This window comes from Aphelocoma coerulescens, chromosome 18, assembly GCF_041296385.1.
Source record: "Aphelocoma coerulescens isolate FSJ_1873_10779 chromosome 18, UR_Acoe_1.0, whole genome shotgun sequence".
Lineage (NCBI taxonomy): Eukaryota > Metazoa > Chordata > Aves > Passeriformes > Corvidae > Aphelocoma > Aphelocoma coerulescens.
Window position 1 is genome coordinate 9,070,016 of NC_091031.1, and position 66,725 is coordinate 9,136,740.

At 54.2% G+C, this 66,725-nt stretch overlaps 5 protein-coding genes and 1 long non-coding RNA gene across 9 annotated transcripts; all 6 read right to left on the minus strand.

Annotated features, from left to right (window-relative positions):
• Positions 1-4,565: 4,565 nt before the first annotated feature.
• Positions 4,566-11,623, minus strand: LOC138120334 (maestro heat-like repeat family member 5). The gene is made up of 18 exons (XM_069032914.1): positions 11,494-11,623; positions 10,974-11,053; positions 10,674-10,796; positions 10,452-10,531; positions 10,233-10,353; positions 9,823-9,912; positions 9,363-9,467; positions 8,981-9,146; positions 8,437-8,531; positions 7,850-7,999; positions 7,504-7,658; positions 7,046-7,181; positions 6,834-6,968; positions 6,089-6,628; positions 5,517-5,618; positions 5,125-5,227; positions 4,780-4,839; positions 4,566-4,702 (listed from the first exon to the last, which is right to left on the minus strand). Exons 1-18 carry the CDS (start codon positions 11,621-11,623, stop codon positions 4,566-4,568), a joined length of 2,508 nt encoding a protein of 835 aa, XP_068889015.1.
• A 4,940-nt stretch (positions 11,624-16,563) lies between these two features.
• On the minus strand, positions 16,564-20,182 carry LOC138120335 (maestro heat-like repeat-containing protein family member 7). Its single transcript, XM_069032915.1, has 11 exons — positions 20,105-20,182; positions 19,848-19,997; positions 19,502-19,656; positions 19,044-19,287; positions 18,832-18,966; positions 18,450-18,626; positions 18,087-18,242; positions 17,515-17,616; positions 17,123-17,225; positions 16,778-16,837; positions 16,564-16,700 (listed from the first exon to the last, which is right to left on the minus strand). Exons 1-11 carry the CDS (start codon positions 20,180-20,182, stop codon positions 16,564-16,566), a joined length of 1,497 nt encoding a protein of 498 aa, XP_068889016.1.
• A 915-nt stretch (positions 20,183-21,097) lies between these two features.
• Positions 21,098-23,621, minus strand: LOC138120336 (maestro heat-like repeat family member 5). Its single transcript, XM_069032916.1, has 8 exons — positions 23,492-23,621; positions 22,972-23,051; positions 22,672-22,794; positions 22,450-22,529; positions 22,231-22,351; positions 21,821-21,910; positions 21,361-21,465; positions 21,098-21,124 (listed from the first exon to the last, which is right to left on the minus strand). The coding sequence occupies exons 1-8, from the start codon at positions 23,619-23,621 to the stop codon at positions 21,098-21,100; spliced, it is 756 nt and encodes a 251-aa protein (XP_068889017.1).
• A 5,426-nt stretch (positions 23,622-29,047) lies between these two features.
• On the minus strand, positions 29,048-31,482 carry LOC138120286 (maestro heat-like repeat-containing protein family member 7). Of its 2 annotated transcripts, XM_069032819.1 has the most exons (6): positions 31,285-31,482; positions 31,073-31,207; positions 30,691-30,867; positions 30,328-30,483; positions 29,756-29,857; positions 29,048-29,078 (listed from the first exon to the last, which is right to left on the minus strand). In XM_069032819.1, exons 1-6 carry the CDS (start codon positions 31,453-31,455, stop codon positions 29,058-29,060), a joined length of 762 nt encoding a protein of 253 aa, XP_068888920.1. In that variant the 5' UTR covers positions 31,456-31,482; the 3' UTR covers positions 29,048-29,057. The 2 variants fall into 2 exon arrangements, with proteins under 2 accessions (XP_068888920.1, XP_068888919.1); XM_069032818.1 differs by having other exon boundaries at positions 30,328-30,867.
• A 719-nt stretch (positions 31,483-32,201) lies between these two features.
• Positions 32,202-33,320, minus strand: LOC138120308 (uncharacterized). Its single transcript, XR_011155821.1, has 3 exons — positions 33,220-33,320; positions 32,676-32,770; positions 32,202-32,238 (listed from the first exon to the last, which is right to left on the minus strand). It is a non-coding gene; the product is annotated as an uncharacterized lncRNA (long non-coding RNA).
• Positions 33,321-40,857: 7,537 nt separating this feature from the next.
• Positions 40,858-47,532, minus strand: LOC138120158 (maestro heat-like repeat family member 5). Of its 3 annotated transcripts, XM_069032625.1 has the most exons (18): positions 47,414-47,532; positions 47,114-47,236; positions 46,892-46,971; positions 46,673-46,793; positions 46,262-46,351; positions 45,802-45,906; positions 45,420-45,585; positions 44,876-44,970; positions 44,289-44,438; positions 43,943-44,097; positions 43,485-43,620; positions 43,273-43,407; positions 42,891-43,067; positions 42,528-42,683; positions 41,956-42,057; positions 41,564-41,666; positions 41,219-41,278; positions 40,858-41,141 (listed from the first exon to the last, which is right to left on the minus strand). In XM_069032625.1, exons 1-18 carry the CDS (start codon positions 47,438-47,440, stop codon positions 41,005-41,007), a joined length of 2,118 nt encoding a protein of 705 aa, XP_068888726.1. In that variant the 5' UTR covers positions 47,441-47,532; the 3' UTR covers positions 40,858-41,004. The 3 variants fall into 3 exon arrangements, with proteins under 3 accessions (XP_068888726.1, XP_068888725.1, XP_068888727.1); XM_069032624.1 differs by having other exon boundaries at positions 42,528-43,067; XM_069032626.1 differs by lacking the exon at positions 41,564-41,666 and having other exon boundaries at positions 41,056-41,141; positions 42,528-43,067.
• Positions 47,533-66,725: the final 19,193 nt, after the last annotated feature.

The window sequence follows — 66,725 nt, forward strand, 5'->3', positions numbered from 1 at the left end:
ATAGCCTTGGGCACCTGGCTGCTTTCAGGGTGCCTCCAGACCTCCCTCTGCCCTCACATCCCCTCGGGACATCCCTGGTGCCCTCCCATGCACCCCAGAGCCCCGTGTTCAGACACTCCCATGTGCCTTCAGGACATCCCTTTCCTTCCGGGATACTGCAGAGCCTGACCTCTCTGTGGGGGTGTAGGAGTGCAGATGGGAGGGTGGCAACCACCAGGATAATGCTGTGGTCCTCATCATGCTGGGAGCTGTTGTCCTCTGGTCCAGCCCAGCTGAGCAGCCTGAGTTGCTGCAGGTGCTGCGGGGACCGGGGGCAAACTGGGACCTCTAGAGCACATCAAAAGGTCCCTCTGCATGGCCCCGTCCTCAGGGGTGTCCCTGCACCCTCAGCTTGGTGTCACCTGCAAACCTACTAAGGGTGCACTCAATCCCCTCATCTGTCTTTAATGAAGGTGTTAAATAGCTCTGGTCCCAGCACAGACCCCTGAGGGACACCACGGGACACTGATGTCCATCAGGACTCTGAGCCATTGACCATGGCCCTGTGGAAGTGACCGTCCAACCACTTTCTTATCTGTCATACATGAAATCCCTAATTAGCTTGGTCTTTGCATGTTAAGTGCCTTAATTAGTTTATTTTGAGTTAAACAGTTCTTTTAATTGAGTGATAAAGTTAACCCATCAACCCAGGTACCAAAATCAAGCCTTATTATTATGGTTTTCACTATCAAGCTTCATTATTAGTGTTTTCACTTGTTCAAGACACTGCATTTGCACTAGTCCCAGTTAAAATTCCCAGTTAAAAGTTTCCTGGTTAAAAATCCCTTTTTCAAACTTTAAACCACTTGTACACTGTAAGAGTTGTTTCTCCTATGTTCATTGTCTGCTTTTGTGGATGGTTTGGGAGGTATTAGATGTATTTTAGTATGTTTTTAAGTTTTTGCTTTGCACTTTAGTCTCGGGACTAACTCCAAAACCCCAGTCCTAACAGCCAATTGCTATTTTTAGCCCCATAGCCGTTATTCTGCAAGTAAGCTCCATAGCAACCTGAATCTTAATGAGGGCATGTTACCACCCTTACTTCAGCTGGTACCACCCCCCTGACAACGACGAGCCATTGGTGACAGAGATGATCTGTTAAAAAGAAAGCCCCAATCACTTTGGACCAAAGGGGTGTGCTATGGGCGGGCTGTGGGCGGGCTGGGGCGGAGCAAAGGCACTATAAAACAACGAGGCATCCCTCAGAGCAGAGCCGAGCCCCCTGCAGATCAGCTGTAGTGGACACCAGTGCTGGGTACTTAAGCCTTACTCCTTTTAAGGAGCTTTTAATAATTTTTAGCTTTGACATTTGGATTAGCTAAAAGTCAGCCCAGCACTGCAAGTTCTTCCACCAGAGGTCCAGTGCTGTTAAAGCCTGAAGATCTCGAATCCCTGCACTCCTGGGGCATACCTCCTGAGCCACTAGGATCCCAAATGTTTATATTTTTTTAATTTCTGTAATTTTTCAATTTTTCTGTTTTAATAAATTACTTTATTTTTTACTAAGAGTTGTCTTATTCCTCACATTATCCATCTTACAGTCCACCCATCAGATCCATCTCTGTCTAATTTAGAGTCAGTTTAGGGTCAAACACCCCTAGCATCAGGTACACAGGAGATCCTTTGAGAACTCTGTCTTCCCATTTGCAGGTTATTTTTTTAGTGTTTCTCTCTAACAGCTGCTTTCCTGCAAGCCTGGAGAAGCCTGAAGGGCAAAGTCTCAGGCTTCATTAGTGTGGGATTTGGTTTGGGTTTTTTTAAAGATTAAAATGTGGTCTCTTTTCTCATAGAAAACAATAAACTGGGGCACACGCAGTGCACAGCTCTGTGCAGCCACTGCCAGGCATGGGTCCCCTGGCATGGCTGGGCCCTGTGTCACAGCTGGCACAGACAGGGCATGAGCCAGGCATGAGCCAGGCATCCCCTCCCTGAGGGGGATCCCACCCCCTCGGGATCCTCCAGCCTCCTCCTGGTTGTCCCTGGGCCTGGGAGGCATCTCTGCTTGCTGGGGCTGGCCCCAAACACAGCACCAAGGTACAGATCTCAACAGAAAGACACGGGACAGGGCACTGAAAGGAGTAAAATCCAGGAAATATCTTTTTTAAAATTATATAGATATATATACAGGGATGAATCAATTATTTGAGCAGGTGGAAGTCCTTAGCAGCTCAAGTCTAACAAAACCAATTTCCAGAGCAGGCAGTAGCTGCTCAGGACAGGGATTGTCCTCGCTTTGCTTTACACCTGGAGCAGCAGCTTTCCTGGGCAAGCACAGGAGAGAAAAAGCAGATGAACCCTCAGCTACTGATTTGAGTTTGGCCCAGCCATTGGGATAGGAGCAGCCCTTTGCTGGCCTGCCACTCCTGCCGCTCCTTGCAGAACAGGACTGGGATTTTGCGGGCTCTCCTGGAGCAGTCTGGCATAAAAAACTCCTGTGCCAGTCCCAGCACCAGCCACTTGATGGCCATCCTGCTCTGCAAGAGAGGGACACCGGGGACAGAGCAGGGACCTGCCAGGGACCCCCGAGCTCACCAGCTGGGAGCCGAGGGGTCCCCCGACAGCCCCGAGCAGCTGCCCCACGGTGCTGTCCCTCACCTGGGTGTTACAAACGAGAGGGTTGGAGATCACTTTAAAAATCACTGGTGAGGGTACGAGCAAAAGTCAGATTTAATATTAAGCGACAAAGCACCACAAGTTCGTTGGCAAGATTGACTCTACCACTTACAGGACAGCTGAGGCACCGCAAGGGAAAACAATCAGCAAGAAGATACAGAGGAGATGAAGGTCTGGAAAGCTGGAGATTCCCCACCCAAGAAAAAGGTGGTAAAGAAAAAGGTGATAAAAGGATGAAAGAATGTGGTGCAAAGTAGCATGAAGAGTAAGAAAACCAGTAGAGGATAGAATACTAATGAATTAAGTGAATGATGTGACTTAGAATCAATGAGCATTAATTTCTTTATTTGCTAAAAATGTATGAGTAAGCGGAAAAGTTCTGTATTGGCATCAGCGTGGAGGCCAGAATTTGTCAGCCACCCCTGTTGGCCAAAACTTAAGCAATGCTTTACTCTCTAACACTCAAAAGACAGTGTTAGAGGGAGTCTTGATCCCGACGATTTCGGAGGTTTTCGGTAACAGCAGCACTGGTGAAAAGACGCCCAAAGCCGGCAGCCCGCACACGCTCTGGTTCCTCCCGCAGGTGCCCCGGCTGCCCATCCCTTCTCGCTGGTCAGACTCTCTGCTGTTTTTCCCGGTGCCTGGGGATGGCATCACCTCCTCGTTGTTCTCGATGTGTGGTGAGGAGCTGGAGGCTTTCCCCAGCGCACGTGGATGAGCCTTGTTTTGGTGGAAATCGGAGATGGCCCATTTAGAACAGAGCGCTTCACTCATTCCCAGCTCCAAGGCCCTGGCACTTCCCAGGGATCCGCTCTGGGATGCGCTGAGGTCCCCTCAGGGCTGAATTCCCTCATCATTCCATACCTCGCAGGGCTGCCAGGGATCGTTTGGGGCCCCACAGCTGTACTCCAGCTCTCCGCGGGGCATTTTGGAATACAGGGAATGGAATTTGGAGTCTGTCAATGACACTGTGGGGCCCTGCAGATACAATTCAAGGCCCACGGGGACATTTTGGAGTATCAGGGATGCAATCTGAGGCCCTCTGCACAAAATCTGGGGGCCTGTGCCTGCAATTTTAGGGCCAAGTGGGGCATTTTGGGATGGCAGGGATGTGAGGAGGAAGCATCCCACTGCCTGCGGGACAGGCTGAGAAGGACACAGTCTGCTCCGCACACTCAGGGCACTACACAAATGAAGGATACCATGGGCTTGGATGTGTTTTTCCATCTTTATTAATTAATCTACAGAAAACTCAAACTCTGCTGAGCTCACCGGCACCAGCAGCTACAGAAAACTACAACTCTGCTGAGCTCACTGGCACCAGCAGCTACAGAAAACTAAAACTCTGCTGAGCTCACTGGCACCAGCAGCTACAGGAAACTAAAACTCTGCTGAGCTCACTGGCACCAGCAGCTCCAGAAAACTCAAACTCTGCTGAGCTCACTGGCACCAGCAGCTACAGAAAACTAAAACTCTGCTGAGCTCACTGGCACCAGCAGCTCCAGAAAACTACAGCTCTGCTGAGCTCACTGGCACCAGCAGCTCCAGAAAACTACAACTCTGCTGAGCTCACTGGCACCAGCAGCTACAGGAAACTAAAACTCTGCTGAGCTCACTGGCACCAGCAGCTACAGAAAACTAAAACTCTGCTGAGCTCACTGGCACCAGCAGCTACAGAAAACTAAAACTCTGCTGAGCTCACTGGCACCAGCAGCTCCAGAAAACTACAGCTCTGCTGAGCTCACTGGCACCAGCAGCTCCAGAAAACTCAAACTCTGCTGAGCTCACTGGCACCAGCAGCTACAGAAAACTACAGCTCTGCTGAGCTCACCAGCACCAGCAGCTACAGAAAACTACAACCCTGCTGAGCTCACTGGCACCAGCAGCTACAGAAAACTACAACTCTGCTGAGCTCACTGGCACCAGCAGCACAACATTTGGAGAAGTTCCCACGATCTTCGCCGCACCCTTGGAGCTCTCAGGATCAAGCCAGTGTGGGCTGCCATGGAACTGATCGAGATATCCCTGTCTGTCTCCAAGGGCTGAAGGGCTGTGACCAAAAGAAACAGAGCCAAGGTGAAGCCACGTGTGTGCAGAGCCCCTGCGGGTTCCCTGCAGAGCACTCACCGCTGAGGATGTCAGCCTGAGTCTCCGAATCCCGGTTCCTCATGTGTGTCGTGGCGCTCCCTGGGAAGAGAGCTCCGTCATTCCCTGCTCCTGCTGTGCTCCCAGCAGTGTGAGCCCTGGCCCTGCTGCCCTCCCACTCTGCAGGGCTGACCCAGGGGCCACCAGCAGCCAAAGGGAGTGCGGCTGAGCAAGGCGGTCACCAAGCCCAGCTTGTGGCAAGGGGCAGAGGGAGGCTGAGGCTCGGCATGGGGTGGTTGGGCTTGCCACAGGGTTGCTGCTTGCTGCCAGTGCAGTGGCAAGGCAGTGGCCAGGCTGGCCCAAAAGGGGCCAGGGGCTGTGACTCACTGATGAACCTGACGGCCGCCAGGCGCACGGAGGACTGAGGGTCCCTCAGGTAGGGCAGGCTCTGATGAATGTACTCTTCAGCCCTGCTGCTCCTCCTCAGCAGCTGCAGGGAGCACCAGAAATGTCTCCAGGATTGTCACAGAGTCCCCCAGCTGGCTGGAGCAGTCCCTCCTGCCAGCACCCCTCACTGCTGAGCCCTCCCTCTTGCTGGGTACAGGGAAGGGAGAGGGGCCTGGACAGGAGCCTCTGGGGCTCTGTTCTCGAGGACAGGAACAAGGTCCTCCAGGTCCTGCCCAGTCCTGCCAGCAGCACTCGGAACAGGCTCTGTTCCCCTGACAGACATAGAGCAGGGACAGCCCTCACCCAGCCCGGGCCCTGGGGCTTGTCCTTACCAAGCATTCTCCAAGCTCCCACATGCGCTCTCTCTGCAGCAGGTGCTTGAGCTGCTTCCATTTGAGAAGCTCTGCAGCAGCAAACAGGGCTTCCCTGGAGGCCTGCAGGACAGCATGATCTCAGAGGTGGCGCCAGGGCCTGGGCAAAGAGACCTCTTGGCTCTACTCCTGCCGTGATTCTGCCCTTAGGAAGCTGTGACTTGTCCTAGCCCAAATGTCTTGAAGTCTTTTGGGGACAGCCCTGGGTGACTGCCTGAGCCTTGAAGCCCTGGCCTCTGATACTTGTAGGAAAGCTGAGAAACCTCTGGGCTTCTGGGAGCACATATGTTCAGGCCTCAGGTGCTGCCTCAGTGGCCACGGGCTGCTGCAGAGCCCTGCTGGAGCAGGCAGGGCCGGTGTTGAAAATGGCCGGGCCACCTTGTCCAGCCCTGCTTGTGCTGGTTCCACAGGGACCCTACCCAGGGGCTGCACTGGGGGAGCCCTGCCCGCTGCCAGCAGCCCTTGCCCAAGTCCCTGGGATCCCTGGGAGGTGGCAGTCCCCCCATACCAGTGCTCAGCCTTGAAATCCAAACCTTAGCCACGCTGGGGAGATGGTCGTTCAGACGGAAGAGAAGCGGGACCAGAGCACTCTGCATCTCCCTCCTCATCTTCTTCTCATCCCTACTCAACACAGACTTCAGCAGGTCTCTGAAGAGCCACAGGGAGAGCTCTCGCAGCTGGCTGCACTCCTGGCGGGAAGGAGGAAAAGTGAGCTTTGGAACAGCGGCTCCCTGCCCGTGGCTGCGGTGAGGGCGATGCTCCAGGGTCAGATTCCAGAGCAGGCAGGAGCAGCGTTTGGCTGCAAAGCCCAGAATCCATTCCAGGAGAGCTGAGCCTGCTCTGAGCACTGCTTTCAGGGCAGGGCTGCAGGGCTCAGGCTCCCACATCAGCCTCACCGAGTCAAAGAGGGGCAGCACCTTCCCCACCAGCATCAGGGCGATGGAGCTGGCCTTTGCCTTTTTCAGCTGACCCAGGATATTTCGGAGGACCACAGTGATCTTCAGCTTTTCATCTTCACTGCCAACTTCCAGTATCTTCATCATGCTTGGCAGGAAGGCGTCCACTTTTCTTGCCTTTCCGAAGAAGAGAATTTCCATTTTCTGAAAAGGCTTTGTCTGGAGGCCTCCCAGGGCAGCCACCCCAGGCCCCACCACAGCAGGGAGGGTCCTTGAAGCAGTCACCCCACACCCTGACTCCCAGCCCAGGCCAAGCCACTGCCTTGCACTCAGCCCCAGGCCCTGGCTGCTGACGTGGCTGCCCCAACATCAGCCTGCTCACCATCTCCGCTCTCTCTGACAGCCCAGCGAGGACTTCCAGCAACAGGAAGGCCATCACCACATCGGGATGCTCCTGATCGCTCCAGACGTTGGGCTCGTCACCCAACTCCTCCACGTCAATCTGCCCCGAGAACGACTGCAGGAACAAACAGAGCCATGAGGCGCTGGCAGAGGGCTCATGGCCAGGGATCAGGGCCTTTCCTGGCAACTCACGGCTCTGTGAGAGACGCCGGGGCCTTCTCCGCGAGGGTTGCACCACTGGTTGTGGAGCAAGGTAGCCAGTTCTGTTAGGACCTTGTCCAAAATCTCGGGCATGGAGGACAGAGTGTCGCACAGTTCCTGCACAGTGCTGGAAGCCAGGGGCTGCCTCAGCCACAGCGCCATGGCCAGGACCAGCCCCACAGAGCAGAGCCCATGCTGGGGGTCTCCAGGGGCCCTGCCTGGGAGGCCTGACAGGCTTGAGGGGGAGTTGTGGGAGCACCAAGCTGGCTCTGGACTGGCTTGGCTGCCTTTGGCTGCTGCGGGCCCAGCCAGAGAGCTGGAAAGGTTTGTGGGATGGAGAGCCTGGCTCCATGGGAAGTCCTGCAGCATTCCTTGGATCTGGCAGACACAAAGTCTTGGGGACCCACTCCCCACATGGAGCAAGCCCTTCAGATTGTCAGGCCCAGTACCTGTCTCCTTGAAGAGCCATCTCACACAGGCTGATGACCACTGCTGAGCCATACTCATTGGTCATCAGGAGAAACAGTGACTCCACTTTCTTACAGCCTGACTCCGTGGTGATGTATGGCAGGGTTTCAAGGATGCAGCTCACTATCCTGGGCACCTGGAGAGCAAACAGGTGAGCATGGCACTGCCCCTGGAGTGCAGCCATGGCCTCAGCTGCCCTTGCCATTCCTCTCTGCCACCTTCAGGTGGCTTCAGATGTCCAAGTCCCCTGGATTTGTGAGGAAGGGATGGAGGGAGGAACAAGGCCTGACAGGGCTGAAGATGGCAGTCCAGCCCCAGGGCACTTACATCCATCAGCCAGGAGTCTGGGTCTCTCATGGCCACATCCAGCATGCTGCTGGGCACCTCCTTGTCAAGGATGCTGGCATCTCTCAACGCCCCAATGGCCTCGAGGATGACGTCTGTCCTCTCGCTAGAGTGGAGGTATCTTCCAAAGGCCTATGGCAGGAAGGAAGGCAGGCATGCCCCTGAGTGCCCTGGTGCTGCTGCTTGGCTGGGCAGAGGTTCCTGGCAGTGCTGGCAGCAGATCCCTCAGGAAAGCTGACAGCAGTGCCTGCAGTCCCTGCGTGGGAGAGGGGGAGGAGAAAGGAGCCTCCACATTGGCGAGGAGGGCTCATGGGCATGGCGTGCTGGCCCTACAGAGAAGCAGGGTCTTGCTGGGGGCCAGGAGGGCTGGAGCTCCTGCTGGGGCTGGAGCTGCTGCCGGGACACCGGAGTGCAGCCCGTCTGTTGTCCCTGCTCAGGGATGGCAGGAACCTTCTTGCCAGGGCACTGAGGCCCCACTGGCCCCACTGACTCTGGGTCCCTTTGCTCACACAAAGGCCCTGCTGATGCCATGGACAAGAGTCCCCACAAAGAGGAGGGGGGCTCTTTACCTGGGTACAGTCCTTGGTGCTCAGGGAACACAGCGAGGAGGTGGTCACAGCTTTCCAAACAAGCTGGCCTGACCTGTCCATTGGCCTTGACTTGTCTAAACAGCAGGGCAAACATAGAAAAGTCAGTAAGCTCATCAAACCACCCTGAGATCTGCTTGCAAGAGAGCGGGACAGAATCAGGCAAGATTTCTGGAGGGCATCAGCAAGAGCTTCCTGCTACAGGCAAGAGGGAGCAGCCATGGTGCTGGATCTGCTCTTCTCTAACGGGGAAGGCTTGGCTTTGGGACCTGGGAGTCAATTGTAGCTTTGGCTGTGGGGGCCACAAGCCAGTGGGCTTCAAGGTCCTGAAAGGAAGGGGAGGAAAGGGAGCAGGAACAAACAGATCTGGGATTGGAGGTGAGCACTCAGCTTCTGCAGCAAAGTGACAGCTGGGATGCTACAGGAAGCAGCTGGGAGGGGCAAAGGAGGTCAGGCAGCAGGTATGGCAAGAGAGCTCTGTGTGCACAGGTGTGAAGGCCACAGCTGCTCTTGCTTTTTTACTTACAGAGGAATTCAGCGAGGGAAAAAAGAGCATGGAAGGCTGTGTAGCTTGTTTGTTCACTGGAATATCGGAAAAGAAGGAGACGTCCCAGCAGCTTTCCCAGGACTGGGATTGAGATGTCTTTAGGGCAGACAGGTCCAGAACTGTCTCTTCCAAAGTTGACAGAGGCCTGGATGAGGGAGGCATGAGAAGAAGGGCTAAGAGAAGGAAGTTAGTGCCGAAGACTTGTACCCAAGAGTGTGCCCAGGGCTGGATTCCCGGTGAATCTGAGCTTTGCAGGGCTCTATGGCCCCACCTCTTGGAGCAAAACCAGCTGGGCAGCAGCCCTGGCATGGAGAGTGGCAGGGAGGGGAGATGGCCTGGCTGGAAGGTGCCTGGTCCTTACCTTCAGCCTGCAATAGTTGGACATCAAATAGGTAAGGACACCAATCCTCCCCACAGCCCTCTCCTGCACAACTTCTCTCTCCGACCTGGTGAAGTCCAGCAGCATCTGGGATGAGAGAAGCTGCTGGTGAGCACCAGAAGCAAACACAGCTCTGCTCCTGGGCCAGACTTGCATCATCCCTCAAGGCTTCCTCTGACCTCACACAAAGCCTGCAGAGGGGTGCCTATCCCTGGGGTCCCTCAGAGGCCTGGACAAAGCTCCCAGGACAACCTTTTGGCCGGGAAGGTGCCACCCTCTGCAGCCACTGTGCCTCAGAGGAGCCTGGTGCCAGCCCCTGCTTCCTCACAGGAGGTGAGCATCCTCCCCACACCACGCTCTGCCTGCTCAGCACTGGACTGGGCAGCTCCTCCCCTCCAGGGTGAGGAGCTGCCCTGGGACCCCCTCTCTGCCTGTGCCAGACCTCAAAGATGTCCTGCAGCTCCTGGCTGACTCTGGAGACAGGAAAGCTGAGCACCAATGTCCTCAGCATTGTGTCCATGGCCTTCAGGGTCTGCAAAGAGGACAGAGAGAGCAGTGCCTGGGATTGTGCTGTTCTTTCCCCCATGCCCAGGAGACTGATCTGAACTCTCAGTGCCTGAGGAGGAAACCTGAACTGCCCCGGACAGACACAGGGATACACAAACTGCTGGGGACAGAGCAGCCTGTGGCACAGGACACAGCCAGGCCCGTGGGAAGGGGACAGAGCCACAAGGGGGGGAAAGCAACAGCAGGACCTCACCCTGCCTCAGGTCTCTGGTCATGGGGCAGCACAGGGTGACCAGGGAGCTGCCCAGAAGGACTGGAGACTGCTGGAGCTCACCCAGCACTTACCTTGATGTAGAGGGAAGCACCTGAGCGTGGCATTTCCCTTTCTGGGGGAAGGCAGAAGACACTTGAGAAACACGCAGAGAGGAGGCTCTTGGTTTTGCCCTCCAGCACATTCTCCACCAAACTGCAAGGACAGAGGAGAGCCAGTTGGCCACTGGTGCTGGGAGCAGCCCCTCGAGGCCTTGTGCAGGAGGCCTCGGAGCTCTGGGGCAGGGGGCCCACCTTAATTCATCAATGGCAATCATGGAGAGGTACCGAACCCGTGAGGACAGATGGTCCCTTGGCTCCTTTTCCAGGATGTCCTGCAGAACACAACCAGGATGGGACCTGGCAGCTGCTAGCACCCAGTGCCTCCAGTGCCTGCCCCACCCAAGTGCTGTCCACACAGGGTCCCAGTGCCAGGGGTGCTTATCCCCATGCCCAAAACACCAGGTGTCCCCCCACCTTGATGTTCTCCACCACTTCGCACGTTTGGCAGAATAAATCCAGGCCCTGGGTCAAGCCACGTTTCAAGGCGGTTTTGCACATCACGTAGACGCTCTTCAGAAATGTGAACTTGTGGGCGTCCTGGCAGCCAGGGGACAGAGACACAAATGGGGAGTGTGGCAGGGTGGACACAGCCAGCAGGACCAGAGCACTGCCCTGTGAGAAAGGCAGCTCTGCCCAGGCAGCAGCCCTCCACAGCCCAGCAAAGGCCCTGCCAGCAATCGCCAGCACAGCCACTGTCCCACTGGCCACAATTACCTTGTCAAGGCTGCTGACAAAGGCCATGATGAAGTCCACAGCTTCCTCTGCTTCTTCATATATGGGCAACCAGCTGGCATCTGCCAGAGGGGAAGAGCAGGGAGGGCTGCAGAGGCTCTGGCCACAGGAGAGAGCCAAGGAGACCTACCCTCCACCCAGACCCGTGCCCATGCCCCTGGCACGGCCTTTTTCCTGTGCAGTTTGTGGCTGGAGGCAGCCAGCAGAGGAGCTGCTCTGCTGGAGCTGGGAAGGCCCCAGTGCCCTGGGCTGCTGGGCAGGAAAGGTCCAGAGCCCCACTGCCCCTCCCTGCCCACACCCTGGAGCCCCTCTGCTGTTTTGTCTTGGGAGAGGCTGTGCTGGGGCTGGCCTCCAGCCCTGAGCTGCCCTGGCATTCAGGTGACATCGTGCCTGTCCCCCAGGACTGTTGTTGTCATCGTGCCAGGAAAACGTGATCCTGGCCTCATTCAGGGTGTGCTGGTGGGCCCCAGCCCTGCCCAGCCCCACGGGGCCCCTCGCTCACCAATCTGCAGTGGCTGCATCGTGGTCGTGTCGTAGAAGGACAAGGGCTGGAGGTGTAAAGAGCTGCTCTCCTCGGAAGAGCTGTCCTCCCCCCAGGCCTCCCTGGGGGAGGCAGGGGGTCTCTTCTCCATCCTTTAGGACAGACAATATGGGAGATGCTGGGGTGGGTGGTGTCGTGGGAATCTTTGGTAAAACACTTGAGCCCCACAGTGATGCCTTAGGTTTTAACTTTTCTCGTTTTCAAATCCTGCACTGCCCAGTGTGTAAGTCTGAACTTTCCTGTAGCCTGTTAATTTCTGCTCTCTCATGCCAGGCAGACATAACAAAGCCTGTCCAGGCCTGCTCTTCAAGGACACTCAGAGCGTCCTAGGCCCAAAAAGTACAAACCAAAGGCCTCTGAGAGGGGGGCAAGCTGAGGGGAACTACATCATTAAACCGAAGCTTTAACTGGAGAATTAACCCTGAGATGTAAATGAACCAAACCTAGAAAAGTGTGAAGAGCTCGTGACCTGCTGTCCATCTTGGGGTCCATCTGGGCAGTGGCCTCTGGCTCCCCAGGGGTACCTTTGAAGGCCTTTTAAATAAACACCTACCTTATTCCTTTACTCCTGTCTAGTTTCTTGTTTCTAGGTGGCCTCTCAAGGCACCAACAGGGCTACCAGGGGTGATGGGGCAAGACAGGCTGCACTCAGGGGCTCCTTGTCAGCTCCAAGCTCCTGCCTGTCACCATCCACCGTGGGCAGCAGGCATGCTGCCCACGCATGCTGCGCTGGGGTGTCACAGAGGGCCCCGCTGTGACACAGCAGCTGCCTCTAGCAGCGGGTTCCAGTGCTTGTTGACATGGAACCTGTCCCCAGCAACAGGTGCCAGTGAGCCACCACCCAGGCAGGGAAGGGCAAGCTGTTCCCCAGGGCACAGGCCTGGCATAGCCTTGGGCACCTGGCTGCTTTCAGGGTGCCTCCAGACCTCCCTCTGCCCTCACATCCCCTCGGGACATCCCTGGTGCCCTCCCATGCACCCCAGAGCCCCGTGTTCAGACACTCCCATGTGCCTTCAGGACATCCCTTTCCTTCCAGGATACTGCAGAGCCTGACCTCTCTGTGGGGGTGTAGGAGTGCAGATGGGAGGGTGGCAACCACCAGGATAATGCTGTGGTCCTCATCATGCTGGGAGCTGTTGTCCTCTGGTCCAGCCCAGCTGAGCAGCCTGAGTTGCTGCAGGTGCTGCGGGGACCGGGGGCAAACTGGGACCTCTAGAGCACATCAAAAGGTCCCTCTGCATGGCCCCGTCCTCAGGGGTGTCCCTGCACCCTCAGCTTGGTGTCACCTGCAAACCTACTAAGGGTGCACTCAATCCCCTCATCTGTCTTTAATGAAGGTGTTAAATAGCTCTGGTCCCAGCACAGACCCCTGAGGGACACCACGGGACACTGATGTCCATCAGGACTCTGAGCCATTGACCATGGCCCTGTGGAAGTGACCGTCCAACCACTTTCTTATCTGTCATACATGAAATCCCTAATTAGCTTGGTCTTTGCATGTTAAGTGCCTTAATTAGTTTATTTTGAGTTAAACAGTTCTTTTAATTGAGTGATAAAGTTAACCCATCAACCCAGGTACCAAAATCAAAGCCTTATTATTATGGTTTTCACTATCAAGCTTCATTATTAGTGTTTTCACTTGTTCAAGACAGTGCATTTGCACTAGTCCCAGTTAAAATTCCCAGTTAAAAGTTTCCTGGTTAAAAATCCCTTTTTCAAACTTTAAACCACTTGTACACTGTAAGAGTTGTTTCTCCTATGTTCATTGTCTGCTTTTGTGGATGGTTTGGGAGGTATTAGATGTATTTTAGTATGTTTTTAAGTTTTTGCTTTGCACTTTAGTCTCGGGACTAACTCCAAAACCCCAGTCCTAACAGCCAATTGCTATTTTTAGCCCCATAGCCGTTATTCTGCAAGTAAGCTCCATAGCAACCTGAATCTTAATGAGGGCATGTTACCACCCTTACTTCAGCTGGTACCACCCCCCTGACAACGACGAGCCATTGGTGACAGAGATGATCTGTTAAAAAGAAAGCCCCAATCACTTTGGACCAAAGGGGTGTGCTATGGGCGGGCTGTGGGCGGGCTGGGGCGGAGCAAAGGCACTATAAAACAACGAGGCATCCCTCAGAGCAGAGCAGAGCCGAGCCCCCTGCAGATCAGCTGTAGTGGACACCAGTGCTGGGTACTTAAGCCTTACTCCTTTTAAGGAGCTTTTAATAATTTTTAGCTTTGACATTTGGATTAGCTAAAAGTCAGCCCAGCACTGCAAGTTCTTCCACCAGAGGTCCAGTGCTGTTAAAGCCTGAAGATCTCGAATCCCTGCGCTCCTGAGGCATACCTCCTGAGCCACTAGGATCCCAAATTTTTATAGTTTTCTAATTTCTGTAATTTTTCAATTTTTCTGTTTTAATAAATTACTTTAATTTTTACTAAGAGTTGTCTCATTCCTCACATTATCCATCTTACAGTCCACCCATCAGATCCATCTCTGTCTAATTGAGAGTCAATTTAGGGTCAAACACCCCTAGCATCAGGTACACAGGAGATCCTTTGAGAACTCTGTCTTCCCATTTGCAGGTTATTTTTTTTAGTGTTTCTCTCTAACAGCTGCTTTCCTGCAAGCCTGGAGAAGACTGAAGGGCAAAATCTCTGTCTCCATTAGTGTGGGATTTGGTTTGGGGTTTTGTTTTTAAAGATTAAAATGTGGTCTCTTTTCTCATAGAAAACAATAAACTGGGGCACACGCAGTGCACAGCTCTGTGCAGCCACTGCCAGGCATGGGTCCCCTGGCATGGCTGGGCCCTGTGTCACAGCTGGCACAGACAGGGCATGAGCCAGGCATGAGCCAGGCATCCCCTTCCTGAGGGGGATCCCACCCCCTCGGGATCCTCCAGCCTCCTCCTGGTTGTCCCTGGGCCTGGGAGGCATCTCTGCTTGCTGGGGCTGGCCCCAAACACAGCACCAAGGTACAGATCCCAACAGAAAGACACGGGACAGGGCACTGAAAGGAGTAAAATCAAGGAAATATCTTTTTTAAAATTATATAGATATATATACAGATATGAATCAATTATTTGAGCGGGTGGAAGTCCTTAGCAGCTCAACTCTAACAAAACCAATTTCCAGAGCAGGCAGTAGCTGCTCAGGACAGGGATTGTCCTCGCTTTGCTTTACACCTGGAGCAGCAGCTTTCCTGGGCAAGCACAGGAGAGGAAAAGCAGATGAACCCTCAGCTACTGATTTGAGTTTGGCCCAGCCATTGGGATAGGAGCAGCCCTTTGCTGGCCTGCCACTCCTGCCACTCCTTGCAGAACAGGACTGGGATTTTGCGGGCTCTCCTGGAGCAGTCTGGCATAAAAAACTCCTGTGCCAGTCCCAGCACCAGCCACTTGATGGCCATCCTGCTCTGCAAGAGAGGGACACCGGGGACAGAGCAGGGACCTGCCAGGGACCCCCGAGCTCACCAGCTGGGAGCCGAGGGGTCCCCCGACAGCCCCGAGCAGCTGCCCCACGGTGCTGTCCCTCACCTGGGTGTTACAAACGAGAGGGTTGGAGATCACTTAAAAAATCACTGGTGAGGGTACGAGCAAAAGTCAGATTTAATATTAAGCGACAAAGCACCACAAGTTCGTTGGCAAGATTGACTCTACCACTTACAGGACAGCTGAGGCACAGCAAGGGAAAACAATCAGCAAGAAGATACAGAGGAGATGAAGGTCTGGAAAGCTGGAGATTCCCCACCCAAGAAAAAGGTGATAAAGCAAAAGGTGATAAAAGGATGAAAGAATGTGGAGCAAAGTAGCATGAAGAGTAAGAAAACCAGTAGAGGATAGAATACTAATGAATTAAGTGAATGATGTGACTTAGAATCAATGAGCATTAATTTCTTTGTTTGCTAAAAATGTATGAGTAAGCGGAAAAGTTCTGTATTGGCATCAGCGTGGAGGCCAGAATTTGTCAGCTACCCCTGTTGGCCAAAACTTAAGCAATGCTTTACTCTCTAACACTCAAAAGACAGTGTTAGAGGGAGTCTTGATCCCGACGATTTCGGAGGTTTTCGGTAACAGCAGCACTGGTGAAAAGACGCCCAAAGCCGGCAGCCCGCACACGCTCTGGTTCCTCCCGCAGGTGCCCCGGCTGCCCATCCCTTCTCGCTGGTCAGACTCTCTGCTGTTTTTCCCAGCGCCTGGGGATGGCATCACCTCCTCGTTGTTCTCGATGTGTGGTGAGGAGCTGGAGGCTTTCCCCAGCGCGCGTGGATGAGCCTTGTTTTGGTGGAAATCGGAGATGGCCCATTTAGAACAGAGCGCTTCACTCATTCCCAGCTCCAAGGCCCTGGCACTTCCCAGGGATCCGCTCTGGGATGCGCTGAGGTCCCCTCAGGGCTGAATTCCCTCATCATTCCATACCTCGCGGGGCTGCCAGGGATCGTTTGGGGCCCCACAGCTGTACTCCAGCTCTCTGCGGGGCATTTTGGAATACAGGGAATGGAATTTGGAGTCTGTCAGTGACACTGTGGGGCCCTGCAGATACAATTCAAGGCCCATGGGGGCATTTTGGGGTATCAGGGATGCAATCTGAGGCCCTCTGCACAAAATCTGGGGGCCTGTGCCTGCAATTTTAGGGCCAAGTGGGGCATTTTGGGATGGCAGGGATGTGAGGAGGAAGCATCCCACTGCCTGCGGGACAGGCTGAGAAGGACACAGTCTGCTCCGCACACTCAGGGCACTACACAAATGAAGGATACCATGGGCTTGGATGTGTTTTTCCATCTTTATTAATTAATCTACAGAAAACTACAACTCTGCTGAGCTCACTGGCACCAGCAGCTACAGAAAACTCAAACTCTGCTGAGCTCACCGGCACCAGCAGCTACAGAAAACTCAAACTCTGCTGAGCTCACCGGCACCAGCAGCTACAGAAAACTAAAACTCTGCTGAGCTCACTGGCACCAGCAGCTACAGGAAACTACAACTCTGCTGAGCTCACTGGCACCAGCAGCTACAGAAAACTAAAACTCTGCTGAGCTCACTGGCACCAGCAGCACAACATTTGGAGAAGTTCCCACGATCTTCGCCGCACCCTTGGAGCTCTCAGGATCAAGCCAGTGTGGGCTGCCATGGAACTGATCGAGATATCCCTGTCTGTCTCCAAGGGCTGAAGGGCTGTGACCAAAAGAAACAGAGCCAAGGTGAAGCCACGTGTGTGCAGAGCCCCTGCGGGTTCCCTGCAGAGCACTCACCACTGAGGATGTCAGCCTGAGTCTCCGAATCCCGGTTCCTCATGTGTGTCGTGGCGCTCCCTGGGAAGAAAGCTCCGTCATTCCCTGCTCCTGCTGTGCTCCCAGCAGTGTGAGCCCTGGCCCTGCTGCCCTCCCACTCTGCAGGGCTGACCCAGGGGCCACCAGCAGCCAAAGGGAGTGCGGCTGAGCAAGGCGGTCACCAAGCCCAGCTTGTGGCAAGGGGCAGAGGGAGGCTGAGGCTCGGCATGGGGTGGTTGGGCTTGCCACAGGGTTGCTGCTTGCTGCCAGTGCAGTGGCAAGGAAGTGGCCAGGCTGGCCCAAAAGGGGCCAGGGGCTGTGACTCACTGATGAACCTGACGGCCGCCAGGCGCACGGAGGACTGAGGGTCCCTCAGGTAGGGCAGGCTCTGATGAATGTACTCTTCAGCCCTGCTGCTCCTCCTCAGCAGCTGCAGGGAGCACCAGAAATGTCTCCAGGATTGTCACAGAGTCCCCCAGCTGGCTGGAGCAGTCCCTCCTGCCAGCACCCCTCACTGCTGAGCCCTCCCTCTTGCTGGGTACAGGGAAGGGAGAGGGGCCTGGACAGGAGCCTCTGGGGCTCTGTTCTCGAGGACAGGAACAAGGTCCTCCAGGTCCTGCCCAGTCCTGCCAGCAGCACTCGGAACAGGCTCTGTTCCCCTGACAGACATAGAGCAGGGACAGCCCTCACCCAGCCTGGGCCCTGGGGCTTGTCCTTACCAAGCATTCTCCAAGCTCCCACATGCGCTCTCTCTGCAGCAGGTGCTTGAGCTGCTTCCATTTGAGAAGCTCTGCAGCAGCAAACAGGGCTTCCCTGGAGGCCTGCAGGACAGCATGATCTCAGAGGTGGCGCCAGGGCCTGGGCAAAGAGACCTCTTGGCTCTACTCCTGCCGTGATTCTGCCCTTAGGAAGCTGTGACTTGTCCTAGCCCAAATGTCTTGAAGTCTCTTGGGGACAGCCCTGGGTGACTGCCTGAGCCTTGAAGCCCTGGCCTCTGATACTTGTAGGAAAGCTGAGAAACCTCTGGGCTTCTGGGAGCACATATGTTCAGGCCTCAGGTGCTGCCTCAGTGGCCACGGGCTGCTGCAGAGCCCTGCTGGAGCAGGCAGGGCCGGTGTTGAAAATGGCCGGGCCACCTTGTCCAGCCCTGCTTGTGCTGGTTCCACAGGGACCCTACCCAGGGGCTGCACTGGGGGAGCCCTGCCCGCTGCCAGCAGCCCTTGCCCAAGTCCCTGGGATCCCTGGGAGGTGGCAGTCCCCCCATACCAGTGCTCAGCCTTGAAATCCAAACCTTAGCCACGCTGGGGAGATGGTCGTTCAGACGGAAGAGAAGCGGGACCAGAGCACTCTGCATCTCCCTCCTCATCTTCTTCTCATCCCTACTCAACACAGACTTCAGCAGGTCTCTGAAGAGCCACAGGGAGAGCTCTCGCAGCTGGCTGCACTCCTGGCGGGAAGGAGGAAAAGTGAGCTTTGGAACAGCGGCTCCCTGCCCGTGGCTGCGGTGAGGGCGATGCTCCAGGGTCAGATTCCAGAGCAGGCAGGAGCAGCGTTTGGCTGCAAAGCCCAGAATCCATTCCAGGAGAGCTGAGCCTGCTCTGAGCACTGCTTTCAGGGCAGGGCTGCAGGGCTCAGGCTCCCACATCAGCCTCACCGAGTCAAAGAGGGGCAGCACCTTCCCCACCAGCATCAGGGCGATGGAGCTGGCCTTTGCCTTTTTCAGCTGACCCAGGATATTTCGGAGGACCACAGTGATCTTCAGCTTTTCATCTTCACTGCCAACTTCCAGTATCTTCATCATGCTTGGCAGGAAGGCGTCCACTTTTCTTGCCTTTCCGAAGAAGAGAATTTCCATTTTCTGAAAAGGCTTTGTCTGGAGGCCTCCCAGGGCAGCCACCCCAGGCCCCACCACAGCAGGGAGGGTCCTTGAAGCAGTCACCCCACACCCTGACTCCCAGCCCAGGCCAAGCCACTGCCTTGCACTCAGCCCCAGGCCCTGGCTGCTGACGTGGCTGCCCCACCATCAGCCTGCTCACCATCTCAGCTCTCTCTGACAGCCCAGCGAGGACTTCCAGCAACAGGAAGGCCATCACCACATCGGGATGCTCCTGATCGCTCCAGACGTTGGGCTCGTCACCCAACTCCTCCACGTCAATCTGCCCCGAGAACGACTGCAGGAACAAACAGAGCCATGAGGCGCTGGCAGAGGGCTCATGGCCAGGGATCAGGGCCTTTCCTGGCAACTCACGGCTCTGTGAGAGACGCCGGGGCCTTCTCCGCGAGGGTTGCACCACTGGTTGTGGAGCAAGGTAGCCAGTTCCGTTAGGACCTTGTCCAAAATCTCGGGCATGGAGGACAGAGTGTCGCACAGTTCCTGCACAGTGCTGGAAGCCAGGGGCTGCCTCAGCCACAGCGCCATGGCCAGGACCAGCCCCACAGAGCAGAGCCCATGCTGGGGGTCTCCAGGGGCCCTGCCTGGGAGGCCTGACAGGCTAGAGGGGGAGTTGTGGGAGCACCAAGCTGGCTCTGGACTGGCTTGGCTGCCTTTGGCTGCTGCGGGCCCAGCCAGAGAGCTGGAAAGGTTTGTGGGATGGAGAGCCTGGCTCCATGGGAAGTCCTGCAGCATTCCTTGGATCTGGCAGACACAAAGTCTTGGGGTCCCACTCCCCACATGGAGCAAGCCCTTCAGATTGTCAGGCCCAGTACCTGTCTCCCTGAAGAGCCATCTCACACAGGCTGATGACCACTGCTGAGCCATACTCATTGGTCATCAGGAGAAACAGTGACTCCACTTTCTTACAGCCTGACTCCGTGGTGATGGATGGCAGGGTTTCAAGGATGCAGCTCACTATCCTGGGCACCTGGAGAGCAAACAGGTGAGCATGGCACTGCCCCTGGAGTGCAGCCATGGCCTCAGCTGCCCTTGCCATTCCTCTCTGCCACCTTCAGGTGGCTTCAGATGCCCAAGTCCCCTGGATTTGTGAGGAAGGGATGGAGGGAGGAACAAGGCCTGACAGGGCTGAAGATGGCAGTCCAGCCCCAGGGCACTTACATCCATCAGCCAGGAGTCTGGGTCTCTCATGGCCACATCCAGCATGCTGCTGGGCACCTCCTCGTCAAGGATGCTGGCATCTCTCAACGCCCCAATGGCCTCGAGGATGACGTCTGTCCTCTCGCTAGAGTGGAGGTATCTTCCAAAGGCCTATGGCAGGAAGGAAGGCAGGCATGCCCCTGAGTGCCCTGGTGCTGCTGCTTGGCTGGGCAGAGGTTCCTGGCAGTGCTGGCAGCAGATCCCTCAGGAAAGCTGACAGCAGTGCCTGCAGTCCCTGCGTGGGAGAGGGGGAGGAGAAAGGAGCCTCCACATTGGTGAGGAGGGCTCATGGGCATGGCGTGCTGGCCCTACAGAGAAGCAGGGTCTTGCTGGGGGCCAGGAGGGCTGGAGCTCCTGCTGGGGCTGGAGCTGCTGCCGGGACACCGGAGTGCAGCCCGTCTGTTGTCCCTGCTCAGGGATGGCAGGAACCTTCTTGCCAGGGCACTGAGGCCCCACTGGCCCCACTGACTCTGGGTCCCTTTGCTCACACAAAGGCCCTGCTGATGCCATGGATAAGAGTCCCCACAAAGAGGAGGGGGGCTCTTTACCTGGGTACAGTCCTTGGTGCTCAGGGAACACAGCGAGGAGGTGGTCACAGCTTTCCGAACAAGCTGGCCTGACCTGTCCATTGGCCTTGACTTGTCTAAACAGCAGGGCAAACATAGAAAAGTCAGTAAGCTCATCAAACCACCCTGAGATCTGCTTGCAAGAGAGCGGGACAGAATCAGGCAAGATTTCTGGAGGGCATCAGCAAGAGCTTCCTGCTACAGGCAAGAGGGAGCAGCCATGGTGCTGGATCTGCTCTTCTCTAACGGGGAAGGCTTGGCTTTGGGACCTGGGAGTCAATTGTAGCTTTGGCTGTGGGGGCCACAAGCCAGTGGGCTTCAAGGTCCTGAAAGGAAGGGGAGGAAAGGGAGCAGGAACAAACAGATCTGGGATTGGAGGTGAGCACTCAGCTTCTGCAGCAAAGTGACAGCTGGGATGCTACAGGAAGCAGCTGGGAGGGGCAAAGGAGGTCAGGCAGCAGGTATGGCAAGAGAGCTCTGTGTGCACAGGTGTGAAGGCCACAGCTGCTCTTGCTTTTTTACTTACAGAGGAATTCAGCGAGGGAAAAAAGAGCATGGAAGGCTGTGTAGCTTGTTTGTTCACTGGAATATCGGAAAAGAAGGAGACGTCCCAGCAGCTTTCCCAGGACTGGGATTGAGATGTCTTTAGGGCAGACGGGTCCAGAACTGTCTCTTCCAAAGTTGACAGAGGCCTGGATGAGGGAGGCATGAGAAGAAGGGCTAAGAGAAGGAAGTTAGTGCCGAAGACTTGTACCCAAGAGTGTGCCCAGGGCTGGATTCCCGGTGAATCTGAGCTTTGCAGGGCTCTATGGCCCCACCTCTTGGAGCAAAACCAGCTGGGCAGCAGCCCTGGCATGGAGAGTGGCAGGGAGGGGAGATGGCCTGGCTGGAAGGTGCCTGGTCCTTACCTTCAGCCTGCAATAGTTGGACATCAAATAGGTAAGGACACCAATCCTCCCCACAGCCCTCTCCTGCACAACTTCTCTCTCCGACCTGGTGAAGTCCAGCAGCATCTGGGATGAGAGAAGCTGCTGGTGAGCACCAGAAGCAAACACAGCTCTGCTCCTGGGCCAGACTTGCATCATCCCTCAAGGCTTCCTCTGACCTCACACAAAGCCTGCAGAGGGGTGCCTATCCCTGGGGTCCCTCAGAGGCCTGGACAAAGCTCCCAGGACAACCTTTTGGCCAGGAAGGTGCCACCCTCTGCAGCCACTGTGCCTCAGAGGAGCCTGGTGCCAGCCCCTGCTTCCTCACAGGAGGTGAGCATCCTCCCCACACCACGCTCTGCCTGCTCAGCACAGGACTGGGCAGCTCCTCCCCCCCAGGGTGAGGAGCTGCCCTGGGACCCCCCCTCTGCCTGTGCCAGACCTCAAAGATGTCCTGCAGCTCCTGGCTGACTCTGGAGACAGGAAAGCTGAGCACCAATGTCCTCAGCATTGTGTCCATGGCCTTCAGGGTCTGCAAAGAGGACAGAGAGAGTAGTGCCTGGGATTGTGCTGTTCTTTCCCCCATGCCCAGGAGACTGATCTGAACTCTCAGTGCCTGGGGAGGAAACCTGAACTGCCCAGGACAGACACAGGGATACACAAACTGCTGGGCACAGAGCAGCCTGTGGCACAGGACACAGCCAGGCCCGTGGGAAGGGGACAGAGCCACAAGGGGGGGAAAGCAACAGCAGGACCTCACCCTGCCTCCGGTCTCTGGTCATGGGGCAGCACAGGGTGACCAGGGAGCTGCCCAGAAGGACTGGAGACTGCTGGAGCTCACCCAGCACTTACCTTGATGTAGAGGGAAGCACCTGAGCGTGGCATTTCCCTTTCTGGGGGAAGGCAGAAGACACTTGAGAAACACGCAGAGAGGAGGCTCTTGGTTTTGCCCTCCAGCACATTCTCCACCAAACTGCAAGGACAGAGGAGAGCCAGTTGGCCACTGGTGCTGGGAGCAGCCCCTCGAGGCCTTGTGCAGGAGGCCTCGGAGCTCTGGGGCAGGGGGCCCACCTTAATTCATCAATGGCAATCATGGAGAGGTACCGAACCCGTGAGGACAGATGGTCCCTTGGCTCCTTTTCCAGGATGTCCTGCAGAACACAACCAGGATGGGACCTGGCAGCTGCTAGCACCCAGTGCCTCCAGTGCCTGCCCCACCCAAGTGCTGTCCACACAGGGTCCCAGTGCCAGGGGTGCTTATCCCCATGCCCAAAACACCAGGTGTCCCCCCACCTTGATGTTCTCCACCACTTCGCACGTTTGGCAGAATAAATCCAGGCCCTGGGTCAAGCCACGTTTCAAGGCGCTTTTGCACAGCACGTAGACGCTCTTCAGAAATGTGAACTTGTGGGCGTCCTGGCAGCCAGGGGACAGAGACACAAATGGGGAGTGTGGCAGGGTGGACACAGCCAGCAGGACCAGAGCACTGCCCTGTGAGAAAGGCAGCTCTGCCCAGGCAGCAGCCCTCCACAGCCCAGCAAAGGCCCTGCCAGCAATCGCCAGCACAGCCACTGTCCCACTGGCCACAATTACCTTGTCAAGGCTGCTGACAAAGGCCATGATGAAGTCCACAGCTTCCTCTGCTTCTTCATATATGGGCAACCAGCTGGCATCTGCCAGAGGGGAAGAGCAGGGAGGGCTGCAGAGGCTCTGGCCACAGGAGAGAGCCAAGGAGACCTACCCTCCACCCAGCCCCGTGCCCATGCCCCTGGCACGGCCTTTTTCCTGTGCAGTTTGTGGCTGGAGGCAGCCAGCAGAGGAGCTGCTCTGCTGGAGCTGGGAAGGCCCCAGTGCCCTGGGCTGCTGGGCAGGAAAGGTCCAGAGCCCCACTGCCCCTCCCTGCCCACACCCTGGAGCCCCTCTGCTGTTTTGTCTTGGGAGAGGCTGTGCTGGGGCTGGCCTCCAGCCCTGAGCTGCCCTGGCATTCAGGTGACATCGTGCCTGTCCCCCAGGACTGTTGTTGTCATCGTGCCAGGAAAACGTGATCCTGGCCTCATTCAGGGTGTGCTGGTGGGCCCCAGCCCTGCCCAGCCCCACGGGGCCCCTCGCTCACCAATCTGCAGTGGCTGCATCGTGGTCGTGTCGTAGAAGGACAAGGGCTGGAGGTGTAAAGAGCTGCTCTCCTCGGAAGAGCTGTCCTCCCCCCAGGCCTCCCTGGGGGAGGCAGGGGGTCTCTTCTCCATCCTTTAGGACAGACAATATGGGAGATGCTGGGGTGGGTGGTGTCGTGGGAATCTTTGGTAAAACACTTGAGCCCCACAGTGATGCCTTAGGTTTTAACTTTTCTCTTTTTCAAATCCTGCACTGCCCAGTGTGTAAGTCTGAACTTTCTTGTAGCCTGTTAATTTCTGCTCTCTCATGCCAGGCAGACATAACAAAGCCTGTCCAGGCCTGCTCTTCAAGGACACTCAGAGCGTCCTAGGCCCAAAAAGTACAAACCAAAGGCCTCTGAGAGGGGGGCAAGCTGAGGGGAACGACATCATTAAACCAAAGCTTTAACTGGAGAATTAACCCTGAGATGCAAATGAACCAAACCTAGAAAAGTGTGAAGAGCTCGTGACCTGCTGTCCATCTTGGGGTCCATCTGGGCAGTGGCCTCTGGCTCCCCAGGGGTACCTTTGAAGGCCTTTTAAATAAACACCTACCTTATTCCCTTACTCCTGTCTAGTCTCTGTTTCTAGGTGGCCTCTCAAGGCACCAACAGGGCTACCAGGGGTGATGGGGCAAGACAGGCTGCACTCAGGGGCTCCTTGTCAGCTCCAAGCTCCTGCCTGTCACCATCCACCGTGGGCAGCAGGCATGCTGACCACGCATGCTGCGCTGGGGTGTCACAGAGGGCCCCGCTGTGACACAGCAGCTGCCTCTAGCAGCGGGTTCCAGTGCTTGTTGACATGGAACCTGTCCCCAGCAACAGGTGCCAGTGAGCCACCACCCAGGCAGGGAAGGGCAAGCTGTTCCCCAGGGCACAGGCCTGGCATAGCCTTGGGCACCTGGCTGCTTTCAGGGTGCCTCCAGACCTCCCTCTGCCCTCACATCCCCTCGGGACATCCCTGGTGCCCTCCCATGCACCCCAGAGCCCCGTGTTCAGACACTCCCATGTGCCTTCAGGCCATCCCTTTCCTTCCGGGATACTGCAGAGCCTGACCTCTCTGTGGGGGTGTAGGAGTGCAGATGGGAGGGTGGCAACCACCAGGATAATGCTGTGGTCCTCATCATGCTGGGAGCTGTTGTCCTCTGGTCCAGCCCAGCTGAGCAGCCTGAGTTGCTGCAGGTGCTGCGGGGACCGGGGGCAAACTGGGACCTCTAGAGCACATCAAAAGGTCCCTCTGCATGGCCCCGTCCTCAGGGGTGTCCCTGCACCCTCAGCTTGGTGTCACCTGCAAACCTACTAAGGGTGCACTCAATCCCCTCATCTGTCTTTAATGAAGGTGTTAAATAGCTCTGGTCCCAGCACAGACCCCTGAGGGACACCACGGGTCACTGATGTCCATCAGGACTCTGAGCCATTGACCATGGCCCTGTGGAAGTGACCGTCCAACCACTTTCTTATCTGTCATACATGAAATCCCTAATTAGCTTGGTCTTTGCATGTTAGGTGCCTTAATTAGTTTATTTTGAGTTAAACAGTTCTTTTAATTGAGTGATAAAGTTAACCCATCAACCCAGGTACCAAAATCAAAGCCTTATTATTATGGTTTTCACTATCAAGCTTCATTATTACTGTTTTCACTTGTTCAAGACAGTGCATTTGCACTAGTCCCAGTTAAAATTCCCAGTTAAAAGTTTCCTGGTTAAAAATCCCTTTTTCAAACTTTAAACCACTTGTACACTGTAAGAGTTGTTTCTCCTATGTTCATTGTCTGCTTTTGTGGATGGTTTGGGAGGTATTAGATGTATTTTAGTATGTTTTTAAGTTTTTGCTTTGCACTTTAGTCTCGGGACTAACTCCAAAACCCCAGTCCTAACAGCCAATTGCTATTTTTAGCCCCATAGCCGTTATTCTGCAAGTAAGCTCCATAGCAACCTGAATCTTAATGAGGGCATGTTACCACCCTTACTTCAGCTGGTACCACCCCCCTGACAACGACGAGCCACTGGGGACAGAGATGATCTGTTAAAAAGAAAGCCCCAATCACTTTGGACCAAAGGGGTGTGCTATGGGCGGGCTGTGGGCGGGCTGTGGGCGGGCTGGGGCGGAGCAAAGGCACTATAAAACAACGAGGCATCCCTCAGAGCAGAGCCGAGCCCCCTGCAGATCAGCTGTAGTGGACATCAGTGCTGGGTACTTAAGCCTTACTTCTTTTAAGGAGCTTTTAATAATTTTTAGCTTTGACATTTGGATTAGCTAAAAGTCAGCCCAGCACTGCAAGTTCTTCCACCAGAGGTCCAGTGCTGTCTAAGCCTGAAGATCTCGAATCCCTGCGCTCCTGGGGCATACCTCGTGAGCCACTAGGATCCCAAATGTTTATATTTTTTTAATTTCTGTAATTTTTCAATTTTTCTGTTTTAATAAATTACTTTAATTTTTACTAAGAGTTGTCTTATTCCTCACATTATCCATCTTACAGTCCACCCATCAGATCCATCTCTGTCTAATTTAGAGTCAGTTTAGGGTCAAACACCCCTAGCATCAGGTACACAGGAGATCCTTTGAGAACTCTGTCTTCCCATTTGCAGGTTATTTTTTTAGTGTTTCTCTCTAACAGCTGCTTTCCTGCAAGCCTGGAGAAGCCTGAAGGGCAAAGTCTCAGGCTTCATTAGTGTGGGATTTGGTTTGGGTTTTTTTAAAGATTAAAATGTGGTCTCTTTTCTCATAGAAAACAATAAACTGGGGCACACGCAGTGCACAGCTCTGTGCAGCCACTGCCAGGCATGGGTCCCCTGGCATGGCTGGGCCCTGTGTCACAGCTGGCACAGACAGGGCATGAGCCAGGCATGAGCCAGGCATCCCCTTCCTGAGGGGGATCCCACCCCCTCGGGATCCTCCAGCCTCCTCCTGGTTGTCCCTGGGCCTGGGAGGCATCTCTGCTTGCTGGGGCTGGCCCCAAACACAGCACCAAGGTACAGATCCCAACAGAAAGACACGGGACAGGGCACTGAAAGGAGTAAAATCAAGGAAGTATCTTTTTTAAAATTATATGGATATATATACAGAGATGAATCAATTATTTGAGCAGGTGGAAGTCCTTAGCAGCTCAAGTCTAACAAAACCAATTTCCAGAGCAGGCAGTAGCTGCTCAGGACAGGGATTGTCCTCCCTTTGCTTTACACCTGGAGCAGCAGCTTTCCTGGGCAAGCACAGGAGAGGAAAAGCAGATGAACCCTCAGCTACTGATTTGAGTTTGGCCCAGCCATTGGGATAGGAGCAGCCCTTTGCTGGCCTGCCACTCCTGCCACTCCTTGCAGAACAGGACTGGGATTTTGCGGGCTCTCCTGGAGCAGTCTGGCATAAAAAACTCCTGTGCCAGTCCCAGCACCAGCCACTTGATGGCCATCCTGCTCTGCAAGAGAGGGACACCGGGGACAGAGCAGGGACCTGCCAGGGACCCCCGAGCTCACCAGCTGGGAGCCGAGGGGTCCCCCGACAGCCCCGAGCAGCTGCCCCACGGTGCTGTCCCTCATCTGGGTGTTACAAACGAGAGGGTTGGAGATCACTTTAAAAATCACTGGTGAGGGTACGAGCAAAAGTCAGATTTAATATTAAGCGACAAAGCACCACAAGTTCGTTGGCAAGATTGACTCTACCACTTACAGGACAGCTGAGGCACAGCAAGGGAAAACAATCAGCAAGAAGATACAGAGGAGATGAAGGTCTGGAAAGCTGGAGATTCCCCACCCAAGAAAAAGGTGATAAAAGGATGAAAGAATGTGGAGCAAAGTAGCATGAAGAGTAAGAAAACCAGTAGAGGATAGAATACTAATGAATTAAGTGAATGATGTGACTTAGAATCAATGAGCATTAATTTCTTTGTTTGCTAAAAATGTATGAGTAAGTGGAAAAGTTCTGTATTGGCATCAGCGTGGAGGCCAGAATTTGTCAGCCACCCCTGTTGGCCAAAACTTAAGCAATGCTTTACTCTCTAACACTCAAAAGACAGTGTTAGAGGGAGTCTTGATCCCGACGATTTCGGAGGTTTTCGGTAACAGCAGCACTGGTGAAAAGACGCCCAAAGCCGGCAGCCCGCACACGCTCTGGTTCCTCCCGCAGGTGCCCCGGCTGCCCATCCCTTCTCGCTGGTCAGACTCTCTGCTGTTTTTCCCGGTGCCTGGGGATGGCATCACCTCCTCGTTGTTCTCGATGTGTGGTGAGGAGCTGGAGGCTTTCCCCAGCGCGCGTGGATGAGGCTTGTTTGGGTGGAAATCGGAGATGGCCCATTTAGAACAGAGCGCTTCACTCATTCCCAGCTCCAAGCCCCTGGCACTTCCCAGGGATCCGCTCTGGGATGCGCTGAGGTCCCCTCAGGGCTGAATTCCCTCATCATTCCATACCTCGCGGGGCTGCCAGGGATCGTTTGGGGCCCCACAGCTGTACTCCAGCTCTCTGCGGGGCATTTTGGAATACAGGGAATGGAATTTGGAGTCTGTCAATGACACTGTGGGGCCCTGCAGATACAATTCAAGGCCCACGGGGGCATTTTGGGGTATCAGGGATGCAATCTGAGGCCCTCTGCACAAAATCTGGGGCCCTGTGCCTGCAATTTTAGGGCCAAGTGGGGCATTTTGGGATGGCAGGGATGTGAGGAGGAAGCATCCCACTGTCTGCGGGACAGGCTGAGAAGGACACAGTCTGCTCCACACACTCAGGGCACTAAACAAATGAAGGATACCATGGGCTTGGATGTGTTTTTCCATCTTTATTAATTAATCTACAGAAAACTACAACTCTGCTGAGCTCACTGGCACCAGCAGCTACAGAAAACTCAAACTCTGCTGAGCTCACCGGCACCAGCAGCTACAGAAAACTCAAACTCTGCTGAGCTCACCGGCACCAGCAGCTACAGAAAACTCAAACTCTGCTGAGCTCACCGGCACCAGCAGCTACAGGAAACTCAAACTCTGCTGAGCTCACTGGCACCAGCAGCTACAGAAAACTACAACTCTGCTGAGCTCACTGGCACCAGCAGCTACAGGAAACTACAACCCTGCTGAGCTCACTGGCACCAGCAGCTACAGAAAACTAAAACTCTGCTGAGCTCACTGGCACCAGCAGCTACAGGAAACTACAACTCTGCTGAGCTCACCGGCACCAGCAGCTACAGAAAACTAAAACTCTGCTGAGCTCACCGGCACCAGCAGCTACAGAAAACTAAAACTCTGCTGAGCTCACTGGTACCAGCAGCTACAGAAAACTACAACCCTGCTGAGCTCACTGGCACCAGCAGCACAAGATTTGGAGAATGTCCCACGATCTTCGCCGCACCCTTGGAGCTCTCAGGATCAAGCCAGTGTGGGCTGCCATGGAACTGATCGAGATATCCCTGTCTGTCTCCAAGGGCTGAAGGGCTGTGACCAAAAGAAACAGAGCCAAGGTGAAGCCACGTGTGTGCAGAGCCCCTGCGGGTTCCCTGCAGAGCACTCACCGCTGAGGATGTCAGCTTGAGTCTCCGAATCCCGGTTCCTCATGTGTGTCGTGGCGCTCCCTGGGAAGAGAGCTCCGTCATTCCCTGCTCCTGCTGTGCTCCCAGCAGTGTGAGCCCTGGCCCTGCTGCCCTCCCACTCTGCAGGGCTGACCCAGGGGCCACCAGCAGCCAAAGGGAGTGCGGCTGAGCAAGGCGGTCACCAAGCCCAGCTTGTGGCAAGGGGCAGAGGGAGGCTGAGGCTCGGCATGGGGGGGTTGGGCTTGCCACAGGGTTGCTGCTTGCTGCCAGTGCAGTGGCAAGGCAGTGGCCAGGCTGGCCCCAAAGGGGCCAGGGGCTGTGACTCACTGATGAACCTGACGGCCGCCAGGCGCACGGAGGACTGAGGGTCCCTCAGGTAGGGCAGGCTCTGATCAATGTACTCTTCAGCCCTGCTGCTCCTCCTCAGCAGCTGCAGGGAGCACCAGAAATGTCTCCAGGATTGTCACAGAGTCCCCCAGCTGGCTGGAGCAGTCCCTCCTGCCAGCACCCCTCACTGCTGAGCCCTCCCTCTTGCTGGGTACAGGGAAGGGAGAGGGGCCTGGACAGGAGCCTCTGGGGCTCTGTTCTCGAGGACAGGAACAAGGTCCTCCAGGTCCTGCCCAGTCCTGCCAGCAGCACTCGGAACAGGCTCTGTTCCCCTGACAGACATAGAGCAGGGACAGCCCTCACCCAGCCTGGGCCCTGGGGCTTGTCCTTACCAAGCATTCTCCAAGCTCCCACATGCGCTCTCTCTGCAGCAGGTGCTTGAGCTGCTTCCATTTGAGAAGCTCTGCAGCAGCAAACAGGGCTTCCCTGGAGGCCTGCAGGACAGCATGATCTCAGAGGTGGCGCCAGGGCCTGGGCAAAGAGACCTCTTGGCTCTACTCCTGCCGTGATTCTGCCCTTAGGAAGCTGTGACTTGTCCTAGCCCAAATGTCTTGAAGTCTTTTGGGGACAGCCCTGGGTGACTGCCTGAGCCTTGAAGCCCTGGCCTCTGATACTTGTAGGAAAGCTGAGAAACCTCTGGGCTTCTGGGAGCACATATGTTCAGGCCTCAGGTGCTGCCTCAGTGGCCACGGGCTGCTGCAGAGCCCTGCTGGAGCAGGCAGGGCCGGTGTTGAAAATGGCCGGGCCACCTTGTCCAGCCCTGCTTGTGCTGGTTCCACAGGGACCCTACCCAGGGGCTGCACTGGGGGAGCCCTGCCCGCTGCCAGCAGCCCTTGCCCAAGTCCCTGGGATCCCTGGGAGGTGGCAGTCCCCCCATACCAGTGCTCAGCCTTGAAATCCAAACCTTAGCCACGCTGGGGAGATGGTCGTTCAGACGGAAGAGAAGCGGGACCAGAGCACTCTGCATCTCCCTCCTCATCTTCTTCTCATCCCTACTCAACACAGACTTCAGCAGGTCTCTGAAGAGCCACAGGGAGAGCTCTCGCAGCTGGCTGCACTCCTGGCGGGAAGGAGGAAAAGTGAGCTTTGGAACAGCGGCTCCCTGCCCGTGGCTGCGGTGAGGGCGATGCTCCAGGGTCAGATTCCAGAGCAGGCAGGAGCAGCGTTTGGCTGCAAAGCCCAGAATCCATTCCAGGAGAGCTGAGCCTGCTCTGAGCACTGCTTTCAGGGCAGGGCTGCAGGGCTCAGGCTCCCACATCAGCCTCACCGAGTCAAAGAGGGGCAGCACCTTCCCCACCAGCATCAGGGCGATGGAGCTGGCCTTTGCCTTTTTCAGCTGACCCAGGATATTTCGGAGGACCACAGTGATCTTCAGCTTTTCATCTTCACTGCCAACTTCCAGTATCTTCATCATGCTTGGCAGGAAGGCGTCCACTTTTCTTGCCTTTCCGAAGAAGAGAATTTCCATTTTCTGAAAAGGCTTTGTCTGGAGGCCTCCCAGGGCAGCCACCCCAGGCCCCACCACAGCAGGGAGGGTCCTTGAAGCAGTCACCCCACACCCTGACTCCCAGCCCAGGCCAAGCCACTGCCTTGCACTCAGCCCCAGGCCCTGGCTGCTGACGTGGCTGCCCCAACATCAGCCTGCTCACCATCTCCGCTCTCTCTGACAGCCCAGCGAGGACTTCCAGCAACAGGAAGGCCATCACCACATCGGGATGCTCCTGATCGCTCCAGACGTTGGGCTCGTCACCCAACTCCTCCACGTCAATCTGCCCCGAGAACGACTGCAGGAACAAACAGAGCCATGAGGCGCTGGCAGAGGGCTCATGGCCAGGGATCAGGGCCTTTCCTGGCAACTCACGGCTCTGTGAGAGACGCCGGGGCCTTCTCCGCGAGGGTTGCACCACTGGTTGTGGAGCAAGGTAGCCAGTTCCGTTAGGACCTTGTCCAAAATCTCGGGCATGGAGGACAGAGTGTCGCACAGTTCCTGCACAGTGCTGGAAGCCAGGGGCTGCCTCAGCCACAGCGCCATGGCCAGGACCAGCCCCACAGAGCAGAGCCCGTGCTGGGGGTCTCCAGGGGCCCTGCCTGGGAGGCCTGACAGGCTTGAGGGGGAGTTGTGGGAGCACCAAGCTGGCTCTGGACTGGCTTGGCTGCCTTTGGCTGCTGCGGGCCCAGCCAGAGAGCTGGAAAGGTTTGTGGGATGGAGAGCCTGGCTCCATGGGAAGTCCTGCAGCATTCCTTGGATCTGGCAGACGCAAAGTCTTGGGGTCCCACTCCCCACATGGAGCAAGCCCTTCAGATTGTCAGGCCCAGTACCTGTCTCCCTGAAGAGCCATCTCACACAGGCTGATGACCACTGCTGAGCCATACTCATTGGTCATCAGGAGAAACAGTGACTCCACTTTCTTACAGCCTGACTCCGTGGTGATGTATGCCAGGGTTTCAAGGATGCAGCTCACTATCCTGGGCACCTGGAGAGGAAACAGGTGAGCATGGCACTGCCCCTGGAGTGCAGCCATGGCCTCAGCTGCCCTTGCCATTCCTCTCTGCCACCTTCAGGTGGCTTCAGATGCCCAAGTCCCCTGGATTTGTGAGGAAGGGATGGAGGGAGGAACAAGGCCTGACAGGGCTGAAGATGGCAGTCCAGCCCCAGGGCACGTACATCCATCAGCCAGGAGTCTGGGTCTCTCATGGCCACATCCAGCATGCTGCTGGGCACCTCCTCGTCAAGGATGCTGGCATCTCTCAACGCCCCAATGGCCTCGAGGATGACGTCTGTCCTCTCGCTAGAGTGGAGGTATCTTCCAAAGGCCTATGGCAGGAAGGAAGGCAGGCATGCCCCTGAGTGCCCTGGTGCTGCTGCTTGGCTGGGCAGAGGTTCCTGGCAGTGCTGGCAGCAGATCCCTCAGGAAAGCTGACAGCAGTGCCTGCAGTCCCTGCGTGGGAGAGGGGGAGGAGAAAGGAGCCTCCACATTGGCGAGGAGGGCTCACGGGCATGGCGTGCTGGCCCTACAGAGAAGCAGGGTCTTGCTGGGGGCCAGGAGGGCTGGAGCTCCTGCTGGGGCTGGAGCTGCTGCCGGGACACCGGAGTGCAGCCCGTCTGTTGTCCCTGCTCAGGGATGGCAGGAACCTTCTTGCCAGGGCACTGAGGCCCCACTGGCCCCACTGACTCTGGGTCCCTTTGCTCACAGTAAGGCCCTGCTGATGCCATGGACAAGAGTCCCCACAAAGAGGAGGGGGGCTCTTTACCTGGGTACAGTCCTTGGTGCTCAGGGAACACAGCGAGGAGGTGGTCACAGCTTTCCAAACAAGCTGGCCTGACCTGTCCATTGGCCTTGACTTGTCTAAACAGCAGGGCAAACATAGAAAAGTCAGTAAGCTCATCAAACCACCCTGAGATCTGCTTGCAAGAGAGCGGGACAGAATCAGGCAAGATTTCTGGAGGGCATCAGCAAGAGCTTCCTGCTACAGGCAAGAGGGAGCAGCCATGGTGCTGGATCTGCTCTTCTCTAACGGGGAAGGCTTGGCTTTGGGACCTGGGAGTCAATTGTAGCTTTGGCTGTGGGGGCCACAAGCCAGTGGGCTTCAAGGTCCTGAAAGGAAGGGGAGGAAAGGGAGCAGGAACAAACAGATCTGGGATTGGAGGTGAGCACTCAGCTTCTGCAGCAAAGTGACAGCTGGGATGCTACAGGAAGCAGCTGGGAGGGGCAAAGGAGGTCAGGCAGCAGGTATGGCAAGAGAGCTCTGTGTGCACAGGTGTGAAGGCCACAGCTGCTCTTGCTTTTTTACTTACAGAGGAATTCAGCGAGGGAAAAAAGAGCATGGAAGGCTGTGTAGCTTGTTTGTTCACTGGAATATCGGAAAAGAAGGAGACGTCCCAGCAGCTTTCCCAGGACTGGGATTGAGATGTCTTTAGGGCAGACGGGTCCAGAACTGTCTCTTCCAAAGTTGACAGAGGCCTGGATGAGGGAGGCATGAGAAGAAGGGCTAAGAGAAGGAAGTTAGTGCCGAAGACTTGTACCCAAGAGTGTGCCCAGGGCTGGATTCCCGGTGAATCTGAGCTTTGCAGGGCTCTATGGCCCCACCTCTTGGAGCAAAACCAGCTGGGCAGCAGCCCCGGCATGGAGAGTGGCAGGGAGGGGAGATGGCCTGGCTGGAAGGTGCCTGGTCCTTACCTTCAGCCTGCAATAGTTGGACATCAAATAGGTAAGGACACCAATCCTCCCCACAGCCCTCTCCTGCACAACTTCTCTCTCCGACCTGGTGAAGTCCAGCAGCATCTGGGATGAGAGAAGCTGCTGGTGAGCACCAGAAGCAAACACAGCTCTGCTCCTGGGCCAGACTTGCATCATCCCTCAAGGCTTCCTCTGACCTCACACAAAGCCTGCAGAGGGGTGCCTATCCCTGGGGTCCCTCAGAGGCCTGGACAAAGCTCCCAGGACAACCTTTTGGCCAGGAAGGTGCCACCCTCTGCAGCCACTGTGCCTCAGAGGAGCCTGGTGCCAGCCCCTGCTTCCTCACAGGAGGTGAGCATCCTCCCCACACCACGCTCTGCCTGCTCAGCACTGGACTGGGCAGCTCCTCCCCTCCAGGGTGAGGAGCTGCCCTGGGACCCCCCCTCTGCCTGTGCCAGACCTCAAAGATGTCCTGCAGCTCCTGGCTGACTCTGGAGACAGGAAAGCTGAGCACCAATGTCCTCAGCATTGTGTCCATGGCCTTCAGGGTCTGCAAAGAGGACAGAGAGAGCAGTGCCTGGGATTGTGCTGTTCTTTCCCCCATGCCCAGGAGACTGATCTGAACTCTCAGTGCCTGGGGAGGAAACCTGAACTGCCCAGGACAGACACAGGGATACACAAACTGCTGGGCACAGAGCAGCCTGTGGCACAGGACACAGCCAGGCCCGTGGGAAGGGGACAGAGCCACAAGGGGGGGAAAGCAACAGCAGGACCTCACCCTGCCTCAGGTCTCTGGTCATGGGGCAGCACAGGGTGACCAGGGAGCTGCCCAGAAGGACTGGAGACTGCTGGAGCTCACCCAGCACTTACCTTGATGTAGAGGGAAGCACCTGAGCGTGGCATTTCCCTTTCTGGGGGAAGGCAGAAGACACTTGAGAAACACGCAGAGAGGAGGCTCTTGGTTTTGCCCTCCAGCACATTCTCCACCAAGCTGCAAGGACAGAGGAGAGCCAGTTGACCACTGGTGCTGGGAGCAGCCCCTCGAGGCCTTGTGCAGGAGGCCTCGGAGCTCTGGGGCAGGGGGCCCACCTTAATTCATCAATGGCAATCATGGAGAGATACCGAACCCGTGAGGACAGATGGTCCCTTGGCTCCTTTTCCAGGATGTCCTGCAGAACACAACCAGGATGGGACCTGGCAGCTGCTAGCACCCAGTGCCTCCAGTGCCTGCCCCACCCAAGTGCTGTCCACACAGGGTCCCAGTGCCAGGGGTGCTTATCCCCATGCCCAAAACACCAGGTGTCCCCCCACCTTGATGTTCTCCACCACTTCGCACGTTTGGCAGAATAAATCCAGGCCCTGGGTCAAGCCACGTTTCAAGGCGCTTTTGCACAGCACGTAGACGCTCTTCAGAAATGTGAACTTGTGGGCGTCCTGGCAGCCAGGGGACAGAGACACAAATGGGGAGTGTGGCAGGGTGGACACAGCCAGCAGGACCAGAGCACTGCCCTGTGAGAAAGGCAGCTGAGCCCAGGCAGCAGCCCTCCACAGCCCAGCAAAGGCCCTGCCAGCAATCGCCAGCACAGCCACTGTCCCACTGGCCACAATTACCTTGTCAAGGCTGCTGACAAAGGCCATGATGAAGTCCACAGCTTCCTCTGCTTCTTCATATATGGGCAACCAGCTGGCATCTGCCAGAGGGGAAGAAGCAGGGAGGGCTACAGAGGCTCTGGCCACAGGAGAGAGCCAAGGAGACCTACCCTCCACCCAGCCCCGTGCCCATGCCCCTGGCACGGCCTTTTTCCTGTGCAGTTTGTGGCTGGAGGCAGCCAGCAGAGGAGCTGCTCTGCTGGAGCTGGGAAGGCCCCAGTGCCCTGGGCTGCTGGGCAGGAAAGGTCCAGAGCCCCACTGCCCCTCCCTGCCCACACCCTGGAGCCCCTCTGCTGTTTTTCCTTGGGAGAGGCTGTGCTGGGGCTGGCCTCCAGCCCTGAGCTGCCCTGGCATTCAGGTGACATCGTGCCTGTCCCCCAGGACTGTTGTTGTCATCGTGCCAGGAAAACGTGATCCTGGCCTCATTCAGGGTGTGCTGGTGGGCCCCAGCCCTGCCCAGCCCCACGGGGCCCCTCGCTCACCAATCTGCAGTGGCTGCATCGTGGTCGTGTCGTAGAAGGACAAGGGCTGGAGGTGTAAAGAGCTGCTCTCCTCGGAAGAGCTCTCCTCCCCCCAGGCCTCCCTGGGGGAGGCAGGGGGTCTCTTCTCCATCCTTTAGGACAGACAATATGGGAGATGCTGGGGTGGGTGGTGTCGTGGGAATCTTTGGTAAAACACTTGAGCCCCACAGTGATGCCTTAGGTTTTAACTTTTCTCTTTTTCAAATCCTGCACTGCCCAGTGTGTAAGTCTGAACTTTCCTGTAGCCTGTTAATTTCTGCTCTCTCATGCCAGGCAGACATAACAAAGCCTGTCCAGGCCTGCTCTTCAAGGACACTCAGAGCGTCCTAGGCCCAAAAAGTACAAACCAAAGGCCTCTGAGAGGGGGGCAAGCTGAGGGGAACGACATCATTAAACCAAAGCTTTAATTGGAGAAATTAACCCTGAGATGCAAATGAACCAAACCTAGAAAAGTGTGAAGAGCTCGTGACCTGCTGTCCATCTTGGGGTCCATCTGGGCAGTGGCCTCTGGCTCCCCAGGGGTACCTTTGAAGGCCTTTTAAATAAACACCTACCTTATTCCCTTACTCCTGTCTAGTCTCTGTTTCTAGGTGGCCTCTCAAGGCACCAGCAGGGCTACCAGGGGTGATGGGGCAAGACAGGCTGCACTCAGGGGCTCCTTGTCAGCTCCAAGCTCCTGCCTGTCACCATCCACCGTGGGCAGCAGGCATGCTGACCACGCATGCTGCGCTGGGGTGTCACAGAGGGCCCCGCTGTGACACAGCAGCTGCCTCTAGCAGCGGGTTCCAGTGCTTGTTGACATGGAACCTGTCCCCAGCAACAGGTGCCAGTGAGCCACCACCCAGGCAGGGAAGGGCAAGCTGTTCCCCAGGGCACAGGCCTGGCATAGCCTTGGGCACCTGGCTGCTTTCAGGGTGCCTCCAGACCTCCCTCTGCCCTCACATCCCCTCGGGACATCCCTGGTGCCCTCCCATGCACCCCAGAGCCCCGTGTTCAGACACTCCCATGTGCCTTCAGGACATCCCTTTCCTTCCGGGATACTGCAGAGCCTGACCTCTCTGTGGGGGTGTAGGAGTGCAGATGGGAGGGTGGCAACCACCAGGATAATGCTGTGGTCCTCATCATGCTGGGAGCTGTTGTCCTCTGGTCCAGCCCAGCTGAGCAGCCTGAGTTGCTGCAGGTGCTGCGGGGACCGGGGGCAAACTGGGACCTCTAGAGCACATCAAAAGGTCCCTCTGCATGGCCCCGTCCTCAGGGGTGTCCCTGCACCCTCAGCTTGGTGTCACCTGCAAACCTACTAAGGGTGCACTCAATCCCCTCATCTGTCTTTAATGAAGGTGTTAAATAGCTCTGGTCCCAGCACAGACCCCTGAGGGACACCACGGGTCACTGATGTCCATCAGGACTCTGAGCCATTGACCATGGCCCTGTGGAAGTGACCGTCCAACCACTTTCTTATCTGTCATACATGAAATCCCTAATTAGCTTGGTCTTTGCATGTTAAGTGCCTTAATTAGTTTATTTTGAGTTAAACAGTTCTTTTAATTGAGTGATAAAGTTAACCCATCAACCCAGGTACCAAAATCAAGCCTTATTATTATGGTTTTCACTATCAAGCTTCATTATTAGTGTTTTCACTTGTTCAAGACACTGCATTTGCACTAGTCCCAGTTAAAATTCCCAGTTAAAAGTTTCCTGGTTAAAAATCCCTTTTTCAAACTTTAAACCACTTGTACACTGTAAGAGTTGTTTCTCCTATGTTCATTGTCTGCTTTTGTGGATGGTTTGGGAGGTACTAGATGTATTTTAGTATGTTTTTAAGTTTTTGCTTTGCACTTTAGTCTCGGGACTAACTCCAAAACCCCAGTCCTAACAGCCAATTGCTATTTTTAGCCCCATAGCCGTTATTCTGCAAGTAAGCTCCATAGCAACCTGAATCTTAATGAGGGCATGTTACCACCCTTACTTCAGCTGGTACCACCCCCCTGACAACGACGAGCCATTGGTAGACAGAGATGATCTGTCAAAAGGAAAGCACCAATCACTTTGGACCAAAGGGGTGTGCTATGGGCGGGCTGTGGGCGGGCTGGGGCGGAGCAAAGGCACTATAAAACAACGAGGCATCCCTCAGAGCAGAGCAGAGCAGAGCAGAGGCCCCTGCAGATCAGCTGTAGTGGACACCAGTGTTGGGTACTTAAGCCTTACTCCTTTTAAGGAGCTTTTAATAATTTTTAGCTTTGACATTTGGATTAGCTAAAAGTCAGCCCAGCACTGCAAGTTCTTCCACCAGAGGTCCAGTGCTGTTAAAGCCTGAAGATCTCGAATCCCTGCGCTCCTGGGGCATACCTCGTGAGCCACTAGGATCCCAAATGTTTATATTTTTTTAATTTCTGTAATTTTTCAATTTTTCTGTTTTAATAAATTACTTTAATTTTTACTAAGAGTTGTCTTATTCCTCACATTATCCATCTTACAGTCCACCCATCAGATCCATCTCTGTCTAATTTAGAGTCAGTTTAGGGTCAAATACCCCTAGCATCAGGTACACAGGAGATCCTTTGAGAACTCTGTCTTCCCATTTGCAGGTTATTTTTTTAGTGTTTCTCTCTAACAGCTGCTTTCCTGCAAGCCTGGAGAGGCCTGAAGGGCAGAGTCTCAGGCTTCATTAGTGTGGGATTTGGTTTGGGTTTTTTTAAAGATTAAAATGTGGTCTCTTTTCTCATAGAAAACAATAAACTGGGGCACACGCAGTGCACAGCTCTGTGCAGCCACTGCCAGGCATGGGTCCCCTGGCATGGCTGGGCCCTGTGTCACAGCTGGCACAGACAGGGCATGAGCCAGGCATGAGCCAGGCATCCCCTTCCTGAGGGGGATCCCACCCCCTCGGGATCCTCCAGCCTCCTCCTGGTTGTCCCTGGGCCTGGGAGGCATCTCTGCTTGCTGGGGCTGGCCCCAAACACAGCACCAAGGTACAGATCCCAACAGAAAGACACGGGACAGGGCACTGAAAGGAGTAAAATCAAGGAAGTATCTTTTTTAAAATTATATGGATATATATACAGAGATGAATCAATTATTTGAGCGGGTGGAAGTCCTTAGCAGCTCAAGTCTAACAAAACCAATTTCCAGAGCAGGCAGTAGCTGCTCAGGACAGGGATTGTCCTCCCTTTGCTTTACACCTGGAGCAGCAGCTTTCCTGGGCAAGCACAGGAGAGAAAAAGCAGATGAACCCTCAGCTACTGATTTGAGTTTGGCCCAGCCATTGGGATAGGAGCAGCCCTTTGCTGGCCTGCCACTCCTGCCACTCCTTGCAGAACAGGACTGGGATTTTGCGGGCTCTCCTGGAGCAGTCTGGCATAAAAAACTCCTGTGCCAGTCCCAGCACCAGCCACTTGATGGCCATCCTGCTCTGCAAGAGAGGGACACCGGGGACAGAGCAGGGACCTGCCAGGGACCCCCGAGCTCACCAGCTGGGAGCCGAGGGGTCCCCCGACAGCCCCGAGCAGCTGCCCCACGGTGCTGTCCCTCACCTGGGTGTTACAAACGAGAGGGTTGGAGATCACTTAAAAAATCACTGGTGAGGGTACGAGCAAAAGTCAGATTTAATATTAAGCGACAAAGCACCACAAGTTCGTTGGCAAGATTGACTCTACCACTTACAGGACAGCTGAGGGCACAGCAAGGGAAAACAATCAGCAAGAAGATACAGAGGAGATGAAGGTCTGGAAAGCTGGAGATTCCCCACCCAAGAAAAAGGTGATAAAAGGACAAAAGAATGTGGAGCAAAGTAGCATGAAGAGTAAGAAAACCAGTAGAGGATAGAATACTAATGAATTAAGTGAATGATGTGACTTAGAATCAATGAGCATTAATTTCTTTGTTTGCTAAAAATGTATGAGTAAGTGGAAAAGTTCTGTATTGGCATCAGCGTGGAGGCCAGAATTTGTCAGCCACCCCTGTTGGCCAAAACTTAAGCAATGCTTTACTCTCTAACACTCAAAAGACAGTGTTAGAGGGAGTCTTGATCCCGACGATTTCGGAGGTTTTCGGTAACAGCAGCACTGGTGAAAAGACGCCCAAAGCCGGCAGCCCGCACACGCTCTGGTTCCTCCCGCAGGTGCCCCGGCTGCCCATCCCTTCTCGCTGGTCAGACTCTCTGCTGTTTTTCCCGGTGCCTGGGGATGGCATCACCTCCTCGTTGTTCTCGATGTGTGGTGAGGAGCTGGAGGCTTTCCCCAGCGCACGTGGATGAGCCTTGTTTTGGTGGAAATCGGAGATGGCCCATTTAGAACAGAGCGCTTCACTCATTCCCAGCTCCAAGGCCCTGGCACTTCCCAGGGATCCGCTCTGGGATGCGCTGAGGTCCCCTCAGGGCTGAATTCCCTCATCATTCCATACCTCGCGGGGCTGCCAGGGATCGTTTGGGGCCCCACAGCTGTACTCCAGCTCTCCGCGGGGCGTTTTGGAATACAGGGAATGGAATTTGGAGTCTGTCAATGACACTGTGGGGCCCTGCAGATACAATTCAAGGCCCACGGGGGCATTTTGGGGTATCAGGGATGCAATCTGAGGCCCTCTGCACAAAATCTGGGGCCCTGTGCCTGCAATTTTAGGGCCAAGTGGGGCATTTTGGGATGGCAGGGATGTGAGGAGGAAGCATCCCACTGCCTGCGGGACAGGCTGAGAAGGACACAGTCTGCTCCACACACTCAGGGCACTACACAAATGAAGGATACCATGGGCTTGGATGTGTTTTTCCATCTTTATTAATTAATCTACAGAAAACTCAAACTCTGCTGAGCTCACCGGCACCAGCAGCTACAGAAAACTCAAACTCTGCTGAGCTCACTGGCACCAGCAGCTACAGGAAACTACAACTCTGCTGAGCTCACTGGCACCAGCAGCTACAGAAAACTAAAACTCTGCTGAGCTCACCGGCACCAGCAGCTACAGGAAACTAAAACTCTGCTGAGCTCACCGGCACCAGCAGCTACAGGAAACTAAAACTCTGCTGAGCTCACCAGCACCAGCAGCTACAGGAAACTAAAACTCTGCTGAGCTCACTGGCACCAGCAGCTACAGAAAACTCAAACTCTGCTGAGCTCACCGGCACCAGCAGCTACAGGAAACTACAACTCTGCTGAGCTCACTGGCACCAGCAGCTACAGAAAACTAAAACTCTGCTGAGCTCACTGGCACCAGCAGCTACAGAAAACTACAACCCTGCTGAGCTCACTGGCACCAGCAGCACAACATTTGGAGAAGTTCCCACGATCTTCGCCGCACCCTTGGAGCTCTCAGGATCAAGCCAGTGTGGGCTGCCATGGAACTGATCGAGATATCCCTGTCTGTCTCCAAGGGCTGAAGGGCTGTGACCAAAAGAAACAGAGCCAAGGTGAAGCCACGTGTGTGCAGAGCCCCTGCGGGTTCCCTGCAGAGCACTCACCACTGAGGATGTCAGCCTGAGTCTCCGAATCCCGGTTCCTCATGTGTGTCGTGGCGCTCCCTGGGAAGAGAGCTCCGTCATTCCCTGCTCCTGCTGTGCTCCCAGCAGTGTGAGCCCTGGCCCTGCTGCCCTCCCACTCTGCAGGGCTGACCCAGGGGCCACCAGCAGCCAAAGGGAGTGCGGCTGAGCAAGGCGGTCACCAAGCCCAGCTTGTGGCAAGGGGCAGAGGGAGGCTGAGGCTCGGCATGGGGTGGTTGGGCTTGCCACAGGGTTGCTGCTTGCTGCCAGTGCAGTGGCAAGGAAGTGGCCAGGCTGGCCCAAAAGGGGCCAGGGGCTGTGACTCACTGATGAACCTGACGGCCGCCAGGCGCACGGAGGACTGAGGGTCCCTCAGGTAGGGCAGGCTCTGATGAATGTACTCTTCAGCCCTGCTGCTCCTCCTCAGCAGCTGCAGGGAGCACCAGAAATGTCTCCAGGATTGTCACAGAGTCCCCCAGCTGGCTGGAGCAGTCCCTCCTGCCAGCACCCCTCACTGCTGAGCCCTCCCTCTTGCTGGGTACAGGGAAGGGAGAGGGGCCTGGACAGGAGCCTCTGGGGCTCTGTTCTCGAGGACAGGAACAAGGTCCTCCAGCTCCTGCCCAGTCCTGCCAGCAGCACTCGGAACAGGCTCTGTTCCCCTGACAGACATAGAGCAGGGACAGCCCTCACCCAGCCTGGGCCCTGGGGCTTGTCCTTACCAAGCATTCTCCAAGCTCCCACATGCGCTCTCTCTGCAGCAGGTGCTTGAGCTGCTTCCATTTGAGAAGCTCTGCAGCAGCAAACAGGGCTTCCCTGGAGGCCTGCAGGACAGCATGATCTCAGAGGTGGCGCCAGGGCCTGGGCAAAGAGACCTCTTGGCTCTACTCCTGCCGTGATTCTGCCCTTAGGAAGCTGTGACTTGTCCTAGCCCAAATGTCTTGAAGTCTCTTGGGGACAGCCCTGGGTGACTGACTGAGCCTTGAAGCCCTGGCCTCTGATACTTGTAGGAAAGCTGAGAAACATCTGGGCTTCTGGGAGCACATATGTTCAGGCCTCAGGTGCTGCCTCAGTGGCCACGGGCTGCTGCAGAGCCCTGCTGGAGCAGGCAGGGCCGGTGTTGAAAATGGCCGGGCCACCTTGTCCAGCCCTGCTTGTGCTGGTTCCACAGGGACCCTACCCAGGGGCTGCACTGGGGGAGCCCTGCCCGCTGCCAGCAGCCCTTGCCCAAGTCCCTGGGATCCCTGGGAGGTGGCAGTCCCCCCATACCAGTGCTCAGCCTTGAAATCCAAACCTTAGCCACGCTGGGGAGATGGTCGTTCAGACGGAAGAGAAGCGGGACCAGAGCACTCTGCATCTCCCTCCTCATCTTCTTCTCATCCCTACTCAACACAGACTTCAGCAGGTCTCTGAAGAGCCACAGGGAGAGCTCTCGCAGCTGGCTGCACTCCTGGCGGGAAGGAGGAAAAGTGAGCTTTGGAACAGCGGCTCCCTGCCCGTGGCTGCGGTGAGGGCGATGCTCCAGGGTCAGATTCCAGAGCAGGCAGGAGCAGCGTTTGGCTGCAAAGCCCAGAATCCATTCCAGGAGAGCTGAGCCTGCTCTGAGCACTGCTTTCAGGGCAGGGCTGCAGGGCTCAGGCTCCCACATCAGCCTCACCGAGTCAAAGAGGGGCAGCACCTTCCCCACCAGCATCAGGGCGATGGAGCTGGCCTTTGCCTTTTTCAGCTGACCCAGGATATTTCGGAGGACCACAGTGATCTTCAGCTTTTCATCTTCACTGCCAACTTCCAGTATCTTCATCATGCTTGGCAGGAAGGCGTCCACTTTTCTTGCCTTTCCGAAGAAGAGAATTTCCATTTTCTGAAAAGGCTTTGTCTGGAGGCCTCCCAGGGCAGCCACCCCAGGCCCCACCACAGCAGGGAGGGTCCTTGAAGCAGTCACCCCACACCCTGACTCCCAGCCCAGGCCAAGCCACTGCCTTGCACTCAGCCCCAGGCCCTGGCTGCTGACGTGGCTGCCCCAACATCAGCCTGCTCACCATCTCAGCTCTCTCTGACAGCCCAGTGAGGACTTCCAGCAACAGGAAGGCCATCACCACATCGGGATGCTCCTGATCGCTCCAGACGTTGGGCTCGTCACCCAACTCCTCCACGTCAATCTGCCCCGAGAACGACTGCAGGAACAAACAGAGCCATGAGGCGCTGGCAGAGGGCTCATGGCCAGGGATCAGGGCCTTTCCTGGCAACTCACGGCTCTGTGAGAGACGCCGGGGCCTTCTCCGCGAGGGTTGCACCACTGGTTGTGGAGCAAGGTAGCCAGTTCCGTTAGGACCTTGTCCAAAATCTCGGGCATGGAGGACAGAGTGTCGCACAGTTCCTGCACAGTGCTGGAAGCCAGGGGCTGCCTCAGCCACAGCGCCATGGCCAGGACCAGCCCCACAGAGCAGAGCCCGTGCTGGGGGTCTCCAGGGGCCCTGCCTGGGAGGCCTGACAGGCTTGAGGGGGAGTTGTGGGAGCACCAAGCTGGCTCTGGACTGGCTTGGCTGCCTTTGGCTGCTGCGGGCCCAGCCAGAGAGCTGGAAAGGTTTGTGGGATGGAGAGCCTGGCTCCATGGGAAGTCCTGCAGCATTCCTTGGATCTGGCAGACGCAAAGTCTTGGGGTCCCACTCCCCACATGGAGCAAGCCCTTCAGATTGTCAGGCCCAGTACCTGTCTCCTTGAAGAGCCATCTCACACAGGCTGATGACCACTGCTGAGCCATACTCATTGGTCATCAGGAGAAACAGTGACTCCACTTTCTTACAGCCTGACTCCGTGGTGATGTATGGCAGGGTTTCAAGGATGCAGCTCACTATCCTGGGCACCTGGAGAGCAAACAGGTGAGCATGGCACTGCCCCTGGAGTGCAGCCATGGCCTCAGCTGCCCTTGCCATTCCTCTCTGCCACCTTCAGGTGGCTTCAGATGCCCAAGTCCCCTGGATTTGTGAGGAAGGGATGGAGGGAGGAACAAGGCCTGACAGGGCTGAAGATGGCAGTCCAGCCCCAGGGCACTTACATCCATCAGCCAGGAGTCTGGGTCTCTCATGGCCACATCCAGCATGCTGCTGGGCACCTCCTTGTCAAGGATGCTGGCATCTCTCAACGCCCCAATGGCCTCGAGGATGACGTCTGTCCTCTCGCTAGAGTGGAGGTATCTTCCAAAGGCCTATGGCAGGAAGGAAGGCAGGCATGCCCCTGAGTGCCCTGGTGCTGCTGCTTGGCTGGGCAGAGGTTCCTGGCAGTGCTGGCAGCAGATCCCTCAGGAAAGCTGACAGCAGTGCCTGCAGTCCCTGCGTGGGAGAGGGGGAGGAGAAAGGAGCCTCCACATTGGCGAGGAGGGCTCACGGGCATGGCGTGCTGGCCCTACAGAGAAGCAGGGTCTTGCTGGGGGCCAGGAGGGCTGGAGCTCCTGCTGGGGCTGGAGCTGCTGCCGGGACACCGGAGTGCAGCCCGTCTGTTGTCCCTGCTCAGGGATGGCAGGAACCTTCTTGCCAGGGCACTGAGGCCCCACTGGCCCCACTGACTCTGGGTCCCTTTGCTCACACAAAGGCCCTGCTGATGCCATGGACAAGAGTCCCCACAAAGAGGAGGGGGGCTCTTTACCTGGGTACAGTCCTTGGTGCTCAGGGAACACAGCGAGGAGGTGGTCACAGCTTTCCAAACAAGCTGGCCTGACCTGTCCATTGGCCTTGACTTGTCTAAACAGCAGGGCAAACATAGAAAAGTCAGTAAGCTCATCAAACCACCCTGAGATCTGCTTGCAAGACAGCGGGACAGAATCAGGCAAGATTTCTGGAGGGCATCAGCAAGAGCTTCCTGCTACAGGCAAGAGGGAGCAGCCATGGTGCTGGATCTGCTCTTCTCTAACGGGGAAGGCTTGGCTTTGGGACCTGGGAGTCAATTGTAGCTTTGGCTGTGGGGGCCACAAGCCAGTGGGCTTCAAGGTCCTGAAAGGAAGGGGAGGAAAGGGAGCAGGAACAAACAGATCTGGGATTGGAGGTGAGCACTCAGCTTCTGCAGCAAAGTGACAGCTGGGATGCTACAGGAAGCAGCTGGGAGGGGCAAAGGAGGTCAGGCAGCAGGTATGGCAAGAGAGCTCTGTGTGCACAGGTGTGAAGGCCACAGCTGCTCTTGCTTTTTTACTTACAGAGGAATTCAGCGAGGGAAAAAAGAGCATGGAAGGCTGTGTAGCTTGTTTGTTCACTGGAATATCGGAAAAGAAGGAGACGTCCCAGCAGCTTTCCCAGGACTGGGATTGAGATGTCTTTAGGGCAGACAGGTCCAGAACTGTCTCTTCCAAAGTTGACAGAGGCCTGGATGAGGGAGGCATGAGAAGAAGGGCTAAGAGAAGGAAGTTAGTGCCGAAGACTTGTACCCAAGAGTGTGCCCAGGGCTGGATTCCCGGTGAATCTGAGCTTTGCAGGGCTCTATGGCCCCACCTCTTGGAGCAAAACCAGCTGGGCAGCAGCCCTGGCATGGAGAGTGGCAGGGAGGGGAGATGGCCTGGCTGGAAGGTGCCTGGTCCTTACCTTCAGCCTGCAATAGTTGGACATCAAATAGGTAAGGACACCAATCCTCCCCACAGCCCTCTCCTGCACAACTTCTCTCTCCGACCTGGTGAAGTCCAGCAGCATCTGGGATGAGAGAAGCTGCTGGTGAGCACCAGAAGCAAACACAGCTCTGCTCCTGGGCCAGTCTTGCATCATCCCTCAAGGCTTCCTCTGACCTCACACAAAGCCTGCAGAGGGGTGCCTATCCCTGGGGTCCCTCAGAGGCCTGGACAAAGCTCCCAGGACAACCTTTTGGCCAGGAAGGTGCCACCCTCTGCAGCCACTGTGCCTCAGAGGAGCCTGGTGCCAGCCCCTGCTTCCTCACAGGAGGTGAGCATCCTCCCCACACCACGCTCTGCCTGCTCAGCACTGGACTGGGCAACTCCTCTCCTCCAGGGTGGGGAGCTGCCCTGGGACCCCCCCTCTGCCTGTGCCAGACCTCAAAGATGTCCTGCAGCTCCTGGCTGACTCTGGAGACAGGAAAGCTGAGCACCAATGTCCTCAGCATTGTGTCCATGGCCTTCAGGGTCTGCAAAGAGGACAGAGAGAGCAGTGCCTGGGATTGTGCTGTTCTTTCCCCCATGCCCAGGAGACTGATCTGAACTCTCAGTGCCTGGGGAGGAAACCTGAACTGCCCAGGACAGACACAGGGATACACAACCTGCTGGGGACAGAGCCAGCCTGTGGCACAGGACACAGCCAGGCCCGTGGGAAGGGGACAGAGCCACAAGGGGGGGAAAGCAACAGCAGGACCTCACCCTGCCTCAGGTCTCTGGTCATGGGGCAGCACAGGGTGACCAGGGAGCTGCCCAGAAGGACTGGAGACTGCTGGAGCTCACCCAGCACTTACCTTGATGTAGAGGGAAGCACCTGAGCGTGGCATTTCCCTTTCTGGGGGAAGGCAGAAGACACTTGAGAAACACGCAGAGAGGAGGCTCTTGGTTTTGCCCTCCAGCACATTCTCCACCAAGCTGCAAGGACAGAGGAGAGCCAGTTGACCACTGGTGCTGGGAGCAGCCCCTCGAGGCCTTGTGCAGGAGGCCTCGGAGCTCTGGGGCAGGGGGCCCACCTTAATTCATCAATGGCAATCATGGAGAGGTACCGAACCCGTGAGGACAGATGGTCCCTTGGCTCCTTTTCCAGGATGTCCTGCAGAACACAACCAGGATGGGACCTGGCAGCTGCTAGCACCCAGTGCCTCCAGTGCCTGCCCCACCCAAGTGCTGTCCACACAGGGTCCCAGTGCCAGGGGTGCTTATCCCCATGCCCAAAACACCAGGTGTCCCCCCACCTTGATGTTCTCCACCACTTCGCACGTTTGGCAGAATAAATCCAGGCCCTGGGTCAAGCCACGTTTCAAGGCGCTTTTGCACATCACGTAGACGCTCTTCAGAAATGTGAACTTGTGGGCGTCCTGGCAGCCAGGGGACAGAGACACAAATGGGGAGTGTGGCAGGGTGGACACAGCCAGCAGGACCAGAGCACTGCCCTGTGAGAAAGGCAGCTCTGCCCAGGCAGCAGCCCTCCACAGCCCAGCAAAGGCCCTGCCAGCAATCGCCAGCACAGCCACTGTCCCACTGGCCACAATTACCTTGTCAAGGCTGCTGACAAAGGCCATGATGAAGTCCACAGCTTCCTCTGCTTCTTCATATATGGGCAACCAGCTGGCATCTGCCAGAGGGGAAGAGCAGGGAGGGCTGCAGAGGCTCTGGCCACAGGAGAGAGCCAAGGAGACCTACCCTCCACCCAGACCCGTGCCCATGCCCCTGGCACGGCCTTTTTCCTGTGCAGTTTGTGGCTGGAGGCAGCCAGCAGAGGAGCTGCTCTGCTGGAGCTGGGAAGGCCCCAGTGCCCTGGGCTGCTGGGCAGGAAAGGTCCAGAGCCCCACTGCCCCTCCCTGCCCACACCCTGGAGCCCCTCTGCTGTTTTTCCTTGGGAGAGGCTGTGCTGGGGCTGGCCTCCAGCCCTGAGCTGCCCTGGCATTCAGGTGACATCGTGCCTGTCCCCCAGGACTGTTGTTGTCATCGTGCCAGGAAAACGTGATCCTGGCCTCATTCAGGGTGTGCTGGTGGGCCCCAGCCCTGCCCAGCCCCACGGGGCCCCTCGCTCACCAATCTGCAGTGGCTGCATCGTGGTCGTGTCGTAGAAGGACAAGGGCTGGAGGTGTAAAGAGCTGCTCTCCTCGGAAGAGCTGTCCTCCCCCCAGGCCTCCCTGGGGGAGGCAGGGGGTCTCTTCTCCATCCTTTAGGACAGACAATATGGGAGATGCTGGGGTGGGTGGTGTCGTGGGAATCTTTGGTAAAACACTTGAGCCCCACAGTGATGCCTTAGGTTTTAACTTTTCTAGTTTTCAAATCCTGCACTGCCCAGTGTGTAAGTCTGAACTTTCCTGTAGCCTGTTAATTTCTGCTCTCTCATGCCAGGCAGACATAACAAAGCCTGTCCAGGCCTGCTCTTCAAGGACACTCAGAGCGTCCTAGGCCCAAAAAGTACAAACCAAAGGCCTCTGAGAGGGGGGCAAGCTGAGGGGAACGACATCATTAAACCAAAGCTTTAACTGGAGAATTAACCCTGAGATGCAAATGAACCAAACCTAGAAAAGTGTGAAGAGCTCGTGACCTGCTGTCCATCTTGGGGTCCATCTGGGCAGTGGCCTCTGGCTCCCCAGGGGTACCTTTGAAGGCCTTTTAAATAAACACCTACCTTATTCCCTTACTCCTGTCTAGTCTCTGTTTCTAGGTGGCCTCTCAAGGCACCAACAGGGCTACCAGGGGTGATGGGGCAAGACAGGCTGCACTCAGGGGCTCCTTGTCAGCGCCAAGCTCCTGCCTGTCACCATCCACCGTGGGCAGCAGGCATGCTGACCACGCATGCTGCGCTGGGGTGTCACAGAGGGCCCCGCTGTGACACAGCAGCTGCCTCTAGCAGCGGGTTCCAGTGCTTGTTGACATGGAACCTGTCCCCAGCAACAGGTGCCAGTGAGCCACCACCCAGGCAGGGAAGGGCAAGCTGTTCCCCAGGGCACAGGCCTGGCATAGCCTTGGGCACCTGGCTGCTTTCAGGGTGCCTCCAGACCTCCCTCTGCCCTCACATCCCCTCGGGACATCCCTGGTGCCCTCCCATGCACCCCAGAGCCCCGTGTTCAGACACTCCCATGTGCCTTCAGGACATCCCTTTCCTTCCAGGATACTACAGAGCCTGACCTCTCTGTGGGGGTGTAGGAGTGCAGATGGGAGGGTGGCAACCACCAGGATAATGCTGTGGTCCTCATCATGCTGGGAGCTGTTGTCCTCTGGTCCAGCCCAGCTGAGCAGCCTGAGTTGCTGCAGGTGCTGCGGGGACCGAGGGCAAACTGGGACCTCTAGAGCACATCAAAAGGTGCACTGGGGTGCTGAAGGGGAAACTGGCCCCTGTTTAGCCCCTAGTCCCTGCAGCACTCCTCCATCAGCTTCCTTGCACCCTTAGGAGCCCTTCCTTGGCTCTGATTTTACACAAAAGCTCACAGTTTGCCCTTTCTGGGGCCTGGAGAGGCCACTCAGGCACAGTCCAACCACAGGACTCCTCCATCTGCCCTGTAGGTGTCTGCAGATCACTCTGGGACACAGAATCACAGAATCATTAAGTTTGGAAAAGACCCCCAAGATCATCAAGTCCAACCTTTGACCAATCACCACCTTGTCAATTAAACCAGAGCACTGAGTGCGACATCCAGTTGTTTCTTGAGTGCCTCCAGGAATGGGGACTCCCTTCCAAAGCCTGAAAACTGTTTCCATTAAGAAATTCTTCCTAATGATCACAGACAAACATCTCCTGAGGCCTTCAGTGCACCCCTGCCCCCCTGCAGAAATGCCCCTGGATGGAGGGCTTGCAATGCTGGACTCTACAAAAACAGTTTATTCCCCCCAGCCATCCCTCAGAGCTGTTGGTTATGTCCCAGAGCCTTCTCAACATCCCTCCTGTCCCCTCCTGAGGCACTCCTGGTGATGGAGGCACTGTCTGTCCCCAAGCCCAGCTGGGACTCCTGAAGCTGCTCTCTAACCCCTCAGTGCAGAGCCTGGTGGAGCCCTCAGAGCTGTGGTAGAGCCTGGGTTGGCCATGAAGGCACCTCAGAGCTGCAGCCTGTGCTGGTGGGCAGGGATGGGGAGATGGTCTGGCTGGAGGAGCCTGGTCCTTCCCTCCAGAGTGGAATAATTGGATGGAAAAAGGGTCAGGACACCAATCCTGCCCACAGCCCTCTCCCACACAACTCTCTCAGCTCTGGTGAAGTCCAGCAGCATCTGGGGTGAGAGAAGGTGCTGGTGAGCACTGGAGCAGACACTCTCCAGGGTGAGGAACACCCCGGGACCCCCCCCTCTGCCTGTGCCAGACCTCAAAGATGTCCTGCAGCTCCTGGCTGACTCTGGAGACAGGAAAGCTGAGCACCAATGTCCTCAGCATTGTGTCCATGGCCTTCAGGGTCTGCAAAGAGGACAGAGAGAGCAGTGCCTGGGATTGTGCTGTTCTTTCCCCCATGCCCAGGAGACTGATCTGAACTCTCAGTGCCTGGGGAGGAAACCTGAACTGCCCAGGACAGACACAGGGATACACAAACTGCTGGGCACAGAGCAGCCTGTGGCACAGGACACAGCCACGCCCGTGGGAAGGGGACAGAGCCACAAGGGGGGGAAAGCAACAGCAAGACCTCACCCTGCCTCAGGTCTCTGGTCATGGGGCAGCACAGGGTGACCAGGGAGCTGCCCAGAAGGACTGGAGACTGCTGGAGCTCACCCAGCACTTACCTTGATGTAGAGGGAAGCACCTGAGCGTGGCATTTCCCTTTCTGGGGGAAGGCAGAAGACACTTGAGAAACACGCAGAGAGGAGGCTCTTGGTTTTGCCCTCCAGCACATTCTCCACCAAGCTGCAAGGACAGAGGAGAGCCAGTTGGCCACTGGTTCTGGGAGCAGCCCCTCGAGGCCTCATGCAGGGGACCCACAAGAGATGAGCAGATTCCCCCCAGAACACCAGGTGTCCCCTCACCTTGATTTTTTTTTCTGTGTGGCAGAATAAATCCTGGGATTCCAAGTGGTTCTGCACAGGGAGGTGACCAGGAGAGTTTTCTGGCTGCTCTGGGCTGAGGTCCCCAAGGCTGCAGGAGCAGCCAAGCCAGCTCATGGGGCAGCTGTAGGGCAGAAGGAAACAGACCCCCCTTGGGCACCACAGCTGCTCTCAACCCCCTTGGTCAGGGACAAGGACATCTGCCCCTGGAGCGACCTTTTCTCATGCAAATGTGGTTACATATTGAAAAAAAATTGGAAGGGAAAACCACCTTTTGCTCTCAGCCCTTCTCAATCCCATTGCTTCTGGAGAGGTTTGGATATTTATTAGTAATGACCTCAAGTGCATCATCCACTGCTGCTCCATTACAAGGCCAGATTGGGCTGTAGGGCTGATTTACTCAGGGGAGGTTGGGCAGCAGAACCTTTGGTACCTCTACGTGAGAGCACTGAAACTACAGGCAGTAATTCAGGGGTCAGGAAAACCACAGCTCGCTTTAGGGCCTCGACCCAGACATGGGGGGGTACATACAGGAGAAAGTTTTACTGCTACCACTAATAATAGCAGCTTTACTAAACCCCTAAAAAACAATTACTGTTGGAATTGAAAAATAATGAAGTAGGTAAATCATTTACAGGGAGGGGGAGAGGGCCTGTTTAAAACCCTATCAACTGTGACTGCTCTGAAGCAGCCCCCAGAGCCTGCAGCAGTCTTCAGTTAGGTGCACATTATTTAATTGGTTTCAAGTGATTTTCTGGACTGCTAATCACCATGATGTAATTAAAAACCTGGGCAGCATGTTGAGTGCCATAGCACATTAGAGATGTTAAACTCCTGAGAGTTCCTGGAATAGGGATGGCTGCTCCCCTTGCCTGGAGTGTTGTGAAACAACCAGACAGGAGATATCTGCAGGTGAGTGAAGCAGAAGGAGGCAGGCAAGTGGCCACCAGTAGCTGCTGAGGAGTCAAGGTGAAATATTCATACACATTTTAAAAAACATCCACTGCTCATGAAAATACAGATTTTGAAAAGCCATGACTTTTGGAAGGGACAGAAGTTCTCCTTCTTACAGACATAGGCTGTCTCACTAAAAAGAAGGTGAAAAAAAGGAAAAATGAAGTTTTGCTTCACAGTTTGAGTTTTTTAACTCCTCATTAAATGGTTTGTGGTCTCCATGATCCTCATGGTGTGATGAATCTTTTACATGCTTCTCAGGACCAGCTGAGACCAGCTGAATAAAGCCCAGCCATGCTTTCACCCTTGTGTGTACAGGGTAGTGGGGGGAGAAAAGGGGACTAAAAAAAAAGGGCCAGTAACTCAGCATGAAGAAGGGATGGAGACTGCAAGCTCTGATGGATGCTGGAGAACACCTCTTCCCTGGAAAGGCACCATCGAATCAGCTTCGTCTGCTTAAAGACTTTCTGCAACATGATCCTGAAAGCACAACAGTTCATCTCATGGCCTTCTGCTGCACAGCTCATTTTCCACAAAGCTCCAGCTAACTGGGCTGCAGCCCATCCGTGAAGGAGTTTCAGTTTTTTTGGTTTGTTTAACTTTCCTTTTTACCCCGGTGTTGATACAGCTAAACCTCAGCAGCACGGCTATGTCAGGTTTCTTGCAGAACCACAGATGTAGCAGGTGTAACTAACACTGGTGTGAGAGGCTAGCACAGAGCACTCACCCAGCCAAAGCTGCTCTGCCACTTCTCACAGCGAGTGTGAGAAGATCAAGGGCGAACTCAAACGTGTCCTCACTCCACTGGCTGCAGCAGAGGTTCACAGGAATGAAATCACTTGGCAGCATGGGAGGCAGGAGGAATATTTCCACAGGAAACAGCAATTTTAAAACAGGAGCCTACTCCCAAATCGACAGGCTCCAGGGAGGAATTGCCACCTCTGCTGATCACCAGAACCATCACCTTGTATCTCCACAGGCTCTGTTCTCCAGCAAGGACAGTGGGGGCATCTGGCTCATGGGACTCACCTCCATCTCAGACATCCTGCAAAGGACAGGGCAAAGCTCTCCAGCTCCTTCAGAGTTTGCCTTGTGCCTCTTATTCCCCCTGTCCCCATCCAGTGCCCTGCAGAGATGCCAGTAGGACAGGCCAGGTAGGTGAGAGAGGCTGAAACTTCAACCATAGAGAAAACTCCAGAACCACTTCCAGACACCATGGTCCTGCAACACAGGAAGCTTGCCTGCTGTGAGAGTTTTGAGGGATTGTCTTTAATCCAGCAGGCTTTTAGTTCAGGAGGAGCACATCCACAAGCACATCAACACCTGTGAAACCACAGCCCATGACAGTTTGTGCACTGGGGTGATATGGACTGAAATCAAACCCCCTTCCAGCTCCACAGCTCACTCCTGGTCTGACAACTGAGCCAAAAATTTTGCCAAAGCACATCCAGCCCCACATTCTTCAGTCCCCAACTGTGATGGTGAAGCACCTCCCACCATGCAACAGTGCTGCTTCCACATTTAAACATCATAGAAAACTGAAAAATGAAAATGTTTTAGCATACCCCAAACCTATTATGTCCAAAAGAAGCAAAACTCTCCTTGCTTTCCAGGGAAAACAGGAGGTGAAATTAGAAGCTGATGTTAGAGGAAACATGAGTCATGCTGTTCTAACCAGCTTTGGCTTTATCTGCACTTGCCCAGCCTGAGGAGTCACTGAAATGAGAATTCCCTTTTTAATGATTAGATTATTGCTTGGAAGAAAACAGTTTGTGTTTGTGCATTTGTTTTGTTGCCTTCTTGTGCTTTCTAAAGGCTTTCCAAGTAAACACTTCCCAGCAGAGCTGAACGGGATTCAGTATGTACTGCTTTGGGCTTTGGAAGCTTGAGACATTTCCCTCACTTCCTCTGTTCCCCTCAACATTTTGGCAGTGGCAGGTAGAAAACCCCCACTCTGAGCAGGGATGTAACGAAAAAGGAATGCTTGTCTCCACAGAGCAGCTGTCTGGCTCAGCCACTGGAACACGCCACTCATTTCTGTGGCAGTGCTGCTGGCAGCTGGGACAGCAGAGCCTTTCCAAAGCTCATGGGGAGCATCTCCAGCTTGCACGAGCTGGGCTCAACTGGGAGGATCCTGGCTGGGGGATTCAGAGAGGTTTCTTGGCTTTAGCAGCCTCCTCCATCATTTATTGCAGCCTCTGCTCCCTTTCATGAGCACAATCCAGGATAATGTGTCTGTTGACAATTGCAGCTCCTGAGCTCATTATGAGAGCAGTGTGTGTTAAATCCTTCAGTGAGGCTCCTGGAGACCACACTGCAGGCCACAGCACTGCCTGGCTCCTGGAGGAGCAGGACAGCCTCTGTGCACTAAAGACATTTCATCAGCATTTGTCAGCTCAGCACAAAGACCATCAGCCTCAAAGACTTCTCCCTCAAAAGGTGTCCCTGCCCACAGCAGGGCTGAAACTGGATGGTCTTTAAGATCCCTTCCAACCCAAGCCTTTCTAATATGAACCATGGCATTACCCTGAAATGCAGAGGAACCACCTGTGTTTACAATCCTTTATAGCAGGGCATCACCATGCCTGCACTGAGTCATGTACGAGGGGAAAAAAAATTCAGCACGTTAGTCACAAGAGATCAAAATCACTTCCTTGCATTTTGAATCTGTAAGCAATCTGCAAAGCTTCTGCCAGAAATGAGGTAATTATTATCCCAAAGAAAAAAAATACTCTTTATCAGATAACTTTCAAAAACATAGTTATAAAAGAATCACAACTTCAGTCCTTAGCAAGCAAACAGGAACAAAGATCTCGACAACAAACACAGACAATGTAGGCAGAACAATAACTTCACCTCCCAGAACCTGCTCCCATTTTTCTGCTAGGTTTTAGTTCAATCATATCCAATCACATGGGAAAAACCTTCCAGCAGAATTCCCCCTGGTTGGCCCTTCCCAACAAGATCACCTCTCCATGGTCATGTATCCTTTTAGTGCCATATCTGAGCTCAAACCTGTCCCTAAGCTTTCGTGGCTGTACCCACAGAAAGAGCCATGGACCAGCTCAATCAGCACTCCAGCAGGGACACAAATAACATGAGGGACCTCAATACAGGTGACAGCTGTCCCAGAGTCCCACAAATCAAAATCACAGCCAGTGAAGGGGTGACAGCAGCTGAGAGCTGCTCAGCCCACGCCTGGAGTGCCACAGGCTGTTGTTTATCAGCAGAATGTGTCCTCTGGAGCAAAGCTGAGGCTTTACAAGAACAGGTGAATCTGTGGAGAGCAACTCATTTTCTTAACCACGTAATATTTGAAAGACTTGTTTCATCCCAAATTCAAAGGCTGAGGAAGAAAAGAGATTAAAGATGGGACAGCAAATTATCAAAAGCACAAATGGCACAATGCAACACCCCTATGAGGGGCAGGAATACAAAACAAACGCTTTAAAGGAGATTAAAGTGAATAAGAAGGACATTCAACTGGAAAAAATGCGGTGACATGCTCTGAGGCTAGAGTAATGAGTCCAAAAGGATAACCAGGATAACACATCCTCTCAGGATGGAGCACTTTCTCACTGATTACCTCACTTCATCTGGCCACCACCAGCCTTTCTGTAAAAGGTACAAATGCATCTGATCTCTCCTCAAAACGTAAGGAGGTGCTCAGGTTGATGACTCAAACGTGAGTCACCGAAGGATTTTGCTCACATACCAGCTCAGAGCTGCACAAGCCTTTGGAGAAATACTTGTAATGGAGGAGTGGCATTTCAAGCACCCTAAATCTTGAGTGCTCCTCAAAAATGTTTCAACAATTGCAGTTGATGTATATTGAACATGGACACTTTTATCTTCTCCAGCCAAGTGCAGTGTTCCCTCCATGATAAATGCAATTTATTTTTACATTAAAACTATTTTAATAGCTTGCACTCATAATCATTACAATCACAGATCAGGATTGCTGTACAGTAGAAGATCCAAATGCCTTGCAATTAATTTTGTATTTTTATTCTTCATCAGGCTTTTCCTTCAGGCCTACAGAAATACTTCAGTAGTCCCCAGAATGAGAAAATGATGTTTCACCACTCTAATGAGAGCACTTCCTTTACAATAGCACTGCTGAGTAACTTTCACCTGGCTCTGGCACACGCTCCTAACCCATGTGCTAATTCACTCTGGAATATTAATGGCGTGACTCAGTGGGATGTTGAGTCACCAGTGATGAAATACCTGTTCCCACATAGCCCAGCTCATCGTAACAGCAGCAGGAGCAAACAAACTCATCCGGAGCTGCCGTACAAGGAGCAGGGACAGATGTGGCTCTTTAGGGACATCCCTCCCAGGCAAGCCCCTGTGCTCTGGCAGTGCCACAGAAACCAAAGGGAGGCAGGACCTGGGGCCCTGTGCAGGGGAAGGTCTGGCTGCTCTGCAGAGGGTGAGGAAAAGACAGATTTATTTGTAGCCTTAATAGTGTCAAAGGAAAGATGCCCCATTTCCTGTTATCCCCATTACTGCCTCCACACTGCAGGAGGTGCCTTCTCCTCCTTTCTGCTCCCTGCCTTCCATCTCAGGGCCACAGGGCAGATGTGGTGGATAAGAATCTAATGACTCCTGCCTGGACAGGATTCCAGGTGTCTCCATCTCACTGGGAAGTCACCCATGTGTAGAGTGCAGCCCAGAGGGAACATCACCACAGCTGAGAGAAGGAGATGACTCAAACCCTGGCACAGACCTAGTTCCTTCCCTCAGGAACCAGCAGATACAGGAAGAGCCTCAGACAGCCTCATCACACAATCTGGACCTTCCTTTCCCTTTCCCTTTGGCAGCTTTTGGGAAGACTGACAGCCTGTTTGGCTTACTGCAGCCTCAGCCTTTGTCTCAAAGTTCTTGTCCTTTATTCACAGTGAGAGTTGCAGAGAGGGCATCCGAGCATGCTCCTCCTTCCCTCTTGGGATGAGCAGTGCTGCTCTGGGGATTCCCCTCAGCTGGGGGAAACTCCAAGTCCCCAAAAGGCTCCTGCATAGCCCCACTGAACAGCCAAGGACTTTGCCAGGGAGGAGGAATCTAAGCAGCCCTCACCTTTCTGGGAAAGGGAAATGCGAACCTGTGAAGTTTATTCACCGAGCAGGTTGGATTTCTTCTTGCTGGGAAGGTCACCACGCCGTTTTTCACGAGATTTTATTCGTTGCTTCAACTTTCCTACTGAATCTCACAATTTATACTCCTTTTTAAGCACCCACCCAGTTCCCCAGTGACTCTGCCCCAGCTCAGCTGCCAGACAAAGCAGCCACCCCTCAAGCAATGCCCCAAAATAGAAACCATCACCATATGGGTCTGTCAGAGCTTTTGGGGGGCTGCAGATATGGGAACAGCTGTGTTAGGACTAAGGCACGAATCACCACCCCAGACTGACCCTTTTCCCAGGGAGATGCAAGTCCCACCACTCCTCACGGAATGCTTGGCTGCCTCCCAGCCACGTACTTGCAGCCTGAGGCTTTTAAAATGCAGAACTCCCTACTTTCCCCAATTAGGTGTTAAACTCTTCTCTCAGCTCACGGATAAAGCCTGAAGGCTCCAACTCGACCTGGAGCTTTTGCAAAGGCAATTTAAAGGAGCTGAATCCTTTACAATAAGGCTTACAGAAGGATTAAAGGAGCTGGAAGCTGAACACAGACCTCACACAGACCTCCCCAGTCTCAACTCGATGCCTCATTCACAATGTCAGCCTCTTGCATTCTCTGCAATCAGAAAAATCTTCATAAAAAAGGAAAAGTAAAAATAGTAATACGAAGAGTGCCCACATCCAGAATGCAGAACTAATCCACTAGGATTTAGTTATGGATTACTTTGCCACTGTCACCTCACTGTCTAACACCGGTTAAGAAATTTTTGTCAGTCAAACCTATTTTAGCAGATAGAAACATTAGCAATGTTGCATGGGAAACACTGAATTTGAGGCTTTATTTCACCACTGCACAGAGCCACATAAATTGCCCTCCACTGCTGTCGCTGTTATCCCCAGAGAGATGGCAGAAATCACGATGTAAGTCCAGGTCAGATGATGTGGCCGAAGCAGCCTCGTTTAATCACCCGTACCTTTTATAGCATGGTTCCCAAAAGAGAAATTACGTGATCAGCCTACTGACCCACCACCTCTCAAGGTGATAGGTTGAGCAGTAAGGCACCCATTTCCAAATATTATTCTTCAAGAAGGAAAATAATTTTCACAGTGCTCATAACAACCTGCAGGTGTAAAAATGGTTTACATTCTCTCAAACTGTTGTCCATCCAGTTCGAACGAGAACAAAAGCTTTCACAGAGAAGCTGTGAGAAGCTGGATTTCTCTAACTGCCCTCTCGTGAGAAGGAAAAGTTTCACAGGAAAATTCCTCTGCCAGCCCTTCCTAGTGTCCACACTGCAAGAGAAAAAACAGTCCCTCCTGAACAAGTGTTTCCTATGTTTAAAAAAAAACCACAATTCAGTTTTAAAATTTCCCCTCCCTCCCGGATGTTGGGTTAATTAATAGAAGAGACTGCAAGAGAGGAAGGGTTAGAATAACAGAGCATCACTGAGACCAGGAGCACTGACACTGAGCTGGAGCAGGGTTGGGCTGCTGGATGGAGTAAACCAAAACCAGCAGAGGCATTAATCCAATCTGTCATCTTCTTCTCTGTCTGTTTAGGAACATCATAGAATCACAGAAGGGTTTGGATTAGAAGGGACCTTAAAGCTCATCCAGTCCCACCCCTGCCATGGGCAGGGACACCTTCCACTGTCCCAGGGTGCTCCAAGCCCCATCCAGCCTGGCCTTGGACACTTCCAGGGATGGGGCAACCACAGCTTCTCTGAGCACCCTGTGCCAGGGCCTCACCACCTTCACAGGGAAGAATTTTTTCCTAATATCTCATCTATAGACAAAGATTGTTGTTACAGCATCCAGAGTTGCCGTTGAGGTAAATTCCAATCACCCAAGAGTTGCCTACCTGTGACTGAACCTGTATTCACACAGAAACTCAGTGAAAGATTTCAGAGCACCAGGTTCAGATCCCGGCTGCTTTGAGCTGGGAGCTGTGATCCAACAAGAACTGTGGCACCCAAACCTCCTGCCTGAAGCCGATCCCATCCCCCAGCAGATGGATGTGCAGGAGGCAGGGACAGCCCTCAAATCCCCCACCTTAGAACCAGATGCCCCTACAGGGTCCCACCAAGCTCAGTGGGCAGCAGCCACGGCAAAGTACTAAAAAATATCAAAATGAAGTAAATAATCCAAAACCTAGGGGAGCAGTTTCTATCCCTCCTTACAATCCTTCGCTAGTCAAAGTCACAGAGCCTTGGCTCGCAGTGCAGCATCCCCAGGGTGGCTGTAACACAAACAGCCCCATGGGGTCTTTTCCTTTATCCCACAAACATTTGCCCAGGTGAGATGAGGTACCCCAGCCTGTTCCCTGGGGGTGCAAGGCTGGGGGATGGTTCTAGGCTGGCAGCACAGCACTTTGCCTCTTGATGCTCACAAGCATCAAAAAAAGCAGCCTGGTTTGCATTTCTTGAGGTTGCTGAAAACCAATTCATAACTGCAGAGAAATAGGGAAATTAATATCTTGGTGCCTTCAGTCTGCTGCTTCAAATTCAGCACTTTCCAAAGTGAAACTGGCTCAAGGCTTCTTAAAGCAGAGACAGAACTACCAAAGAGGGGGGAAAAAAGAAAAAAAATCAGTATAAATCCTGACCTTGGAAGAGGTGGCAGAGATAAATAAAGAATTGATTATACCATAATCCTGACTAATAGGTCCACCAATATAGAGGATGGTTTTTTCACTGCTGCTGCCTCTCATACTTCAGAGGAAACATCTAATGGCAGCACTGAGATGCTGGGCAGGTTTACACTGAAAGGAATGAGGAAATTATAGCTGCTCAAGCAAGTACCACTGCTGGGAACGTGCTGATAACACAGAAAAGCCTGGGGGGAAAAAACCAAACAAAAACTCCAGCCCACCAAACAAACCCCAAAGCCCCCCACCCCCATATTCCTCTCCCTACCACACTCCTCTGCCCTGCTGGATTAAGGTTTTCCAGTTTAGGATGGGAATTACTCAGCCAAACATGTCAAGATTCAGAGCCAGAGATGAGCTCCACATGAGGGGAGATCTCCAAACTCCTTTGGAGCTGTGAGAAAGGAGCAATCACAGCCTTTCTCCATGGATGTTACACCCAGTGCCAGGACTGGGTCTGGCTCTGGGCACTGCTGATCCTCTTGGGATGGCAATTCCAGGGCAGGGAAGTGATCTGGGATGTGATACAAGGCAGAGGGTACCGACCCCAGGGCTGCTCCCATTTGCAGGAGAGCAAACCCTGTGGTTCCTCCCAGCCAGGAGCACGCCCTGATCCAAAACACTCCCGTGATCTGCAGTAAGAAAGTGCAGCAACTTCTCCAAAAGTTACTCACAGAGTGAAGCATCACAGCCCAGCTGCTGCCTGCAGAGATAAGATATCACAGCCCCTGCTCAGCCCAGTGCTGGCCCTTGGAAGCTGCTGGTGAGCCAGGACACAGCACCTGACACACCTGCAAGGACCTGGCAGACACCTCTGGCCAAGACAAAGCCCCCTTGGTGGGCACAGAGCCCATCCCCACCCAGCAGGGCTGTTGGGGCACGGCTGCAGAGGGAACACCAAAACCCATCAGCCTCAGTCATTGGCACAACTCCCACTCAGACCCTACAGCCTCCTCTGGGCAGTGCTCTGGGAGGCAGGAACGTCCCAGGGACCCTTAAATTGTCACCTACTCACACACTGAGCAACTAACACAGTTCATCTGTTCAGATTTTTCCGTACCTTGCCTTGACCTGCAATGTGTATCAGCACTCCCAGCCCTCCTTCCAGTCTCTCCTCCACAGGCAGGATAAATCCAGGAAAGCTTCCCTAATCCCCTCAAGGGAAATAGCCACACTTCACCCTCCCTCCACCTGCTCAAACTGCAGATTCTCACTCTAAATAATCAGCTCTTATCCCCAAAACTATTTAAGACACAGCTGCAGCTAAATCCCCAGCGTAATATTCAAAAATCTTTCTTTTTCCAAGTAAAAGAGACATCCCCTCTTCAAGAGATTTCTCAGAAGAGGAAGAACAGGGAATACCTCCAGGTCCTTCACCCTGAGAAGGTTTCAGTGAACCCATTCAGGGTCAGAGATTTCCACTTCCATTCTGATTCTGCAGTCAGGAGAGACGAGGGCTGGCTTTGCAGTAATCCTTCTCTCCTGTCTGTGCATCCAAATGGACTGTGGAATTGGAAAGGAGGGAGTCTGAGCATCCTCACCTGTGCCTGGCTCCTGAGCCAGCCTTGCAGCCACCTCAGCAGCAGGAACAGCTGCCCCACATGATGCTCAGTCTCTCCTCAGCTACTCCTTGCTCTGCCAGCCCAAGTGTCATGAGAAAGTGGGGGGAAAAAACAGAAAAAAATAAATTAAAGCAAAACCCATCCTCCTCTTCCCCTTCCCTGGTCATTCCCATTAGAACAATAAAGTCAAATCCCAGCAGCTGGTACCAAAGCTGACAGGTCTGCAAGGGACATGTGAGGAAAGAGCTGTGCCCTTACAACACAATGTGGCCTTTTTGGAGAGGCCAAATGTGCCCCACAAGAAACCCCATGAGGTGCTGCTGTGGGACTGCTGCAAGTTAGCAACGGCTCTGTTTTGAAAGGCTGTTGAGAGAGATGATAAAATTTGACTTCTGGACTTCTTGCTGTGAGGCAAAGAGGATACACAACACTCAGTGGCATTCACTGACTGCCCTTTGATACTGTCACCTGCACTGACACCTGGGAAAAGCCTTTGGGAAGCTCCCAGGGCACTGTCAGCAGCTGGCCCAGCCTGCAGGATCACAGCTCCTCAGATTTGCTTTCCCAGCTCCTGGGCAAGCAGGGCAGCACCTCCAGAAGGAAAAGCCAAACTGCTTCACCCTCAGAGTGAGAGCACAGATAAAAGTCTTGCCTGTCCAAAGCAGTTGCAGTTTCCAAAACATGGACACAGAGGATCTGGAGGAGTTGAGCAACCCAGAAGCTTAAAACTTTTGTCAGACAACAATTCTTCGTAAATTGCTGTGAGCAACAGCAAGGTCCAACAGCTGTTAATTCCCTAAAGCAGAAAATTATAGCAGGAGAACTTCTAGGTTCCATTTTTTTTCATTCTTTCTCTGCTAATGGGAGCCTGGAGAGCACAAACTTTTGTCATCTCTCCACATTCCCTCAGACGTGGGGCAGTGCAGAGATGTTTTCCCTATAGGAGCCAGACAAAACCTCACTTGGTCATGGTTTCATCTCTGCTTCAAAGAGAAAAGCAGCTGGACAGAGCCCAGCCCAACACAGCAGAGTGGGCAGAGAGCCCATCCAGCTGCCAGAAAAAAACCACCCAACAGATACACAGAGCAAACCAGCGACTCGGAGCACCTGGAGCTGGGGAGCTGTTCCCAGAAGTGAGGTCCCCATGGTGCCAGTTTCCGTCACTGGGCAGGTGATGCCTCCAGGAACTGAATGCTGTACACACAGAGAACTGGGAAGAGAGAATTCCTGATGGGAACAGGGAGCATTCCCACAGACCTGAATTCAATACCAAGGACTGGATTGCTGTCAGTGCTGCCCCAGACAGGCTCTGACTGCAGACCACAGCGATTTTCCAGCATTTCAGGTACCATTGATCAGCCAGGCTCCAGGTGCAGGGGAAGAGGAAAGGTTGGACAGCATTTGTATTTGTCTCTCTGCACATAAAAATATGATATATAAAAATATGATTAAGGCTTTTAAATAAACCAATTTGTTTTTATGTGATCATTTCCCTGGTTAGAGCTAATGCTGAGAAAACCACTAGCCTCGCCAACAGAATTCCCACTGGGAAGCACAAGGCCAGTGCTGGGTGAAATTAAAGCTGCACAGGATAAAAGGAATTAATTTTCTTGTAGATACTGATTTTCTTTAGATCAGAGCAATGCTTGCACACACTCATCAGTTAAAACCAAGCAGAAAAGAGAGGAGAAAACTTTTATGAGAAAAATCATCAGTTAGCCCTAAAAAGGAATCTAAACCACCAGGAGTTTAGACATTTGAAATTATTTTCAATTCCAAACAAGAATGGAAAGCTGGAATGCTGAGGTCTCTCGTGAACTGGAAAATGAGATATTAGGGAGCCCTGGATGAGAAAGATTGAAATTAAGTATTTCTTTTCAATAGAATCACAGTATTTTGCTAAATACTAGCACTCGTAGGCTTCAGGTGAAGCAACAGGAAAAAAAGCTTTAAAAAGTTCTTGTCTCAATTAATATTTACCACGGAAAATATCAGTGGAAGAGCATTTTTAAATTACAGATGTCCCTTTTCTCTAACGTTCCTCATCTGTGACTCTCAGAGGCTTTGGAGAAGGCTGGGGTTTTGGAGGAGGTGCATGAATTACTGATTAACGCCACAGGAGAGCTCCGAGCTGTGAAATCTCAGGGCTGGAAAGCAGCATTTCAACAGGGGACTTGTGTCATCTTTACTTCATCTGTAGGTAGGAATTGCAGCAAGAAGACAAGCTGAGATGTGTGGACTGCTCTGCTGAAGGGATTTCTGTGTAGCCACAGGGAGGACTTCAGGCTGAGGGAACATCGACAGCACAGGTAGCTGTGAGCTGCTAAGTCAGTATCAGTGGGACAAGGGCTTGTCTTTCTGAAGTCAAAGTCTGATTAACTACATTTTTAGCTCATCTTTTTTTGGGTGTTTTTTTTTTTTTTAACCAACTTTACTGGAAAGAAGAGATGGAAAAAAGAGATACCTGAGGACAGGCTGCTGCCAAACAGAAGTTGTGTGACATGCTGACAGCCAAGTGTCCATATGTTTCCTTCATGGACAGTGTGCTACTCCTCACCTATAAATAATGCAAGAGAACTGTCTGCAAAGAATTAGCCTGTGGTTATTCTGTTATTCAGCTCACACGGGGCTGAGACCGGGGTTCATTAACCTGAGCAACGGGAGCAGGGGGTGTGAGATGTCAGCACAGCTGTCACTGCCACGGTGTGGCCAAAGGAGAAGTGGCAGGAGGTTTTGGGCAAATTACGCTTCCCACAGCTGGGAGCTTGGGCTGATAACACCAGAGTGGAGCAACACCGAGCTGTGGGCTGAAGGGACCGGCCAGCTCCTCATTTACGGTGCACAAGCTGTTATTGCCAAAGTATCACATTGTCCAGCCTGTCTGTTTTTCCCTCCATGGGAAGCCTGCCCATCCCAGCAGCACAGCACAGCGTTCTGAGCCCCTCCGGGGCAGGGCTGGGACGCGTCTGCTTCAATGCTCTTTCATCACAGAGCATCAAACCCAACCACTCCTCACCCCAAGGGACTGCTCCAAGGGTCTTTTCCTTTCCTTTTTCCTTTCTCCTTTCCTTTCCTTTCTCCTTTCCTTTCTCCTTTCCTTTCCTTTCCTTTCCTTTCCCTTCCTTTCCTTTCCTTTCCTTTCCTTTCCTTTCCTTTCCTTTCCTTTCCTTTCCTTTCCTTTCCTTTCCTTTCCTTTCCTTTCCTTTCCTTTCCTTTCCTTTCCTTTCCTTTCCTTTCCTTTCCTTTCCTTTCCTTTCCTTTCCTTTCCTTTCCTTTCCTTTCCTTTCCTTTCCCCTCTCCTTTTTCCCCTCTCCTTTTTCCCCTCTCCTTTTTCCCCTCTCCTTTTTCCCCTCTCCTTTTTCCCCTCTCCTTTTTCCCCTCTCCTTTTTCCCCTCTCCTTTTTCCCCTCTCCTTTTTCCCCTCTCCTTTTTCCCCTCTCCTTTTTCCCCTCTCCTTTTTCCCCTCTCCTTTTTCCCCTCTCCTTTTTCCCCTCTCCTTTTTCCCCTCTCCTTTTTCCCCTCTCCTTTTTCCCCTCTCCTTTTCCCCCCCCTTTCCTCTTCCCCCTTTCCTCTTCCCCCTTTCCTTTCCCCCCTTTCCTTTCCCCCTTTCCTTTTCCCCCTTTCCTTTCCCCTTTCCTTTTCCCCCTTTCCTCTTCCCCCTTTCCTCTTCCCCCTTTCCTCTTCCCCCTTTCCTTTTTCCTTTCCCCTTTCCTCTTTCCTTCCCCCTTTCCTTCCCCTTTTCCTTCCCCCTTTCCTTCCCCCTTTCCCCTTTCCTTTCCTCTCCCCCTTCCTGCAGCTCCCCTCTCCGTTCTGTCCACAAAGCCCCCGGACTCCTCCCTGCTCAGCCTGTGCAGCCCCACGGAATCGCTGGGCACACGAGCCAGCCTGGCGAGCAGAAGCAGCATAATCACATCAGCACAGGCCTGCACCCGAATTAAGCTGCTGTAGGGAGCTGCAGGGCTAATTGGCACCACGCAGCACTGGTGTGCCTGGGCTGGAGCCTGGCACAGTCAGACACAGCAGTTTGCTCAGAGCTCCCGGCTGCTGCTCATCGCGCCCTGGAGCCACGCCGAGGGCAGAAGTGCAGCCGCTGGCGCTTCTGTAAGAAACAGCACAGGATTTCCCTCCCTTCCACCCCGCTTCAGGAACAGCCCAGCACAGACACCGACAGCTGGTTCAGATGAGGGTCTCTTCTCCTCCCCTTGGCCCTTCGGCTGGAAGCACAAGGTGGGTCCGTGTAACCCCAACAGCAGACTGCAGGGTCCTCATGCACTACACCTGTCTGTCCAGCTTATCCTCAGCTGTGTGAGCAGAACATCTCAAGGTTTCACCAAGGTCTAGGTGGGCTTTAGTGACCTTCTAAGATGCCAATAAACATTTGAGCAACTTTAGTAACCTTTAAGGAAGCCAGCAGACATTTAAGCAGATTTTTGAACTGGAGTAACCCAAAGAAGAACCCACCAGATTTTCTCCTTCCTCTATCATTCCTCACCCCATAACTTCATGGTTCCTCTTCATTCCCATCTTTATCCATGCTCTCCCACAAGCCATTCAGTTCTACTTCCCATCTACCAAGGCACCAGATTTTTGCTGCTACCTGAGATGTCCCAGACATGGGGACCAGTAGATCAGCACAGGGTTGGGGACAGCAGTTCTTGGCAAGGTTACGTCTCAAAGCAATCCACAAACCCACAGAAAACTGCCCAAAGAGCACACAAAGGGTGGCCTGGGAGGCTCAGACACTGTGTGTGCTGCATAGTCACTGAATACCCACCCACATGAGTACATTTGGGGTTTGCTCACCAGGAGCAGAGGGATACAGGCAGAAAAGGAGCAGTGACAGAGATGGAGAAGTTTGGTGCAAGGCAAGGGCTGTGCAAGACGAGAGATAAACAGGTGAGGTGGGAATTTGGCACAGGGGAGAGGAAAGAGTGATAAAGATGAGAGAGTTTGAGAGATGCTGTCGGCCTGGTGCTGGCACACACCAGCAGAAACCACATCAAAACTCACCAAGTGTCCTGACAAGAAGCTTTGCCAAGGAGTTCTGACCAGTAAGAGCTGGGATATTTCTGTACAACATGCTGCCAGTTTGGAGAGAGAAGGCAGGAGCTCTTGTCAGAATGGGAGGAAACCTCTTTCCTTACACTTCTCCCACCATATGTTTTAAAGTCTTGAAAAATCATCCTGGTGCAAAAGGTCTGTGCTGTTCAGCAGTGAGTTACAGCTCCAGGGAACATCCAGTGCAACTCTCAGGAAAGGCTCCAAGAGTGAAGTTTACTTGTTCCTTTGGCAAACTGTTTCACATAGGATGCTCTTGTGTGGGAAAGAGACACAAATCTGTGCACATCTCTTGTTCCAGCCTCATCTGGCTGGGAAGGAGGGGAGAACATCAGCTCCAGTTTGGGAGGGAATGGGTTTTCACCAGGTTCTTTCACTCACTCCACTCAGGAGGAGTCACAGGTCTCTTCTCAGCATCTCCCCCATCTCAGCATGTCCCAGATTAAGGGGGAAGCTGAGCCAGCAGAGGCACAGCAGGTTTGCTCTCAGATCAAGGGCATGAACAGCCTGCCAGCTTTAAATCCC

Excerpts from the sequence above, each read along its gene's own strand:
- LOC138120334 (XM_069032914.1), bottom strand. The coding sequence starts at position 11,623 with ATGGAGAAGAGACCCCCTGCCTCCCCCAGGGAGGCCTGGGGGGAGGAC. Across the intron at positions 7,182-7,503 it reads ATGGCTCTTCAAGGAGACAG|CACTGTGCAGGAACTGTGCG; the intron begins GTACTGGGCCTG and ends CCTGGCTTCCAG. Across the intron at positions 4,703-4,779 it reads TCAGGCTGACATCCTCAGCG|CCCTTCAGCCCTTGGAGACA; the intron begins GTGAGTGCTCTG and ends TTTTGGTCACAG.
- LOC138120335 (XM_069032915.1), bottom strand. The coding sequence starts at position 20,182 with ATGCCCATGAGCCCTCCTCACCAATGTGGAGGCTCCTTTCTCCTCCCC. Across the intron at positions 19,998-20,104 it reads CAGGGACTGCAGGCACTGCT|GCCTTTGGAAGATACCTCCA; the intron begins GTCAGCTTTCCT and ends TTCCTGCCATAG. Across the intron at positions 16,838-17,122 it reads GGCGGCCGTCAGGTTCATCA|GGAGCGCCACGACACACATG; the intron begins GTGAGTCACAGC and ends CTTTCTTCCCAG.
- LOC138120336 (XM_069032916.1), bottom strand. The coding sequence starts at position 23,621 with ATGGAGAAGAGACCCCCTGCCTCCCCCAGGGAGGCCTGGGGGGAGGAC. Across the intron at positions 22,795-22,971 it reads TTGTCAGCAGCCTTGACAAG|GACGCCCACAAGTTCACATT; the intron begins GTAATTGTGGCC and ends CCTGGCTGCCAG. Across the intron at positions 21,125-21,360 it reads CCAACTATTGCAGGCTGAAG|AGACAGTTCTGGACCCGTCT; the intron begins GTAAGGACCAGG and ends CAACTTTGGAAG.
- LOC138120286 (XM_069032818.1), bottom strand. The coding sequence starts at position 31,455 with ATGGCGCTGTGGCTGAGGCAGCCCCTGGCTTCCAGCACTGTGCAGGAA. Across the intron at positions 31,208-31,284 it reads CCGGCGTCTCTCACAGAGCC|TCGTTCTCGGGGCAGATTGA; the intron begins GTGAGTTGCCAG and ends TTGTTCCTGCAG. Across the intron at positions 30,868-31,072 it reads TGTCAGAGAGAGCGGAGATG|GCAAGAAAAGTGGACGCCTT; the intron begins GTGAGCAGGCTG and ends TTCTTCGGAAAG.
- LOC138120158 (XM_069032624.1), bottom strand. The coding sequence starts at position 47,440 with ATGGCCTTTGTCAGCAGCCTTGACAAG. Across the intron at positions 43,068-43,272 it reads TGTCAGAGAGAGCTGAGATG|GCAAGAAAAGTGGACGCCTT; the intron begins GTGAGCAGGCTG and ends TTCTTCGGAAAG. Across the intron at positions 41,142-41,218 it reads TCAGGCTGACATCCTCAGTG|CCCTTCAGCCCTTGGAGACA; the intron begins GTGAGTGCTCTG and ends TTTTGGTCACAG.